General features: G+C 40.7%; 2 long non-coding RNA genes and 1 pseudogene across 3 annotated transcripts; 2 read left to right on the plus strand and 1 right to left on the minus strand.

The window, feature by feature from the left end:
- On the plus strand, positions 9742-10437 carry Gm5195 (predicted gene 5195; annotated as a pseudogene).
- Gm40923 (predicted gene, 40923) lies at positions 24223-43817 on the minus strand. Its single transcript, NR_167936.1, has 3 exons — positions 43628-43817; positions 25191-25315; positions 24223-24361 (listed from the first exon to the last, which is right to left on the minus strand). It is a non-coding gene; the product is annotated as a predicted gene, 40923 (long non-coding RNA).
- A 63-nt stretch (positions 43818-43880) lies between these two features.
- Positions 43881-47370, plus strand: Gm46393. 2 transcript variants are annotated; one of them, XR_001780838.1, is made up of 3 exons: positions 43881-44131; positions 45109-45180; positions 47144-47370. It is a non-coding gene; the product is annotated as a predicted gene, 46393 (long non-coding RNA). The 2 variants fall into 2 exon arrangements; XR_001780839.2 differs by lacking the exon at positions 47144-47370 and having other exon boundaries at positions 43881-43973; positions 44062-44131; positions 45109-45477.
- Positions 47371-55903: the final 8533 nt, after the last annotated feature.

The following is a 55903-nucleotide window of genomic DNA, read 5'->3' on the forward strand; positions in this document are numbered from 1 at the left end:
GATCATGTGGTTTTGGTCTTTGAGTTTGTTTATATAATGGATTACATTGATGGATTTTCGTATATTAAACCATCCCTGCATCCCTGGAATAAAACCTACTTGGTCAGGATGGATGATTGCTTTAATGTGTTCTTGGATTCGGTTAGCGAGACTTTTATTGAGGATTTTTGCATCGATATTCATAAGAGAAATTGGTGTGAAGTTCTCTATCTTTGTTGGGTCTTTCTGTGGTTTAGGTATCAGAGTAATAGTGGCTTCATAAAATGAGTTGGGTAGAGTACCTTCTACTTCTATTTTGTGAAATAGTTTGTGCAGAACTGGAATTAGATCTTCTTTGAAGGTCTGATAGAACTCTGCACTAAACCCATCTGGTCCTGGGCTTTTTTTGGCTGGGAGACTATTAATAACTGCTTCTATTTCTTTAGGTGATATGGGACTGTTTAGATGGTCAACTTGATCCTGATTCAACTTTGGTACCTGGTATCTGTCCAGAAATTTGTCCATTTCGTCCAGGTTTTCCAGTTTTGTTGAGTATAGCCTTTTGTAGAAGGATCTGATGGTGTTTTGGATTTCTTCAGGATCTGTTGTTATGTCTCCCTTTTCATTTCTGATTTTGTTAATTAGGATTTTGTCCCTGTGCCCTTTAGTGAGTCTAGCTAAGGGTTTATCTATCTTGTTGATTTTCTCAAAGAACCAACTCCTCGTTTGGTTAATTCTTTGAATAGTTCTTCTTGTTTCCACTTGGTTGATTTCACCCCTGAGTTTGATTATTTCCTGCCGTCTACTCCTCTTGGGTGAATTTGCTTCCTTTTTTTCTAGGGCTTTTAGATGTGTTGTCAAGCTGCTAGTATGTGCTGTCTCCCGTTTCTTCTTGGAGGCACTCAGCGCTATGAGTTTCCCTCTTAGAAATGCTTTCATTGTGTCCCATAGGTTTGGGTACGTTGTGGCTTCATTTTCATTAAACTCTAAAAAGTCTTTAATTTCTTTCTTTATTCCTTCCTTGACCAAGGTATCATTGAGAAGAGTGTTATTCAGTTTCCACGTGAATGTTGGCTTTCCATTATTTATGTTGTTATTGAAGATCAGTCTTAGGCCATGGTGGTCTGATAGGATACATGGGACAATTTCAATATTTTTGTATCTATTGAGGCCTGTTTTGTGACCAATTATATGGTCAATTTTGGAGAAGGTCCCGTGAGGTGCTGAGAAGAAGGTATATCCTTTTGTTTTAGGATAAAATGTTCTGTAGATATCTGTCAGGTCCATTTGTTTCATAACTTCTGTTAGTTTCACTGTGTCCCTGTTTAGTTTCTGTTTCCACGATCTGTCCTTTGAAGAAAGTGGTGTGTTGAAGTCTCCCACTATTATTGTGTGAGGTGCAATGTATGCTTTGAGCTTTACTAAAGTGTCTCTAATGAATGTGGCTGCCCTTGCATTTGGTGCGTAGATATTCAGAATTGAGAGTTCCTCTTGGAGGATTTTACCTTTGATGAGTATGAAGTGTCCCTCCTTGTCTTTTTGGATAACTTTGGGTTGGAAGTCGATTTTATCCGATATTAAAATGGCTACTCCAGCTTGTTTCTTCAGTCCATTTGCTTGGAAAATTGTTTTCCAGCCTTTCACTCTGAGGTAGTGTCTGTCTTTTTCCCTGAGATGGGTTTCCTGTAAGCAGCAGAATGTTGGGTCCTGTTTGTGTAGCCAGTCTGTTAGTCTATGTCTTTTTATTGGGGAATTGAGTCCATTGATATTAAGAGATATTAAGGAAAAGTAATTGTTGCTCCCTTTTATTTTTGTTGTTAGAGTTGGCATTCTGTTCTTGTGGCTGTCTTCTTTTTGGTTTGTTGAATGATTACTTTCTTGGTTGTTCTAGGGCGTGATTTCCGTCCTTGTATTGCTTCTTTTCTGTTATTATCCTTTGAAGGGCTGGATTCGTGGAAAGATATTGTGTGAACTTGGTTTTGTCGTGGAATACTTTGGTTTCTCCATCTATGGTAATTGAGAGTTTGGCCGGGTATAGTAGCCTGGGCTGGCATTTGTGTTCTCTTAGTGTCTGTATAACATCTGTCCAGGCTCTTCTGGCTTTCATAGTCTCTGGTGAAAAGTCTGGTGTAATTCTGATAGGCCTTCCTTTATATGTTACTTGACCTTTCTCCCTTACTGCTTTTAATATTCTATCTTTATTTAGTGCATTTGTTGTTCTGATTATTATGTGTCGGGAGGAATTTCTTTTCTGGTCCAGTCTATTTGGAGGTCTGTATGCTTCTTGTATGATCATGGGCATCTCTTTTTTTATGTTTGGGAAGTTTTCTTCTATTATTTTGTTGAAGATATTAGCTGGCCCTTTAAGTTGAAAATTTTCATTCTCATCAATTCCTATTATCCGTAGGTTTGGTCTTCTCATTGTGTCCTGGATTACCTGGATGTTTTGAGTTAGGATCCTTTTGCATTTTGTATTTTCTTTGACTGTTGTGTCGATGTTCTCTATGGAATCTTCTGCACCTGAGATTCTCTCTTCCATTTCTTGTATTCTGTTGCTGATGCTCGCATCTATGGTTCCAGATCTCTTTCCTAGGGTTTCTATCTCCAGCGTTGCCTCGCTTTGGGTTTTCTTTACTGTGTCTACTTCCCCTTTTAGTTCTAGTATGGTTTTGTTCATTTCCATCACCTGTTTGGCTGTGTTTTCCTGCTTTTCTTTAAGAGCCTGTAACTCTTTAGCAGTGCTCTCCTGTAAATCTTTAAGTGACTTATGAAAGTCCTTCTTGATGTCCTCTATCATCATCATGAGAAATGTTTTTAAATCTGGGTCTAGATTTTCGGTTGTGTTGGGGTGCCCAGGACTAGGTGGGGTGGGAGTGCTGCGTTCTGATGATGGTGAGTGGTCTTGATTTCTGTTAGTAGGATTCTTACGTTTGCCTTTCGCCATCTGGTAATCTCTGAAGCTAGCTGTTTTAGTTGTCACTGTTAAGAGCTTGTTCTTCAGGTGACTCTGTTAGCCTCTATGAGCAGACCTGGAGGGTAGCACTCTCCTTAGTTTCAGTGGGCAGAGTATTCTCTGCAGGCAAGCTCTCTTCTTGCAAGGCAGGTACCCAGATATCTGGTGTTCGAACCAGACTCCTGGCAGAAGTTGTGTTCCACTCACTAGAGGTCTTAGGATCACGTGTGGAATCCTGTGTGGGCCCTTGCGGGTGTCAGGCGACTCAGCTGGCAAGGTAGCCGGGGCTCGAGTGGAGTGGAAGGGGTTTGTGCCCCAGATCAAGCCCGGGTAGCCTGCTTCCCTATGTACCGCAGTCTCAAGTTCCACGCGATTGGATTGGGGTAGGCGCTGTGTTCCACTCACCAGAGGTCTTAGGGTCCCGTGGGGAGTCCCGTGTGGGCCCTTGCGGGTGTTGGGCAAGACTCTGCTGTCAAGGTAGCCCGGGGCTCGAGTCTCGAGTCGAGCGGAAGGGACTTGTGCCACAGATCAGGCCCGGGTAGCCTGCTTCCCTATGTACAGCAGTCTCAAGTTCCGCGCGATTGGATTGGGGCAGGCACTGTGGTCCACTCACCAGAGGTCTTAGGGTCCCGTGGGGAGTCCCGTGTGGGCCCTTGCGGGTGTTGGGCAAGACTCTGCTGTCAAGGTAGCCCGGGGCTCGAGTCTCGAGTCGAGCGGAAGGGACTTGTGCCCCAGATCAGGCCCGGGTAGCCTGCTTCCCTATGTACCGCAGTCTCAAGTTCCGCGCGATTGGATTGGGGCAGGCACTGTGGTCCACTCACCAGAGGTCTTAGGGTCCCGTGGGGAGTCCCGTGTGGACCCTTGCGGGTGTTGGGCAAGACTCTGCTGGCAAGGTAGCCCGGGGCTCGAGTCTCGAGTCGAGCGGAAGGGACTTGTGCCCCAGATCAGGCCCGGGTAGCCTCCAAAGTATCTTTTACAATGAGGCAATATGAGACTTTATTTATACTTATGCAGCAAATCTTCATATCGGCTCTTGTTTCTGTTTCTGCCTTTTCTCTCTACACATCTCTTTCCTTTTAAAAGTATTTCTTTCTGGTGCTTGTTCATAGATAGTTGTTGGTTGGTTTGACATTAGAAACCAAAGTCCTAAGAGAACTCTAGCATTCCCACTGAAGTTACAGTTAAGCATGGGAAGTATTTTGTCTTCTTCCCCACTGATTTCCTTAATGAAAGAAAACCCCAAAAGCAGAGATCTCTTTCATTTCCGTCAATTCACTTGATTGGATGTTTAAAATGTAAGGAAGGATTTTGCATACTTCCACGTGTCTCTGTGGACATGAACAACAGAATGTGAGCTCTTTCTCATTGAATTACTCGCTTTGCAACAGAACCTATGCTTGGTTCTTGTGTGTGTCAAAATGCCTTTTTATATAAAGTCCATCCTTTTGGGTTTTTCTGTGAGCCCCCTGAGGCCATCATCCTCAGTCTGTCAGCTAGCCTGCTCTTCCCTAATACATCTGCTTTCTGTATTCTTTCCTGAGGTATCTCTGTCAGTTAAAAGAAATGCTGTAGTTTATGTTGCACTCTATTGACAAACCTGTTTATGTGAAAAGCTGAACTGAAATAAGAAGCTTTGGTGAAAACTGTGAAGGTGTGCTCCGTTCTGTTTTGCTTGTTAGGTTTTTGTTATTTAAAGGCACATGAAAGATACGCAATCAAAAGAGGGGGAAATCAATCCTTCATTTGACTTATGGACTTTCTAAAAATGTTTATTAAGAAAAGCAATCAGTATATTTTTTCCAAGTGTGAATAAGCCTTTCAGTTCTTCAGTTTTATACATGGATTTTCAACATTTTACAGTGATGTTTTATATATATATATATATATATATATATATATATATATATATATATATATTACAGATTTATAATTTCCAATGAAAATGTACTCTTTCATTTATTCATCCATATCTAACGTCTTAGTTTTGAAATCCCCTTTTTCCTTCCAATGGTGTGCACGGGAAGATAGGCAGTCTAGGAGGTACCTTTTAGAAAAAACGATGCATCGGTACCTTGGTTTCAAGCTTTTGAAGTCACTTCCTAAGGTCCTTTCCTAGGGTGGTTAGCAGCCACCTGCACTGAGAGGGGCTAATCCATTAGTGTTCCTAGCTCTAAGAAGGTGCCAAGGTGCCTGAGGCAACTGACCATGAGTTTTAGTCTTAGCACCTGCTGGGGGATGGGTCTGGGAGGCTCCTTGTTACAAGACATAAACAAAGACGCCTTTCATCTGACCCAACTATGGAAGCCAGGGTGGGTGGAGAGGATTCTTTTTTTAATTACTTTATGGGTCACTTCTCAGAGACTTGTGTATCAATGTCTGACACTCCTAACCCACTGGAGAAATTTTTACAAGAGAAAGTATCTCACACTACCTAAGCCTGAGCCTTTTCCCTTCTGTAGATGTGCATTCATGACCTTGGGTTTGTGGTCCTGCAATTCTAGTCCTGCTCAGCAGTGTTGCCTAGAAGAGGAAAACCTGGGGTGCTCTGCTGTCCATTTGTTCGGGGATCCCTTCTTAGTATCTCTTGGGTTGTTTTGGAAATTACCTTACATTTGAACACTGTGGCATGTCCCAACTGCTGGGTTCCAACTGATCCCATCTTTTTGAGTTAACCTTTCAAAATCTGAGCCACCCTGAAGAGTTGGCCTGTATCTTTAAGGAGCAAGACACCAGGGACATGGGAGCCTCCAGAGGGTCTAGGGAGGCAGGAGCTGTATCAAGGTCCACAATCAGCACTGGACAGAGACCCATGACTTCAGTTCTTCTTCATGCCCATATTAGGAATATTCTTACTTCTGTGCGGTAGATTTCTCATTATTTTTCATTTCACCTTAGACGCAGTCATTAACATGTCTGGCAACACAAACAGCAACATACCTGTTTTCAATTAAAAAGCCCAAACTTTCATTTTTTTTTTTTAAGTACAGGGTATAGTTCCTTATTAAAAGAAGAGCAAAACAAAACAGACATGCTAAATGCAAACCTACTGATTTTGACATTTTATTTTTTGAAATGATTGTGTTTTAATACATTGTCATTTTCTAATGAGATACAAATGTATTTCAAAATGAGATCATAAGTGGATGCTATATTAAAATTACATTTTACTTAGCACTAAATATGAACTCCATCATGCTGAAATGACATGCCTGATATATAGATGCTTATCCTATACTATTCTGCACAGTTTAGCATGCAATTTCCTCCAGGAGAAGTTACATTGTCTCCTATGCCCTGTTCTGATTTGAATCAGAAGTAAGGAAGCATAATGCCAACGGTGGAATATTCCGTCATCTTATTGTTTACTTTCTAAAATGTATATTTCATCCACTCTTTCCATATATTGTCTTTAGGTCAAAGATATGAAAACATTCTTTGAAATGCAATACCAGTGAGATTGATTAAGAATGGCAAAATACCCCGAATGAAAATCAATGTCTCCCTCCGATAGCAAAATGGTGTCAGAGGTTTTCAGAATCTGACAGATCACCTGCCAAAGGCGACAGAATTGGTCCACACCTTCTGTTTTCTTTGAGAAATGCAGACTTTGAAGGCAATACTTTATTTGCTAGAGAAATTAGGTTTTTGAGTAAAGTTTATCAAATTAATATCAAAATTCTTAAGGTTGAAAATATTTATTTCAATAAAGAAGTGGAAATTTCAGAAACTAAATACCTTTTCTAATATTTATGTTGTTATTGAAGATCAGCCTTAGTCCATGGTGATCTGATAGGATTCATGGAATTATTTCAATCTTGTATCTGTTGAGGCCTGTTTTGTGACCAATTATATGGTCAGTTTTGGAGAAGGTACCATGAGGTGCTGAGAAGAAGGTATATCTTTTTGTTTTAGGATGAAATGTTCTCTGATATCTGTTAAATCCATTTGTTTCATAACTTCTGTTAGTTTCACTGTATCTCTGTTTAGTTTCTGTTTCCATGATCTGTCCATTAATGAGAGTGGGGTGTCTCCCACTATTAATATGTGCGGTGCAATGTGTGCTTTGAGCTTTAGTAAAGTTTCTTTTATGAATGTGGATCCCCTTGCATTTGGAGCATAGATGCTCAGAATTGAGAGTTCATCTTGGTAGATTTTACCTTTGATAAGTCTGAAGTGTCCCTCTGTATCTTTTCTGATAACTTTAGGTTGGAAGTTGATTTTATTTGATATTAGAATGGCTACTCCAGCTGGTTTCTTGGGACCATTTGCTTGGAAAATTGTTTTCCAGGCTTTTACTTTGAGGTAGTGTCTGTTGAGGACCCAGCAATACCACTCCTGGGCGTATACCCAGAAGATACTTTAGCATGTAATAAGGACACATGCTCTATTATGTTCATATCAGCCTTATTTATAGTAGCCAGAAGCTGGAAAAAACCCAGATGTCCCTCAACAGAGGAATGGATACAGAAACTGTGGTACATTTACACAATGGAGTACTACTCAGCTATTTAAAACAATGAATTCATGAAATTCTTAGGCAAATGGATTGATCTGGAGGGTCTCATCCTGAGTGAGGTAACCCAATCACAAAAGAACACATGTGATATGCACTCACTCATAAGTGGATATTAGCCCAGAAGCTCGGAATAACCAAGATACAATTCACAAACCACACAAAACTCAAGAAGAAGGAAGACCAAAGGGTGGATACTTCAATTCTTCATAGAAGTTGGAACAAAATACCCATGGAAGGAGTTACTGAGACAAAGCATAGAGCAGAAACTGAAGGAAGGACCATCTAGACACTGCCCCACCTGGGATCCATCCCATATACAGCCACCAAACCCAGACACTATTGAGGATTATAACAAGTGCTTGCTGACAAAAGCCTGATATAGCTGTCTCCTGAGAGACTCTGCCAGTGCCTGACAAATACAGAAGTGGATGCTCACAAGCCATCCATTGGACTGAGCACAGGGTACCCAATGAAAGAGCTAGAGAAAGCACCCAAGGAGTTGAAGGGGTTTGCAGTCCAAAGGAGGAACAACAATATGAACTAACCAGTACCCCCAGAGCTCCCAGGAACTAAACCACCAACCAAAGAGTACACATGGAGGGACTCATGTCTCCAGCTGCATATGTAGCAGAGGATGGCCTAATTGGTCATCAATGTGAGGAGAGGCCCTGTCAGGGCTCTATGTCCCAGTATAGGGGAATGCCAGGGCCAGGAAATGGGAGTGGGTGGGTTGGTGAGCAGGGGGAGGGGGGAAGATATAGGGGGAGAGGATTTTCGGAGGGGAAACCACTCTGGAAATCAGTCTGGCGGTTCCTCAGAAAACTGGACATAGTACTACTGGAGGATCCCTCAATACCTCTCCTAGGCATATCCTTGATTCTGAGTGTGGGGCTTTGGGAGGGCGTAGGAGATTGATATTCCAGGGTAGATACAGGACTGAGTAATAAGGAGAGCTTCATCCCCCCATCTCTCCACTCTCATCTTCTTGTCTCTCCATAGTTTAGATGAAGGTCTAACAACTCTGTTTTAAATGAAGGCTTAGTTTCATTATGGTTCGTGACTTTGACTTTTCCCTTTCAGACCAGTCTGGATTGTTCTTCATACTAAGCCATTTTCCCTTTCATATGTGGAAATTTCCTACCCTTACCTCTCTAACATCAGATAGAAGTAAAGCTGGACACAGGGATCATTAAGCCTCGCTCTTGACATAAAGAGAAAAAAAGTGACTCAGCAGGAGTAACATGGTCTTTTTTCGCTTTTAAGAACTTCAGCCTTGGGGCTCATGATAGACCATTGGCATAACATGTGCAGCCTTGGATTTTAAAGTCAGGCTCTCATTAGAATAGGCTTCCCTAGAACTTACTATGTAGCCAAGGATGACCTAGAGCTTTGGATCCTCCTGCCTACATTTCCTCAATGGAGAAGCCTTCATCAGTGGTTCTCAACCTCCCTGATGCTGCTAACCTCTTAACACAAATTCCCCATGTTGTGACTCCACCACCACCAATGCCATAAAATTATTGTATTGCTACTTCATAACTGTAGTTTTACTGCTGTAATGTAAATATCTGATACACAGGATATCTGATATGCGACCCTCCCAAAAGGGGTGGTGATGCACAGTTGAGCAACACTGTCTTAAGTGCCTGGATTACAAGTAGGTACCACTACACTTAGCTTTATTGAATTCTGGGACTATCAATTGGGGCTTCCTGAATCCTAGGCAAGCATTCATCCAACTGAGCTGCATCCCAAGACTGACTTTTAAAAAGTCAAAAATCTCATGAAAAAAATATTACCTGTGGATTCTGAGATCAAACTTGAATGCTAGTACTTTCTTTTAAGTGTGTCTGTTCTTCCTCTAAATCAACACATGTGTACAATAGAAACAGTCCTAAGTACAGGGAGAAGATTGCCATGGGGGGAGAAGTGGCAACAAAGTGATTTGACATTAGCTTGGCTCAATGTTACCAGACCCTTTAAAATGAGAAAGACATTAAGCTAGTTAGAAAGACGTATATTCCTTCCTCTAAAATGAACCCCTTCCTTCTGCAAGATGACAACAGAGAGCCAGGTTGAAAGGACACATTTCTATATTTTCAAATGCAGTCTGTAATATGATTAGGCTTAGGATCGCATTGTATATATTTAGGAGAATCCTTAAGCACAAGCCCATGAACTATAAACAAATGCTTGTTAGCATTTAGAATTGGACCTGGAGAGGGCAGAGTTGGCTGTGGGGAGGGACAATTTGGACAAGGAAATAGGAGCAGAGCTGTGGCTGGTGATACCATTGAAGATGAGAAACACTATCATTCCAAGCCAAGACCTACTGGAAGCAGATCCCACCCATGGTGGACCTCATTCTTGCGAGGTATACCACATCTCCAACATCGGAACTCAACAGCTCCCGGAAGTTTCTGCAGAGATTTTTAATGGAAGAACTGAACAAGATGGGGACTTCTTGTGCTCTGGACTGTGGGCACTGCCATGGGAAGGATCACCAAGTGACTGCTTCTGCTGCCATTCAGAGTGGTGGACATGGTGGACATGACAGAGGACTATCTGGCCAAAGCCAATACCTACCTGGGGGGGGGGGGAAAGAGGGCAGGAAGGTGAGGAACTCTTTCTGTTGTGGGCTGCAGGATTTCAGCCCTGAGCCCAACTCCTATGATGTGGTCTGGATGCTGCTGGTGATAGGCCACCTGACGGATCAGCACCTGGCTGAGTTTCTGCACCCCTGAAAGCAGGGGCTGCACCCAAGACTGCACTGTCATCCAAGTCGACATGGCCCAGGAGGGTGTGATCTTGGACAATCTGGGCAGCAGTGTGTGCTGTGGCCTGGAGTGGTTCGCTGGATCATCTGAAGTGTAGGCTTTAGCCTCCTGACAGGAGCTCCAGGAGAACCTGCCAGATGAGATCTACCATGCCTATAGCTTCATCCTGAGATGAGGCCAGGGGCAGAACTGGGAGCCAGCAGCTGGCAGGCAGCTCCCCACAGAACTAGCTGCCTATGGGGAGAAAACGAAGAGAAAACTCTTCACCTGGCTGTCAAGGACCAGAAGTGTTCGGATGACTGTTTCCCAGGATAGCGAGGCAAGCCACACATGGTAGAGGAATGGCCATAGTCCTAAACCCTTTTTGTTGATAGGCCATAGCAGCCTGTAGTTAGGGGAATTTTGCTAACCTCTTCAGCTCCTTGGGAGTTCCTTCTTCACAGGTATATGCAGTTAATAAAAGGGTAAGCCATCTTCTCAAAAATAAAAATAAAAATAAAACAGAATTTTGAATTGATGCCTACTGCATATATCTTTGGGTTATCATCTTTCATATGTATGCTTTTCTATACAGTCTTTGCTATCTTTTAGAAAGAAATAAAGCTAAACTGCTCACTAGGACCATGTTCTAAGCTAAACTGCTCACTAGGACCATGTTCCAAAGGACATTTTATTTATGATACCACAGGCATTTTTTCCTTGTCAATGAATGTTGAATTGTATAATTATTTTTGTAATGATGGGACTAGCACATCTTTGGCAGGATGTGTTTAAGCATGGGTTGTCAGGAGACTGCCCACTGTCCCCAGATATTTGTCATAGAGTCTATGAGGCTTTGACTTACAGCAGTATCCATCCACAGGCTATAAGCACAATGAGAAAGTCATAAGTTAGAGACAGATTCATATAAACACAGCCCACAAATACAAGGTCATGGAAACAGGACCAGAAGAGATTAAGCCAAGGACAGTACTGTAGAAGATTGTTATCTTTTGGGAATGAAAGAATGGACACTTTTTCTATTTGTGGCTTTTTTTTTTCCTTGCCGGTGTGGAGTATTCCTTCAAACCCCTGTGTTGCTCTGTGGTGACAGGGATTTGTCTCAATAACCTTGTAAATACATATTTTAAAGCACCTAGCTGGGAAATTCCATTGCTCTCTGCTTTACATTTTATGAACATAATGAAAGTGTGAATAGGATCTGCTAGAGAGCAGACAGCTACGCAATGAAGCATCTCTTACATCATATTTGTGCAGGGATGGACCAAGATGGGATGGAGGGTACTAATGTGCATAGGAGGATCTTCTGATGAGAGCTTACGACTCCAACGAGAAGTTAACGTATCTTACTTACTCTAACGTAGTAAGATACGTTAACTTTTACTATAAGCTAGGCACCTGAAAATTGTGATCTGTGCTCTAAGAATCTCAGACAGAATAAAAGCAATCTATTACGAAGAACTGCTCATGCTTTGGAAAGTAACCAACCTATTTAAAACAAAACAAAAGCAAAACAAAACTGAATTATCATGCTATTATAAATGGATTCTGAATATATTGAGCCAATTAGGAAACAAACAAGCAAACAAACAAGCAACAACAACAACAAAAAACCCAGCAGACTGGACTGCAACAAGCAGAAGGGAAAACATCCTGTACACACAAACAGACTGACACCAGGTCCTGTGAGTATCGACTGCACATGTCTAAGAGCCTGAGTTCAGTCCCCAGAACTAGGTGTGCACGCATGTGTGCGGGTAAACGCGTGTGCGCACGTGTGCAAACACACACAATCACACACTCACACACACACTCACTCACACATTCACACACACACTCACACACTCACACACACACACTCAAACACACACACACTCACACACTCACACACTCACACACACACACACACACACACAATAGTGATGATGATGGTGGTGGTGGTGATGATGATGATGATAACTATGATGACGATGACAAAGCCCAAACATGCTTCTACAGTGTTAATTTCCCTTCACTGAATGAAGTGAGCTTTGGTGTCAACGTTATCAGAATTTAATAATGAACGAATATTGTTATTTTATTCTTGGAAAGATTATGCATTCGCTTTAAGAGGGAAACATTTATTCTCTTTGATTATGACGGTACTCATCAATTTTTCATTTCTCTCATAAGTGCTCCTGATCAGGATAATGAAGCCGAGATGGGCAATTCATCAGGCCCTGATGCAGATCAGGGCCAGCTTTCCATTACTCTAGAAACTCACCCTCATTTACCCAGTGCAGTGCAGATATTAATCCTGTCTCCTCCTTAGATTTTTCTTCATCTTTTAGAGATTGATAAATGAAAAAGTGCTTTGTAAAAAGGGATAAGGAAACTCTAGAGTGCTACACAAATGTGCAGCGGTATTATTTAAAATTATGATTCATGCTTGGCTGTTTAGAATGGTGCTTTTTGTTTAATCATGATACCTGGTTCTTCTCAGTTGCTTGGAGGATCAACTAGAATGGCTCATTGATTGGTAAATGAATGTCACACTCTTCTTTTTATGTAGGCAACGGAAATGATCATTATTCCTTCTTGAGGATGGCTCAGCGATGCAGAAGGGATGGGAATGCGGCTATTTAACATTTCATGATTCCACTCTGCCAGATAAATGGCCTGACTTTTAGGTGTTCTCCTGTACCCATTCTGTCCCACTCTGTCCCTAATCGCTTTGACAGTAATGGACATACAACCCCACTTATTGAAACTCATCTCTGACAACTCCTCGAATCTCACTTTTTCTTCCTTCCTTCCTTTTTAAAATAATTCTCAGTTTGGTATTAGAAACACAGAGAACCTTCTAGAAGAAATTTCCCCATGCTCTGGTGTTCTAGATGGCCTTAGGTACTATAAATTAACTTGCCTTGAAATCCTTCAGTTGGATATAATCAAGTTACAAATGAACAAGCTCACTCTTAAGTTTGGTTTACAAGTAGGAGCTCCCTCTGCTAGCGCCTCTACCCTAGTCACTCTATGTTAGGACATAGGGTCCTGTAAGCCATGCTTGTATTCTGAGTCCTTGATGAGTGGAAAAATGGAAGCTCACTGCAGGGCATTCTTAGACATAAGCATCTTTTTTTTCTTAGTGTTTTTAATAAAGGGCCCATAACAACATGGTTGGTGTTCAGAGTTGTATAATTCCTCCGGCCATATTGTAAACAAGGAATAAGAAGCTTAGCTCTATTTTAAAGAAGGCTAATAACCCAAAAGTAGACTAATGCTTGCTTTTTAAAGAATTCTTTTCATCTTTATTTAAGTGTATATGAGGGTGCCCACAGTAGCCAGAAAAAGGTGACAGATCTCATGGAGCTAGAGTTACAGGCAGCTGTGAGCCACTCAAAGTGGGTGTTGGGTTCGGAACTCCAGGGGAAACTCATAAGTGTTCCAAACTGCTGAAAAGTTTCTCCAGCCCCAGTGCAAACATTTTCCATTTCATGGAAATGTCCTTTTGAATATAACAGAGCAATTAAAAGGCAGGAGTTTTTCTGTAACAAACCAACACAGCTCTGAACTGACAGAAGTCAATTTGAGGTTCTTTGGCCACATCTGACTGACTCTGTGGAAGTTTCAATGCTGAATGTTTAGAGGCCTTGACCTTCCTTACTTAACTGCATGCAGGATTCTGGCATTTAAAAGTAAGCCAATACGCTTAAATTAACACGACAGGGCTCTATGAAGTTCTTGGATGTACTGGATATCAAAAGAGGGACATTGTGGTGGTTTGAGTAAGAATGGACCCTGTGGACTCAAACTTTGGAGGCTCAATCATCAGATAGTGTCAGTATTTAGAGGGATTAGGAGGTGCGGCAGAGGAAGTATGCACTAGGGATGAGCTTTGAGATGTCCAGTCCCATACCACCAAGCCCACAGACTCCATCTTTCTCCTTCTCCCTCTCCCTCCCCCTCTCCCTCCCCATCCCTCTCTGTCTCTCTTCCCCTCCCTTCCTTCTTCCTCCTTCCCCCTTCCTCCCTCTTTCTCTCAGCCTGCACATGGGGGATATAGCTCTTAGCTCCTGCTTCAGCACCATGCCTGCATGCCACTCCGCTTACCACAATAATGGATAATAAACCATCCTCTAAAATGGTGAGCAAGACCCAAATTGAACGCTTTATTTGATAACAGTTGCCTGGGCCATAGTGTCCCACCACAGAAAAAGAATAGAAACTTAGTGCAGTAAAGGAAGAGGCTCTTTTAGGTATAAGTATTATCTCAAATAAATGCATGCTAAACAAATGACAAAAAAAAATGCATGTTAAAGAAATGTTGCTCATTGTGATGAAAGGATGGACCATCTAGAGACTGCCATATCCAGGGATCCATCCCATAATCAGCTTCCAAACGCTGACACCATTGCATACACTAGCAAGATTTTGCTGAAAGGACCCAGATATAGCTGTCTCTTGTGAGACTATGCTGGGGCCTAACAAACACAGAAGTGGATGCTCACAGTCAGCTATTGGATGGATCACAGGGCTCCCAATGGAGGAGCTAGAGAAAGTACCCAAGGAGCTAAAGGGATCTGCAACCCTATAGGTGGAACAACATTATGAACTAACCAGTACCCCGGAGCTCTTGACTCTAGCTGCATATGTATCAAAAGATGGCCTAGTCGGCCATTACTGGAAAGAGAGGCCCATTGGACATGCAAACTTTATATGCCCCAGTACAGGGGAACACCAGGGCCAAAAAAAAATGGGAATGGGTGGGTAGGGAAGTGGAGGGGAGGGTATGGGTACTTTTGGGATAGCATTGGAAATGTAATTGAAGAAAATATGTAATAAAAAATATATTAAAAAAAAAGAAATGTTGCTCATAATTGATTTGGGTCATGTCTTATTATTTATGCTTCCCACAAGTGAGCTTCTTCTAAACTTGAAAACCAAGCCAGAGCTCAGCAGCTCCTAAAAGGCGTAAGTTTCTTCCTTATTAAAGTCTTGCTACAGACTCCCTGTGAGCCAATATAGTCCTGACGTGCTGTTTACTTGGCATGTACATTTCAGAGAGGAAGAAAAAGGGACGGATTTATTGTGAAAACAAAGCAGTTTTGTCTTCTGACTGATGGAACCATAGGATAGGTGAACACTTTAGGATGTGGGTATGAAGAAATGGTGTGACATTGCTGAAAGGACCCTGTCAGAAGGACGAGGAATCAAAGAGCACCCTAGGACATGGCAGAGTGGTAGACGTCTTGTACAATAGCAGACCACACATCTTGTTAAGCTCATCTTTAGTACTTAGGATTTTTCTGAAGATGTCTACCTGGGCACATGAGTGACTAGTTCATACTGATTCCTATGTAGTGTGGTCTGGTGACTGGGTAACTATGATTTTCTGACCACTTGTGTATCTACCATCTTTTAGAGCTAATGTCTGACTGGATACCCTTCAGGCAGGAAGCAGGTAGAAAGAAGTAACCTTAACAAACACAAAAGTTATCCTTAATGATAGGTCCAGGGTGAGGCACAATTCCACTGGGCAACCTCAAGCACATGGTCTCAGATAGAAGCCATATGGTCCTGAAAGACGGAGATATCAGATAGAAACACAGTGAAACCCTACAAGACAGCTTACATCTTCTCCAGGGAGTTAGCTGCTAGGTTCACAGTGGGGCCCTGTAAATTTTTTTCCACCTCAAACAATCTGGGTCTAAGTGAGAAACTCATGTGAAGGTTTCACGTGTTAAAGCTTCTTCCAGGGAGGAGTGATGCTAGCAAGACAAAGTGACCCAATCAGAGCTTAGCTTCAGCATGGCAAGGAAAGGAGTGCATAGAAGCAGTATCCTTGGGAAAGAGGAAAACTGATCCAATGCTGGGGCATTCGGACAAGGACGTTGCATCTGGGAAGGCTGAGCATAGAAGGGTAACCGTCGAGATGCAATGACTCATTCATGAAGGGTTTTCAGAGCAGAGGCTCAGAGATGGACAGTGATGCCAAGAGAGGGACCACAGCAGTTGGTAGCAAGAGAGAGAAAATGATGAGCCATATCTGAGAGATGGGGACTGGACGTCTCCAGCATTACACTTAATGGGTGAGAACTGACTTCCAGGATTTGAGCGTGTGACATTTGATCACAAAACACCCCCCTATACTCTTCACATCACCAACCATTCAGTTCACTAAGATTTTACCATGTGTTCCCATTGTAATTTTTTTTTAGTTTTAGAGATTATGTTTCCTGATATTCTTATAGATGTTCCAGTTACCTGATATGCTTATATTCACATCTATCTTTACTTTCAATCTACTTGAATCTCAGAGTCTACATATTTCTCTACTAGACAGTCTTCCCATCTCTACATATTATTAGACTGCATTCTTCACTGCTAGCTACTGTAATTATTTAAGATAAGATTGATAATGTCTACTTCTTCCTGTATGCTTAATATTTTTGTTTCACCTTTATTTTTTTTAATACAAGTTCCCTTTACATTCCCTAATTAGTTAGGGCTCTCAAATGATGTAATTAAACCTTTGTGCCTTTTTTCATGTGATAAAGCAAAAGCAACAATATACTTTTTCTCTCTGAATTACCACAAGCCCTTAGAAATTTTGCAAGTACAGTATTCTTTATGACAGTATGCATCTGCATACAGTGGTTGTTTCTCCTCACAATATGATACTAATGTTTCATACTCTGACGCTAATGCTGACTTTGTTTTGTCAAACTACTAGAATTTTGCTATGATGTGGCTCCTTTCTTCCTAATCCTCCAGTTCTGATTAACATATATGAGACAATAAATGTAACACTCTTGAAGACAGCATTTAATTCAATTTTACAGGAGCCCACACCTTTGAACTTTTAAAAGATATTTCAGATTTTTAACACAATTATTTTAAACAGATTGAACATCTAATGTGTTCAGAATTGTCAATCTGTGGGACTTTTAAAGTAATTTATGTTTTATATTGTGATAGTAATATTAATATGACATCTTAGGGATAAATGAAAAGATTCTAATTGAAAAGTATTGTGTTTGTGTGTCAAGTTGACAGGGGTCAGTTGTACTAGTTAGTTTTAAAAAGAGTGAACTTGACACAAGTTAATGTCATCCAGAGAGGAGGGAGTCCCAATTGAGAAAATGTCTCCATAAGATTGTGCTATAGGTGAGTCTGTAGGACATTTTCTTAATTAGTGATTCTTGGCGGGAGAGGCCATCCCATTGTGTGTGCTGCTATCCCTGGGCTGGTGGTCCTGAATTCTTTAGGAATGTAGCCTGAGCAAGCCATGATGAGCAAGCCATCCGGTAAGCAGATTACAGTAAGGAACTCCTCCAGTTTCCTTCTCTGTGTCATTTCCTGCCTTCACTGCACAGGTGATGAGCTGTTTTATGGAACCATGAGTGAAGTAAGCCCTTTCTTCCCCAAGTTACTGTTGGCATCTTTCCCTTTGATACTATGTTTGAATAATTTACAGGTTTAGAATCGCTTAACCTCCAAGTGTACAGACTCTTTGCTTCTTTCCTGAAATATCTGTTGTGTGCATGTAATGACTGCCCTTCTCGACGTCAAAATGTCTGTCTGGTTCCGATTTAGAGTTTCTATTTTACTTATGATCCCTATTTATTGAGCCATGATCACCATATCTTCATGGAGATCTTTGAAATACATAGCTATTTTGAAGACTTTGTCTGATGCAGCTAACATCTTTATATGCTCACAGCCAGTTGGTTTTCACCACACATCTCCCTATTTATAAGTCACACTTTCCTTCTCTGTGTAAACACAATCACCTTTGGCTGACATTATTGAAATTTTGAGTCCTTTATTGTAGCAATTTTGGATTCTGATTATCTTACCTAAGAGTTAGTTATTGTCTCTTTGGCTTAGTTTTTTAGTAAATTGTTTGGATTGTGATTGTATGTTTTCTTTCCCTTTATAGTACACAGCCCCGGTATTTCTGTGTACTTTCTACCATTCTTATGTTTACTTTCTCCATCTGATATCCTACATATCACCCCTGTGAGTGAATAGGATGGTAATTAGCTAATCATTTGGCCAACTGTTTTTTGCTCAAATACTTCGTACCAATTAGGCTTCTGTTCTCTCTTGATAGCACGATCTATTTAAATGCCAAACAGATTTGCATTGACATACAAGCAGATCTCACTTCCATGGGTCCTTTAATGGTTGCTAGGCCCTCTCAGAAGTTCCTGGACCCCTTCTTGAGCCAGACCCAGGTTCGAACTTGCTTACCCAGCTCCATCATGTCTCTCTCATGCTGGTGTCCTCATATTAGAATTCTGTCCTGTCTTCTTTTCTGCTGTTTCCTCAGGCAGGACCCAACTCTTCAGTTCCTTCTACATTTGTTGTTTTCATTGTCAGTTCCTCTGGTTACAGAATTTTGTCCTATGCTAAGGTAAAATTCACTCCATCAACACAATTCCTCATTTTTCCAGAATACTCTCCCCTCCTGCCATCAGGACAACTGAGCTGAGGGATAGAGAGGATGCAATCTCCCAGACAAGGACATCCTGAACTTCATTATTTTACTTGGAGCTATAGTTTTTATGAATAACTTGCCTTTTTCTGCTTTTTTTTCCAGGAAAACAAATTGGTACTTTTGATAATTCTGTTCAATTTGAGATTTTCTGAAGGCAGCGGTGAAGGTGGGGTTCTAATATTTTTTTAAAGATTTATTTTATCTTTTAGTGTGTGTGTGTGTGTGTGTGTGTGTGTGAGAGAGAGAGAGAGAGAGAGAGAGAGAGAGAGAGAGAGAACAGGTTTCCTCAGATTCCAAAATAAGGAGCCATATCTGCCCAAGTAGAATTACAGGTAGTTGTTAGCTGACCAATATGGGTTCAGCGAACTGAACTCAGTTCTTCTGCAAGAACAATATGCACTCTTAACTGCTGAACCATGTTTCCTGACCATGGTGACATTTCTTTATGATAGATATAAATTATTTCTTTATTTCTAGCCTTTTTCAAATAAACTGATATTGAAATTTCTATTACATCTCACACTTGCTTATACAACATGGAAGAGACAGACACCTGCCTCACATATGGACTGTTTACTGTCTCTCTGTTTGTAGTCATATGCCAAGACAATTGTATCACATATTTTGTTGGACTGATGGTTAAATGCTTATTTGAATAAACACATTTTCCTGCTGAAAAAAATATTAAATGTTTCTCTATCTACATCTGTGGTTAGCACTGATGTGGTTGTGGCTAGACTGTGAGTTTACTAGAAGTTTAGAATCTGACTTCTGCTTTTTAAAAAAATGTTTTGTGTTTTCTGGAGGAAAGATGCTGTCCCTGTTTGCTTTTCTGTTGCCATGAGAAACACTGTGACCAAAAGGCATTTGGAGGTGGAGTTAACTTCATCTTCCAGGTTATAGTCTATCATCAAAAGATCCATAGCAGAGACTTAAGGCCAAGTTGAAAAGAGAACTGAAGCAGAGAGCACGGAGGAATGCTGTATAGTGGCTTACTCAGATATCTGCCTTATATGCTCAGGATCACTCTTCGTAGTGGGCTGGATCCTCCTATGTCAATCAGCCCTTAAGAAAGTGTTCCACAGGCCAAGGTAAAGGAGGCAGTTCCTCACCTGAACTGTTCCTCTTCCCAGGTGTTTTTTGTTTGTTTGTTTTTTGTTTTTGTTTTGTTGTTGTTTTTTTGTTGTTATTGTTGTTGTTTTGGTTTTTTGGTTTTTTTTTTCGAGACAGGGTTTCTCTGTATAGCCCTGGCTGTCCTGGAACTCACTTAGTAGACCAGGCTGGCCTCAAACTCCGAAATCTGCCTGCCTCTGCCTCCTGAGTGCTAGGATTCAAGGTGTGCGCCACCACGCCCAGCCTCTTCCCAGGTGTTTTACATTAACAACTGACTCTAACTATGGCAGATGCTATGGAATTATTCTCTACCCAGCCATTAGAAAGAAAGGGAGACACATTGCTATTCATGATCAGTTGATTGCTATAGCTCTTCATCACTACTGGAAACCATCTTTGCAAACTTCCATGGTGTTTCACTGGTGAGAAAGAAAGAAAGAAAGAAAGAAAGAAAGAAAGAAAGAAAAAAAGAAAGAAAGAAAGAAAGAAAGAAAGAAAGAAAGAAAGTTAGTTATTGGTGGCTATTCTTTCATACTTCTCAGGAACTAATTTTTAGCCAGTGCCAAAGACTTCAGATCCTGTATGGTGTTGACATTTATTCTAGGTTCTGCCCCACTGTTATCTGGCAACAGCCAGGTGTACCTGACTCACTATAAAAGGGCTACTTGCCCGGTCCTCACTGTCTTGCCCTCTTGCCCTTGCTCCTTTACCCTCCCACCCTGTCTATCCCCATCCCCCTCTCCCTCTCTCCACATGCTCATGGCCAGCCTCTACTCCCCTTCTCTTCTCTTCTCTTCTCTTCTCTTCTCTTCTCTTCTCTTCTCTTCTCTTCTCTTCTCTTCTCTTCTCTTCTCTCCTCTTCCTCTCTCTCTCTGCATTTCTCTATCTCTACTACCCTCTTAACTCCCCCTCCACATGTCCTGAATAAACTCTATTCTATACTATACCATCATGAGGTTGGTCCCTCACAGGGAAGGGATGGCTCAGCATGGGCCTGAGGGGGCACCCCTTCTCCCACATCATAAGGTGCCTCTACCAAACATATCTCTGCTTTCTTCATGTTTATAAAACATGACATATAGTATGAAAAGGACTTAACTGCAACACTACCTTCATGATGAAATTTTTTTGGTAGTCCTGCCAGAGTTAGAAGAGACCTCTCCTCTCCAAATGGCTGACAATGCTTGTAAAAACCACTGCATGGGGGAAGGCTCCTTGGAGAGTAGGTTTCTGTGCATGGACCTGGACCACATTACCTTTGGTCTTGTGGAAGATAGGGGTTGGGCTTGGGAGAAAATGTAATAAAGACTTCTCTGGAAAGGGCTTGGCTCTACCAGGGACTGGCGTCTCCTGAAGTCCTCCAAGACAGAGGAAGAAATGTCATGTGGACAAACAGAAGGAGAGAGGTGATTGCTGACAGATGGAGGCTCCAGAGGACACTGTGGGACAAAGTAAACTAGAGGAGATGCTGGCAGTGAGATCGGAAAGTGGACTGGGGATCCTGTAAACAATAGTAAAACCTGAGGGTCTGACATTTGTGGATTGGGTGGGGGTGGGCTAAAATTGTTTTCCTGTCTAAAAGAGGAACATGTGAGCACAGGAGGGAAAACAGTGCTTTGTTGGATATGTGTGCGTTGCAGGAAATCTGCAGGCAAATCCAAGTCAGTAATTAACCTTTCAACATTCCCAATATCATTGTTATATTCTCCCAATTGTGTATAATCATGGGATCATTGTTTGGGAGTGTTTTAGCAGCCAGGGTGACTAATAAAGTTTTCTTATATTTTTGACGTGTGGTCTTAATGTGAAAATTCAAATGGGTATCTGGGAATTCTTCTCTCTCAGGTAATGCTTGTCTGCCACCTGTCTAACAATTTCATTGTAGCCCCCCGGGGGCATTCTGGGAGTCAGCTGTTTGTGCTAAAAAGGAACTAATGGTTGGTGTAAATGGCACTAAAAATAGAGTGCTGTTATCAAAAGGTCCAGATGCTAGCTTATCAGATGCTGAGAAAGGAAACCCTTGCTAACTGGTTGCTATTCTCCTCCTGTCAGTTCCTCTTAAGGAGACGTTAACACTGTACACAGCTGGAATGTGGTAGTTCTTTTCGAACAAGACTCCAAGCTGGTCCAAGGGCCTTCTGTGTCCACTTTCTGATTCATTTGTTTTGTTTGTCTGTGTTCTAGCTCGGCTGGCTTACAGCATGACAGTTAGTAACTGTTATTATTATTGGAGAATGTCATTCGACAAACAGAAAAGGTTCCTAAACCGTAGGAAAGCTCAGGAAGTTTTTAACCCCAGGTGAGAATGACAAAGTCGCAGTTTTGCCCAACCTCATTTTGCAATCGGTTTGTAAAGAACCACTAGTCTACACAGTTAAAGGAGACTTCCAATGTGCTCCAGTCAAATTCTCTCACTTTGGGACCTCGGGCAGGAGTTGATGCTCAACTTTTTGAAATAGCCTAGTGATAATCAGAGGAAAGGCTCTGGTGAAGATGGAGGACTCTTTAGTTTTAGGCTCTTATCTTGCCCTCTTCCTTCTCAAGTAACAAAAGATTTTCCTCCTTCATTCTCTTTTTAAAATTGTATTATCAGTTTTTTTAAAGGTACAGTTGTTTTAAATTATATTAAAACATAATTACATCACTTCCTCCTTTCTTTTCCTTTCTCTTGCCTGTCATGTCCTCTTCTTCCAACTTCTCTAGTGACCCTCTCAAATTGATGACCTCTTTGGTTATATGTATATGTATATGTATATGTATATGTATATGTATATGCATATGTATATGTATATGTATGCATAATGCATAAATACAACCTCCTGGGTCATTTTGGTTGTTTGTGCATACATGGTTTCCTAAGCTGATCGCTTTGTATTGAATAAGTAGCCAGGGGTAGCATCTTTGGGAGAGGCTAATTCTCGCTCCCTCTGCAGTCCTCGGCTGCTTGCTGTTCTTTGTCTAGCAGTCTACCTCCTGAGAATTTCCCTCGTTCTTGTTAGTATGTCAGTGAATATTGTCATGCTTCAGATCTTGTTGATGCAGCTATCTCTAAGAGAGGCAGCTCCCAGTAGACTCCTTGCTATTTTTGTTTTTACCATCTTTGTATCCTTTCTTCTGTGGATTTTCCCTGAGCCAGGTGTGCAGGAGCTGGGTTGTAGATATATTCTATGGAGCTGGGTTCTCCTACAACCTATTGATCTCTGCATTATATCCAGTTGTGGTCTCCATTTGTTAAAGAGAGAGCGTTCTTTGATGACCTATGACAACAACACTTATTGGTGGGTATAATGATACTATTAGAATGTAATAAGGAATTACACTGCTCTAGTAAACTGGTGGTTGTAGATTCTTATTAGCCCCAGGTTTCTAGGACCAGGTATGATTTCCCTCCTACTGAGTGGACCTAAGGTTCACTTAGACATCTATTGGTTTCCACTAACATATGAAAAGCAGTACTGTACCTTATGGACATCTTGCCATGCTGGTCATTATTATGGTTCATAGATGTCACAGCTGGGTAGGACTACCAATTACTTCCTCCCCTTGGCAGCTTGAATAGTATTTTCTGGATGCTAGAGTTCAGGAAGGAGGCTTTCATGTTAGATACAGCTTATCTCCTGTGTAGTGTTTTCAGGAATAGTGGTTTACTTTAGACTCTGAGAGTCATCCACAATCAACAGCAGTAGCCTATATTATTTGAGAATCATTTGAACTATTCTGACAGTCTTGGTCAGGGTTTTTATTCTTGTACAAAACATCATGACCATGAAGCAAGTTGGGGAGGAAAGGGTTTATTCAGCTTACACTTCCACATTGCTGTTCATCATCAAAGGAAGTCAGGACAGGAACTCACACAGGGTAGGAACTTGAAGGCAGGAGTGGATATAGAAGCCATGGAGGAGTGCTGTATACTAGCTTGCTTTTCCTGGCTTGCTCAGCTTGCTTTCTTATGGAACCCAAGACTACTAGCCCAGGGATGGCACCACCCACAATGGGCTAGGCCCTCCCCTCTTGATCACTAATTGAGAAAATGCCTTATAGCTGGATTTCATGAAGGCATTTCCCCAAGGGAGGCTCCTTTCTCTACAGTAACTCCAGCTTGTGTCAAGTTGACACACAAAACCAGCCAGAACACTTGGCCAAGCAGTGGAAAAGAGGTTTGTCATGCTTGGGGGTTTTATTAGTCTTTGATTCTTATGGGGAACATTATCAGCCCAAGTGCTATAACTTTTATATACAAATAATATTACATATTATAATTGTATATTATATTTATTTATATTTATTTGTTTATTTATACATTTAACTTATTTTTATTTGTAATATATGTTTATATACTATATTTTATGTAATTAATACTTAATTATATATTTTACAATTATAATATATCTATTAGGCATAGTTTTTAGTAGATATTTAATATGATTACTTGAATCCTTCTCAAACAATCTTGATGCCATTTATCCCTATCTCCTCCTCCTTCTGTATTGACTTCTTCAGCCCTCCAGTTTTCACCCCTCTCTGTTTTTCCACTTCAGCTGTAAAGAAAAAATGAAATCATGAAATTTGAAGATAAATGGATGGATCTAGGAAATAGTATATTGAATAAGGAAAGCAAGAGCCAGACAGACAAACTGTGTGTGTCCTATTTCATCTGTGATTACTGGTTGCAAATTTTCAGATGTGAGTATAGAACATGGGGTAACTGCAGAAAACAGGAAATTATAAAAGGACCATGAGGAGCAGTAGGACTCGAAAAGGGACTAGCAGCGTATAGGTAATTTTTCATTCTTGTATATTACCTCCACTTCTTCACAGGTTCTCAGGGAAATGGAATTTGTGGTTTCTCTTTTATTTGTGATTTTGATAGTGCCAAAGACACTAACAAAACTCCACAAGGCTGAAAATGGTGTGTCAAGGAAAGCAGTAATAATTCCTGCATGTGGTTCAAGTGCAGGGCATATACTTCAGTTTCCACACAAGCATGAGAAATACATGTGAGACAGGACTCCTGGGTGAAAATGAACACGTGGCTAGAACTTCCTGGTGCCTACAGACAGCTGACCTGATGTGATTTGACTATACTAATGCCCTAAAGCAACAGCACTTATGGTTACCTAGCCTGTTAACCCCCAATACACAGTCATGTATCACATTGGTCTACCCAAACATTCACCAAAGCATAGGTAGTGGGATTTCAAGAGTGTTTTATGGCCGTTTATGATTCTTCTGATTTCTCTTTGCACATTCTGAATTCGATAGCCTGGCCACCTTGGGAGAATGCAAGTTTCCTGAGAAGGAGTTGACCTCAACTTGCTTGGATTTCTCTTCTCCTCTGTGGTTATGGTCACTGTGAAGGATACTTACGTTTTCTCATTTCAGATGTCAATCCCAATACGTATACCTTTGGATGTTTTTATCTTAATGTTTTACGTTTATTTTAGTTTTTCATAAAATCAAGATGCTCTTGCCGAAATGAATGCTGAAGATAGCTGTAAAAAACAAACAGAAGGAAAAGCAACCATCACTTCTGGTTTGAAAATTATTTACTCCACAAGGAAAAAAAAATGTGAATTCTACTCGTATCATTCTTAACAGCTAGGTTAAACTAGTGCAGGATCCTCTGACATTGCAGATGGGTTTTATTGTTGTTGTTGTTGTTGTTTACCATGTTGCTGGTATGCCCCAGAACAGTGAGACAAATGACCACTCCTCTATTTCTGTAAAAACGTGAAGGTATACCCAGCCTGGCAGCCAACAAATAAATCTCAGAAGTCAAAAAAATGAGGGTTCCGGGGTCCAGTTAAGAGCTCAAGAATAACAGTGTTTGTTGCCCAGTGTGTGGCTTTTGTGTAAATGAGAAATCTGTTTGCCCGCCTTGCTTTTAGATGAAATTTTAGGCAGTCCTTGTGGGGTATTGTACACTTGGGAATAGAGATAGGTTGGGTCTAGGGCTGGAAATACAGGGTTTAGAAACACTGTGTCTTTGACAGACTACACAACCAAAAGCATAGAGCTCAATCTTTTATAAGAATCATTGCTGTGTTGATTATCATTTCGGAGTCACTATTCATACTGATGTTTCAAAACGTTATTTATTTCCTAAGTACTATCATCCTATGTTATTACTTTTCAATAATAGACCTAAATGTTTCAGTATTTTGTTTATTCTGGATTCCCTTCAAACCAGAAGTCCTGTTGAAAACTCCAAGTCCCATTTCCTATGAACTACACAGCTTCCTTGGAAGACTCCGCCGGGGAAGCCAGCATGTTACAGAATGGGCCCTCTCTGTAAGCCAACACAAAGCCATCTCCAGCCCTTCATGACTGGGTGGGGGGTGAGTGTTGGACACAATAGACACATTCCAGAGCCGTTTTTCATTTAAACACATTAAAAACCAGAACGCATGCATTTCAGGTAAACACAACCGCTTTACATTCCTGAAAGAATAATTACATCCTCATGCCAAAGAAACTATTTACATAGAGCAGTAAGCAATGCAGGATCCATACTGTCCACTCCAGGAGACTGCGCCTGGTGAGAGCGGCTGCGGGTGGGGGGTGGAAGTGGGTAGACCTGGAGCTGGTAGAGTTTGGAGAATTTTTAAATTTCTAAGATGAGGTCTTGGTATAACGTAATTTCGGAGGGTCAGAGTGGGATCATATGGGAGCTTGATCTACCTTGTGAATTTGATTTCAAATAATGTAAAAGCTGCTGAAGAGAGGGACCATTTGTTTTGGTAGCCTGTCAGAAGTAATTTCAGACCTGACAGGATGCCCAACCAGCAGTGCGATGTCTAGCTTTCAGCTCTCACGCCGGACACAAGAGAATCCTCAGTGTAGAAGCAGGGCTGCCAGATCCTGCAGCTAAGCTGCGCCAATAGCTGCATGCCCACATTCCCTCCTCCGTGATGCGTCTCTCCTACTCCCCTGCCTGCCCTCCCTGGGTGGGTATAGAATTCAGTCTTTTATGGAATCACAATGAGTTGATATAAGCAATTGCAACAAAAACAACATCAAAAGAAATTACACCACCATCAAACTATCTCATAATATCATTAGTGACCTAAATTAAAGCAAGATAATTGCCCGAGCAGACAACAAACAGCCACGAAGAATACTAATAATGTCGAAAGCCCGTTCCAACACTCTGCCAGGAGCCCAGCTTCAAACGCTCTTGCAATTTGTGTTCAGATCTCCTGACAAAGCTCTTTCTCAAGTTCAGAAAAAGAAAACAAAACCAGTCTCGCTCACCTTTATCTCTGTTTTCTCTAACCTTCTTCCAGGTCCTTATTACAATCATAAAGCAGAAACGGGAGCCTCAAAGCTAAGCTGAATGTTGACCCAGAAGTGCTGACGTAACTGTGGTTGTTGTTGGGGAAGCAACGTGTCTCAGGCATGAAGTTCAGGTCAATGGTGTATTGGCTGAAACACTTAATTTTCTGTAATAAATTGGATCATAAGGGGAAAGTTCACCACAGTCATTCCAGTCTTCTGGGAATGCTGGTTCTAACAATGACTTTCATCAGCAATGTCTAATGTACATGATACTAAAAAATAGGGGGTGCCTGAAGTGAGACTCTTATACTTCTCCTCTGTTTCCTAGGGTCAGATGTGACAGGAATGGACCTGAGTGGAAAACTTAGCTATGACTTCATGGATCCAGATGAACCGGTTTCCTCAGTAGCACATGAACAAGACGTTCTAAGTTTTTCTCAGGTTCTCAAAGATAGTTACATGCATCATAAGATCAGAGTTGGAACCCAGAGAAACATCCTATTTAAAAAGCCACTATGGTCTTGGACCACTATTGAGTTAGGTACAGAAACAGGTACCCATGGCCCATCATTGGTGGGCAATGAAGAAAGAGTACAAGCAAAGATCCTTGTAAAAACCTGCGCTCGTTATTTTCATTTGTAAGTGGCGAGGAAGTGCATTTGAGCTCAGTACAAACATCTTCCTCATTATGATTTTTCCTTCCTTAAGTATGATTGTATTCTCCACCTGCTTCACTAACGCTGAAAAATAAAGAGGTGTGTTCAGTGGGCCACTGGGTGTGGTATTCTCCTCTGATGCTTAATGAAAAAAATCAGCCAAGGTTTGCTTCCAGGTCCTGGATACTGACGGACTACTGAGCCTCTTATCTTCGTCAGGATCTAGGTACCCCCCACAGCCTGGCTGGATAATCAGATGCTCCATGGGCAGTTGCGAGTGAGAAAGCCAGCTTCTTGCTGCACATCTACTTCTGCTTCTTTCAGTTCTATTAAGAATAAAACAGAATTCTTTCAAGATACCATGTGCCTGTTATTGTCCTCGTTCCATATCATCTTATGATAATCACTTCGTTCACATCTTCAGAGTCATCAGGTTTAGTGGATATAAAATAATACAAATCAGCCAGAAGAGCTATGGCCAAGGACGCCTAGGCACTGACTGCCATGTAGACTTTGAACATGATGGAGAACTGCCTGGACCTGACTAATACTGTTTTGAACAAACTAAGAGCTGATGGGAAAAATTAAAGAGAAAACACATGTGCTTCGTGTGGTTCCCAGCTATTAACCAAACCTCAATTACACTGAGTATGACTGAGATGTGTTACTTATAGTATATAAAAAGCAGAGGTCATTGTACAGATCATAGAGCCCACCCACCTTAGTTTACAAACAGACTTTCTCTGCTTTAACACAGGGGTAAGTTCTCAGAAATGCATTGCTCATGATTTTGTTATGCAAACACTGTGAAGTATACTTATATTACCAATCAACTGTCTGAGGGTTTTTTTTTTTTTTCCTCTACCCATACTGAGACTTTGGGTAGACAAGGAGACTCATGCTCTGATTTGGGCAGTTTTTGTTGCCCTCAGAGATTGACAGCAGCCATAGCGGTGGGTAGGTGGGGCATCAGCCAGTGGTACCCTCAGATGTTGCAACCCTTAGGTCTCCAGAATCTGGACAATTAGCCATACATGTAGAACAGCTCTTTTGTAGACCTAGGAAATTAGGATTCCTCGACCCTTAGTGGTGGCTGGACTTGCAACTTCTAGACAGGCCTAGATGTCAGGATTCTTCAAGATTCAGCAACTCCCAATGTTTATTGCTCTCAGTAAACAGTCAGATGTCCTTGACCCTAAAGACTCACTACTGGGAAGTCTTACACGGCCTGTGGTTTCTCTTCTACCTGCTTTAGTCTCAGCTTTCCATCTCTATCTGCAACCTACTTTGCCAACCTGCAGTTGCTATGGTGGCCCCTCTCTCCTCTCTTTCTCCATGTCTATAGTCTGTAAATAGGTAAGGAAACACCAGTTGAGATGAGCCTTTTACTGAGTCTAATACTGGAACAGCACAGGAATAGTACAAGATAGTACCTCCCAACAGACTCACCCAGTAAGCCTGAGAAGCCTGTTTCTATAGCCAGAGAGCTTTATATTCCAATCATGGTTGTTTGTTATAGAAATACCATAGCTTTACCATTTAGCACTCCTGGCAGCCATTGGACCCATCACAGCCTTGTATTTTTAGTACTAAGTCACAGCAGCCCCTCTACTAGGCCACCAAGGAAAGTGCTCTCCCCTCTGGCCAAGGTAAAAATGGCTGCAGGGTCACTTACTGTTCACCAAGGTTGTGACAGTAGGAGCTATGGTATAATCCATTTCAAATAGTCCTGGTAGAAGCTTTGACTTCACAAATGAGGGTACTCAGCTGCTGTCATCATGTTATTTTCTCAAGGTGTCTATGGAATGTTCCAGATGACCGGTGTTAATATAATGATAGTAGATTTGGCTATTTGCAAATATAAGGACAATAAATTTGGAGATCCCTTCTGTGAAGTAGATTGTCAATGCCTTCACTCAAGGCACACAGGGCAGGCAGAAAGGGCCAAACAACTACCAATTAAGGAATCAAATGGCTCTATTACCCTAATATCTTTGCTTATTTATAGGAAAATGAACAGCAAAAGTTCTTATCATTAACACTAACAGTTAATAATACTTGATAACTCTCTGTTCCCTTAGGGAGAAATAAGTTCCCCTCTTTTATCTTAGATAATCTAAGATGGCCTTGATGCCCCCAGAAGTTATCTTTTGGGACAATCACTTGTACATGGGTTGACCAATATTTGAATACTGTTATATAACTTATGACAATATTAGAAATGGAATCTAAAACATTTGGTGACTTTTCTAGGACATTATATCTAATTAGTACAGAGATAAAACATCAATTCACAGCCACATTACTTAATTCATAATTATTGCTTTTTATATTACAGCATAAAGTCCAATTAGCTATTTCTCTTAGGGTCATGAGTGATATGAACAAACTTGAAAAAAAATGACCAAGTTTGGATCAAGACAAATTGGTTTCCATAGTAACTTCTGAGAAAATTAGTTGTGTGGTGGTATGGAATAACTGATTTCCAGATACTGAGCTATCTGGACACACAGGCACTTCTAGGCCAAAGTACAGAGTGTCCTTATGCAATGTAGGCCCCTGCTTATAACAAGGTCCTAATTGATCTAGGAGTCTAAGTTGAAGAGAAAATGAAGTCTTTTTCAATGATCAACTAGATCTATGATTCTCAAGATATGGCTAAAGAGTACATTTGGAAAATTTGCATTCTCTGAGTAATGGGAAGAGAGTACTGATCACCACTGATAGGTAGGGGCCAGAGATGTGTGTGATGCCCTCCAATAATGATCATGGTACATCTTACATATTACTGAGATGGTTGAGTCCTGGCATAGGTCTGTATGATCTCCATATGCTTTTTCAGTTAAAAGATAAATTGCTCTTATTAATTTTATTATTGTAATTATTATTCATACTGTATAAAACCTGTAATAAACCAGCTATTTCAAATATTAATTAGAATTTATTTTAGTTGTTGTTGTTTGATAAATTGAAGTTATCTGACTCAAATTAAGAAGAGATTCTTGAACTTTCTCAGCTCAGAGGAAAGCTGGGTATGTCTAAATCCGATGGTTCTCAAACTTCAATGTACATCAGAAAAACCATGGTGGGTTTATTAGTTAGACTTTCTTATGCCAAAGGTTTGGTACTGGGCCCCAGGAGTTGGGCTTCTTGGGAAATCCCCAGTTGATGCTTCTGGTCTGAGAGTAGGATTTAAGAGTCACTCTGTTCTCTGATTCAATCTCTAGGAGAGGTGAGGGATGTTTGTGTTTGTTTTTATCTAATTTGAGTTTATTCTGAGCAAGTCAATAGCCATTTTATTTAAATGGTGACATTGATGTCAGTCAAACTAGAGTCCAAAATAGTCTTTACAATCCTGCCTCTTAGAGTGTTTGGTTACTCATGTTTTTTTGTTGTCATTGTTGGTTTTTTTTTTGTTTGTTTGTTTGTCTGTTTGTTTTGGTCACATGTGCTAGCAAAGTCATCTAGAGACACTACAAGAATCTGCAAGAAGCATTTTTCCATAAGCCCCTTGCCCTTTCTCCTATCTAAAATGTGTCACTATTGATTTAATGAAGAATTAGGCGTGTAGACAGCTTCCAGCCTGATATTAACAGGGTTAACTGTGAAACAGCCATGTAGACTCTGGTTATTAAGTTTGCAATTGGATTTGCATACTATTGATGCCTGATCCCAGGAGTGCATCTGTGATATGGACAATAAAATGAAAAAGAAAAATAAAGCCAGCTCTCCAACAAGTTTCTGCTTAGCCTACTTTCGCCTCTCTTGCTTACAACATTTGTTTTCCTACACTGTAAGTCAGAAGAGAGTAGGCGATGATAATGCTTACTCTGGCTGGAAAATGCTGGTCCCAAACAGCAGGCCTGGCTCTGATTACATCTCATAATCAAGCTGTGTACAGTATGACTTGACTTAATGTCTGGGCCATGTTCATCTGCACATTTGAAAGCTCGATGTTGCAGACTATAGCATCAATTGGCTTGGGCAAGAAGTCCCAGTTCATCAGGCTTCTATTTTCTCAAGGATGATGTTCCTGCTTCCTCTCCAGGAGAGACTCCCCAGGATAATTGAGTACTCATTTAGCAATTAGGTGATATCATTTTCTAGGCATAGTGGGGGAGATGATTTGAAAAGAAGGAAAAACAGTACCGAAATGTTGCTCAGTTAAGCTAGGTCACAAAAGACTGCTGCTGTGCATGAATTCAATAGTACAGCTGCATTGACCTTGAATTTGGAAGAACAGCAAATTAAATGGCCTTAGACTAGACTATGGTTACTTAAATTAAACTGTGCGTATACATACAAGTATGTTTGTACATTTATGAGTGAGATTTTCTTTACAACAGTGAGCATTATCAATGTCTCATCTATATCAACATCTGTATCAAATGTATATGATGAAGGAAGTTGTACTCTGTTGTGGGAATGGAAACACTATTTTTAATTTGCTGTGGTTCTCAGATCAAGGGAAAGGAGATAGTTCTTTGCCAACCTCTATGGGGTTGCACTTAGATGCTAATGTGTGGAATCTCCATGAGGCCTTTGTCTCATTTAATCATGTGTCTGTCTCATGAAAGGGGAATATAATTTCAGATGTACATTAGTACAAGTCGAAATTGATACGTTCCAGAGAAATCACACAGGAGCTGTTTCAGAAGGCATGAAATAATTGATGGAATGGATCCACACATATATATATGTCCACATGCGTGCCTACACATACACACACACACATGAACACACTCACACATGCACATGCACAATTATCTAATAAATTATATGATCAGGAATGTACACAGATGAATATACACTTATTCTATATACACAGGAATATGCACTTATTCTAATCATTTAATTATATGAGTGGCATTTCTTTTAAAAATAAAATTATAATCTAGAATCACATAAATTTATTAATTCATCAATCAATCAATCAATCAATCAGTTAGTCAACCTTTTCTTTTACTCATGTTGCAAATGTATCTATTGAATAACATGGACCAAATTCTACTGTTCTAGTTGTGCCTACACAGACTCTTAATAACAATTGTTTTTCATACCTTAATATATCTAGCAGAGTTCTATGTTCCAAGCAATAGGTTAGTTTTGTTGGGGTAGGATTGTTTGCTTGTTGGTTGATTGGTTTTATATAAGGCAAATGAAATATCACAATCTATAACTGAAATGGATGATGTTTATGTCACTGAAATCATATGACTCTTAAATGGAATACATTACTCCATATAAGTTAATTGACCACTGGTTACAGTAAAAGACTGTACATACATCACAGGGGCACCAGGTAGTACACATGTAACAGAATTACCAATAGAATCATATCCTAGTCATTGATTCCAATATTAAAATTTTTTGGAAAATGAGGTGGAGAGATGGCTTAGTGGTTAAGAGCACTAACTGTTCTTCCAGAGATGCTGAGTTCAATTCCCTGCAACCACATGGTGGTGGCTCATAAGCATCTGTAATGGGATCCAATACCCTCTTCTGGTGGGTCTGAAGATATTGACAGTGGACTCACATATAAAATAAATAAATCTAAAAAGAAAGAAAGGAAGGAAGGAAGGAAGGAAGGAAAGAAGGAAGGAAGGAAGGAAGGAAGGAAGGAAGGAAGGAAGGAAGGAAGGAAGAAAGGAAGAAAGAAAGAGGGAAAGAAAAAATTTCCTGAAAAACATAGCCTGTGTGTGGAAAAATGTTTCTTAACACAATATGAATCTCACAGAATATCCAAACTAAGTTTTCATATTTTTTTTAGTCTGCAATAGGGATCGATGTTGTAGTACTTGCTTTTAATCCCAGCATTCAGGAGACAAGTGAATGTCTGTGAGTATGAAGCCAGCTGGTCTATATGGCAAGTTGAAGGACAGCCATGGATACACAATGAGTCCCTGTCTCAAAAGCAAAATCAGCAATATCGATCTTTAGCGTGTAATTATCTCACAAAGTTAGGAAGATATATCTAAATACGTGTGAGCAATAAGTGCAATGATGAAAATAAATTCTTATTTTGGTATAAATTTAATCAACACAACCCAGAGACTTGTGCAAGACAGATGGTAAGATACGTAAGTGAGCCTTTTCTCACAGAGCAGCCTCAGGTGACAGAAGGGAAGCAAGGTGTGGCCAAGGCAGGTTGTTCCTGGGATTTTCCATTCAGATGCTTTGATGCTTTGGTGGGTGTCTTCAGCAACATTGCTGACTCTGGTTAAATAAATACCTGATATTTTAGGTGTGGAGACTGACAATTCACTTCAATAAACCTGATTGGGAAATGAATCTTGGAGTTCAGAAGTGGAGACATGGTCAATTGTTTGTTGTCTCCTAACAGAAGATTGGTCACACGGTGACAGGACCTCAGCAAACACAGGGAAAACACACACACACACACACACACACACACACACACACACACACACACACGCCAGTGCTGGTGGTTTCTTCCCACCACAGAAGAGCACTGGGCAAGAAAGAGGCAAAGAGAATGACAAAAGTGTGACTAGAAATTGTTTTTACTTCAGGCTGCCCATACTCATTAACAAAATGGGACTGCATTAGTCTGTTCTAATTTGATATGACAAAGTACCTGAAGCTTGGTAGCTTTATGAACAAAAAAGACTTGTTCCACTCACCAGTTGCAAGAATGAAACCTCAAATTCTGGCATCCCTGTGGCTCTCCCAATGATAGTCTGTCAGGAGGGCCATCCTCGAGAGTTACAGATGATACTGCAGGGCAGGGAGGGACCCAGTCTTGTCTCTTAGATAAGAACTCTTTTGCAAGAGCTACCCAGCACTCCAGTAGAAAAGCAAAGACCTAAGACTTCCCACTAGGCCCACCCCTTAAAGGTCCACAGCCCCTCCCAACACTGCTCCCACTGAACACCAAGTCTCTAACACATGAACCCTTCAAGAAAATAACTTGTCCTTGTGTCATCCCAGAGACAAGGTGTTTAGTAATGACTTACCCATGGGGTACCAATCTTTTGGCCCATGGGCTTCAGGTGAGGTACATTCTATTTCATGGCGATACCAACAGTAGTCTTCCTCCCTGGGAACTCCATGTAGCCCTTCCAGCTGAGCAGTAGACTTTTAGGGAATTCAGGGATTGGCTTGCTTGGACACAATTATTCTACCTCCAAAACCAACCAAACTATAAGAAACGTAAGAGCAAACCCACTCATCTGCAAGGAGCTCTACCACACAAGGTAATCTCTATCCTGTAGTTCAGCCTCATCTGCTGCTTTATAGTTAGATTATGAACTGCATTCTAAAGACCCCCTGATCCCAAAGAGGATGCATTTTGTTCTGTCCTGAGTACTCATGTGTGGGAGGTACAACATCCCACACTCACCGGATTGACAGAGAACAAGAATTTCTATTGCAGGATACTTCCAAGGAGTGAGTTAAGACAGCCTCAGACTTTGTTACTTCCAAATAGAAACAGATTTTGCTCCAGAATTCCCTAGTTTTATGTTTGGGGCAGCTTTGTGTAGCCTTGGACACATAATTTTTGTACATTTTTGGAGCCTCGTTTCTGGTTTTCTCTCATCACCCTTCTCAGATATCACTTTCCGCACTCAGTAGTTCTGGATAGATACATCGGCCCATTCCTCATTATGTTTTTGAGTCATCCTGACTGACACACTATCTCTCCCCACTCCTTCCCTCTCTTCTTCATCCCCTCCTTCCACCTATATAGGTCTACTTTCCCCACCCTCCTCCCACACCACACAAAGGCAGAGAATGTTCATTTTTATCTTTGTTTTTAGTTCATGGCCTGCAGAGGAACTAGGGAATATTCCTGCATGCAATGCTATTCAGAATGTACTGCGGTCTCCTGGGAATCAACTCTACTGACATGAGGTGAAAGTCATCTCCCACCATGTTACTTAAGAGCCAGCATGACAAGACAATTGATGTTGCATTCATTGACTAATGCTCCTGATGGTTTAAGCTGAACTCTTGGCAATTTCATTGGTACAAATCATAATTTCCTTCTGCTTCCATATTCTTTTTTTTTTCTACCCCAAGAAACTCCTCTGAGATGAACGAGCATCCACGTATTGAAAGGCAAGGGAGTATGCACAACATTGCCATGATGGTTGTTAAATGATCACATTATATGACTGGAACAAAGAGACTTTGGGTCATGTTAGCAGGGGGTTCCTTTATTCAGAATGCACAGACTAAGAATGGAACCCCCAATCTTTCCACCTTCTCCTTGGTTTCTGACCTACACCCATGCAAACTGAGTCTTTGGCTCAAAGTAAACAATGCAATATTCTGCTGTCTTTGCCTGACTATTTTAGCTGAATTGAAACAAATGTGCCTCTAAAATATATGCCTGCTAACCCACTGAGGCCCAACAGGGAGCTACTCAACAGCCTTTTATTCAAGTTAATTCTGCTACTAAAAAAAATGAAATAGAGAAACACAAGTTATTGCACTTGCAGATTACACACATTTTGCTTAATTGTGTATAAATGAAGCTAGAGGGAACATAATTCTGTCATTTTCTATGCCAGGAATGGAGGTGAGCAGGTTTTTGGGCATTTGAGTAATATAGGCTGATGTTACTGGCAGACATTAGCCCACAGTTATCTAAACACTGTGTGTCTCTAGTCCCACAGAGTACTGCATGGCTCCTAGATTAAAAAATATGTTTTCTAATTCCAAGAAAATTTCTAAATGTGGGCTCTCTTGTTAATTGTTCAGTGCTAAACAGCCGAACTATAAAAGGAATAAGAAATGAGAAAACACTGTTGAGTATTAAAAGTGAGGTACCATTCGATCTATAGCTTCTTATCAGTTGTTTCCAATGCAATACACAGGTCTGAAACTCTTATACTTTCCTCTTCAGAGACGTAACACCAGCCTTGGCTGCTACCAAGCTCTACAGGGCATATTACAATTCAGCAAGCCAGCAGGAGTTTGGTTGTGATTAAGCGAAGAAGGAAATCATATCCACTAGATACACAGTAACATTCTATTGTTTTGTATAAAATTTCCTATTTTTTTAAAGATTTATTTATTTATTTTATGTATCTGAGTATACTATCTCTCTCTTCAGTCACACAGGAAGAGGGCATCAGATCTCATTACAGATGGTTGTGAGCCACTATGTGGTTGCTGGGAATTGAACTCAGGACCTCTGGAAGAGCAGTCTCTGCTCTTAACCTCTGAGCCATCTCTCCAGCCTCTCCTATTTTTTTCATTCTAAGTGGTTTAGAACATTCAAAGAAACTAAGGGACAGTTTACAGAATAACACCTTTCTTTCTTTCTCTCTTTCTCTCTTTCTTTCTTTCTTTCTTTCTTTTCTTTTCTTTTCTTTTCTTTTTTTTTTTTTTTTTTTTGAGACAGGGTTTCTCTGTATAGCCCTGGCTGTCCTGGAACTCACTTTGTAGACCAGGCTGGCCTCGAACTCAGAAATCTGCCTGCCTCTGCCTCCCAAGTGCTGGGATTAAAGGCAAGTGCCAGTAGCAGAATGGAAAGCTTCAAAAGAACGTAAAAGAGTCCTGCTGTGGTCAGTCCAGAGAGAAATCTGCCAATAGAAAAAGATGCAGATAATGTTGTCCACACTAGAGGAAGAGGGAGGGCAGTTATATTCTTGAGCATCTGTAAAAGCAGATGTGGATTCATAAGGCCATAGTGTTGGTGCCTTTTATCTGTGTTGTCTATTTAATCCTACACACCTTTCTACCTGTGTTCCATCATACCTATACTTGATACCCCCCTGTGTGTGAGTAGACAACTGAACTTTAATAAAAGTTGGCTTTTGTTTTTCCTCCTTATCAAAGGTTTGCTGCTCTTTCACTTCAAACCAGCCTTTACTTCCTGTGCATCAGGCATCTGTTTTAAGATGAGGGTTTTATTGCTATTCAAGCACGATGAAGCCAACAGCATAGGAGAACATCATGATTGAAAGAATAGTTACTCAAACATGCCTTGAGAAGGTGATATGCCACATCACTGGGACACAAAGACATGTACCAGGAGGGATGGTTAGAGAGTCGGCTGGGACAGAATGTGAAAAAAAGCCCCATTGTGATTTTTTTTATCTGCAAAGAGAGGACAAGCCAACATAGAATTGGTTGGGACTAGATGGATAGGACAATTTCAGTGTGCTCTAGGATGCACAGCTGCCTGGCATCTGGCTCTGGGTATGATCCAGCATAGGAAGTGGCAGAACTATGTCAGTCTGGAGAATAAGCACTGGATGGGTTGGTTTGCAGTAAAATGATTACGGGTGAGTTAGTTGCTATCTTTGAGAAGTAGCTAGTCTTTGCTCCAGAGTCAGGAAGGCCCCAAAACATCACGGAAACAGGATAAAGAGACAATGAAGAGGGCAACACATTATTCCAGTTAAGAAAATATAGAAAAGCGTTTACATTTCAGACCAGCAAGTACTCATGGTGAGAATTTATATGTGCTGCTCTAGCTGACTTTTCTCTTGTATATGAAATGTGGGGTCTTTCAACTGCCAGGGTTCTAATAGGGATTAGGCGATCAGAATTGTAGACGTGCATTGCACAGGCATGTGATACGCTCAGGCGCATCTCGTACCTAGAAACGTTTAATACATGGCTGCTTTCCATTCTCCTGGAATTTGTTGGAAACCAGAGGATTGGTCATACTGTGGATCGTCACACATTGAGTCATGGCAGTAATAAGGCTAAGTCTACAGTTCTGGGGACCTCAGACAATAAAGGGATTCTATCAGGCATCCGAGCTCATCATCACTGGAACTCAAGGAGAAATGACAAATAGATTTTTTTTGACAGCATTTTTGAGGCCTTAGAAGTTTGTGTAATCAGCTACATTCATGACTAAAGATTAGATCACCAGTCCATATTCTTTCTAAGAACTTTAAAAACACAACTTTAAAAGCAGGATAAGAAATTTGAAAGTATGTTTAAAAGAATGCTTGCAATATCAAAGAAAAATGGTTCCATGAATACCCTGTCAGTTATCGTTCTACCTAGGAATAGGTATATAAATTTACTTTTATCTGAGTGCAAGTTCCTGATATAGTCATATATATATTCATTTGTATATCATCCATATATATTCATATGTGTTCATTTATACATGCATTATATATATATACATAAATATGTATACAAACACACATATATAAATAGTCTTGGACAGAGTGCTGTCTGTATGAGAATGTATTATTTATTCATCTCTTCAAATCCCCTCAACTCAGCACTTACTATAACCACCACTGCTGTAAGAAATTCCAAATTGGCTTTTTCTTCAGCTTCCCCATGTAATTCCTACAGAGCTTGCTCTGGACACAGGCCTTTGCTTCTCTAATCTCCACTTGCTGAGGACATGCAACAGCTCAGTGGACTCTGCACTCTCATATGCACAACACACACAAGTGAAGGAGTGAAGTCTACACTTCCAACTTGACTGGCAACCCTCAGCAGCTGACATATTATCCTGCTTTCCTGTGTGTCCTTGGAGTGAGCAGCTCTGGGGCATCTCAATGAAGACAGCAGAAATGAGACAATGTCCTCTACAGTTGTAAATGCAAGAACATATCCTTGTACTCACTGCCATCCATTCTGTGTATCACTCTTGTCTTCTGTTCCTGCTTCTTGGGCCCTTTTCAGATGAAGGTCCTGGGCTTTTAGGCCTTGTGAGGCTAAATCCACTGGCACAGAGGATGCCCTCAGAAAACTGAATGGAGGTACTGCAGTGAAGTGCGAGCCACACAATGGTGATCCTGTACAACTGGATGGTTGGTAGCGATCATCTCTGGCAGGAAGTGACTGCAATCAGTGACTCCTACAGCTGGGTGTCATTAGAATTAACCTCAAGGAGAAAGCAAAGTCAGAGAAAATGGCAGTTGTGGCACCAGCAAAAACAGCCCGTCTTTGTTCAATTCTTGGCTCTGTGACTACTCTGTCGTTCCTATTGTCCGTTGTTGTGCTTGATTTGGGATGAGGCTCTTCATTAGTCTTTTTAACGTACTGCCTGATTAGATTTCTTCCTTCTAAATAAGTACCTAAAACAAGACACATTCTTCCCTGTACAGTTTTAGATACAGTCCCTAAAAATTCAATATTCATTTTCACTTCCAGTCAGCTTGAAATATCTTCCAATTTCCTTTTGATTTCTTCATTAACCTCTGGGTTGTGCAAACATGTCCCTTATTTAATTTCTGAGTCACCTGCGGTTTTCCTTGCCCTGTGTGCTATCAGCTTTCGTGCTATTAACTTTACTTGTTGTTGTGTCACAGTAGATGTCCGACAGAAGCAACTTGTTGGAAGAGAGGTTTGTTTGCATTCATGGCTTCCCATGGCATGACCCATGGTGGTGAGGACAGTATGATATAGTTCAGGGATATGAGACTATGCAACCAGGGCTCTCACATCATAACCAATCAGGAAGCTCAGGGTGGAACTGTTCAAGGCCTACCTGGCCATCCATTGCCTGCTTGGATCCATGTCTCAAAAGTTCTACCACACCCAGTAACAGCATGAATGGCTAAGATTCAAGTGTTCAAACATAAGCCGGTGGGAGAGATGTCAGAATCACACTCTAACATCATTTCAGTCTCCTAATGTATATCACTTTAATAACTTGTCAATATTTTGATTTGGGAGGCTAGAGGGTATTGAATGTGGGCCCCTGTGTACACTAAGGATATGTTTTACCACAGAGTTCCAGTTCTTACCTGTATATTGGCCTAACTTAATTTCACTGTGGTCAAAACATATGTTCTGTTTAATTGCAATTATTTAAAGAGTTTTGAAACTTGTTGTCTTAGAAACGTCTGGTATAGTCACCATAGAGTCCACCTTAGTGGACATACTAAGTATTGAAAAATAACTCATTTCTTTTCACCTTTTCTCTATGAAATTGTCTTTATACATTCAACTACTGAGCCAGGATGATCTAAGGTGTTTGTTCCTCTAATTATTTTTCTATCTGTTCGTTGGTCAATTTGGTCTGAAAGAGATATTACAATCTGTACCTATGATTGGAAATTGTGTATTCTTTCCTTGGCTTTTGCCAGATTTCATACATGTTTATTTATGGTTGTTCTGTTTTCCTGAATCAAGTCTTTCATCACTTTTAATGTTCTTCTTTGTCACTTTGAATCTACTATCCTGGTGTCTATTCTATTGTATAGTAATATGCCCCATTTCAGCCTTATGATGTTTGGTGTTCACCTACAGTATCTATTCCTACACATTTAATGTGTCTTCCATCACCCATGGTAAAACACTCACTGGGATGAATGCATCAGTCCTCACATTGTTGACCTCTACCAAGATAGAAATCGTGGTTCCAAAATGGGAGAAATATGCCCACCAGGAGACACAGAAGTTTACTGTAGGTTTTATAGCAATTATTTCTCTCCAATCTGTTTGGACAAAGAAAGGCATTGCTTTATTGTTGACTTTTTTATAATATTATGACAAGGTAATATTTCTCTAGTACCCTGAAGACAGTGAAAGGGTACCTGTGATGCACAGGATTCAATGAGGTCTTTGGATATTTTGTGCCTCATAATAACACTGAAAGGACAGTAGCAGCAACTGTGGTTTAGTAAGGGCAATAGATAATATTCTTAGGTTGTTGAATAGTGAGAGTCTGGGTTTCCCTGTGAGTTGAGCTTCACATACCAACCTAAATGCTCATGGAAGGTGAAGGACTTATATGAGGAGTAGTGGAAACTGGAGATGACAAGTTCTAATCAAGTCTAGAAAGCCATCTGAAAACAGCTCTGCAGCTTATTCATCAACCCTTTAAAACACATCCTTGCAGGATACTGAGTTAGCCATCATTTTGAAGGCATGTAGTGGTGAATGGATTAGATCCGCTAGATGGCCAGGCATACTGCCATAATGAGATGGGAAGTCAGTCTCTGGTGTATCTGTCCCTGACATTCTATATCCTTTTTCCTTAATCTTGAGGATCCTCCCCCAATAAACATCCTACACTCAAGTCTTTAACTCAGAAACACTTGTTTTGGTTGAGGGATAACAGGTGGAAAGGTGATTGGACAGTATTGTGCTACTGGCTCATAAACATAACTTCATTTACCTCTCATAACAAATTGGATGCTAGTATGATACTTAGAGAAAAGGAATTATAGTGTAGTATGTTCTCCCTCAAATTCTTTCCTTAACTGAAATAGAGCTTTATTTAATGAAGACCCCTCTCCCTTCACTGTTCTCAGGGATGCCTGAATGTCCATAAGTTCAGTTCTCAATCTCTTCTATATCATAAATGCATACTAAGTGACCAGCAAATTCCAGACAGTTCTGTGGATATGGGGACTGTCTTAGTCAGGGTTTCTATTCCTGCACAAACATCATGACCAAGAAGCAAGTTGGGGAAGAAAGGGTTTATGCAGCTTACACTTCCATACTGCTGTTCATCACCAAGGAAGTCGGGACTGGAACTCAAGCAGGTCAGGAAGCAGGAGCTGATGCAGAGGCCATGGAGGGATGTTCTTTACTGGCTTGCCACCCCTGGCTTGCTCAGCCTGCTCTCTTATAAAACCCAAGACTACCAGCCCAGAGATGGTCCCACCCACAAGGGACCTTTCCCCCTTGATCACTAATTGAGAAGATGCCTTACAGCTGGATCTCATGGAGGCATTTCCTCAACTGAAGCTCCTTTCTCTGTGATTACTTCAGCTGTGTCAATTTGACACAAAACTAGCCAGTACAGGGACACAAGAGTCGGTGAAAATAAAATAACTACAGATTTCTCAGTGTTTTTATTTTATCAGAAACAGACAACAAGAAGCAAGGAATATGCATTTCTAATGGTGGTAAGGGCCAGGTAAATGTGCCAATATCTGCTCCAAAGAGTTTCTACCAACAAACACTACAGAAGCTGAGAAAACCATAACTACCTGTCAGGCTCGCTTCTGAAAATGTTGGTCTTGTAATTTAGGATTCTGGAACAATGAAATCAGAATGAAGCAAGTAGGAGGAAGATGGGACAATGGGCATCCATTCCTTTGGTTCAAATCACAGAACAACAGTGGGCTGTTCCAGCTGATAGATATAGTGCAGCCTGTGTCCATCAAGAAGCATTTAGTCCTCATAGCCTTTGTGGATGAGGAGCAGGTCCTTCAGTTACTGTTATTGTTCTCAGTACCTCTGTGCTATCATGGAAGCTACTATAACTCACTACGGTGTCAGTCTTAGTTAGAGTTTCTATTGCTGCAGTGAAGTGCTCTGACCAAAAAATTAAGCTGGGGAGAAAGGGGATTATTTGGCATACACTTCCACGCTGTAGTCTGTCATTGAAGGAAGTCAGGGCAGGAACTCAAATGGGGCAGGAACCTGGAGGCAGGAGCTGATGCAAACTATATGGAGAATGATGCTTTCTGGTTTACTTGTCATGACTAGCTCATCCTGTTCTCTTACAGCAGGAAGGACCACTAGTTCAAATGTGATGCTACCAACAATGGGTTGGGCTCTTCCCCTTCAATAATTAAGAAAATGTTCTACAGCCAGATTATATGGAGGTGTTTTCTCAGTTGAGGATCCCTCCTTTCAAATAACTCTAGCTTGTGTCAAGGTGGCATAAATCTTGCGAGGAAAGTGTCTTCATTTGAATTTACCCCTTGTTAAATTCATTCTCCACTTTCTAGGTGCTAGATAAAGAACTGAATGGTTGTTAGGATTCAAAATGAAGTATATACAGACACTTTTCTTATAGTTTGTATACTAACTAATAATTCAAGGTTATGTACTTGATAAAGAGGATCCAGAGACCTGCCCCAGGGCAGCTTCCAGGGGTGAAATATTGCTTTGCTTCTGAGGCTCTGGGAATTTCTTTCGCTTTCCCCGAAGCAACTTTGCCTATGGTTATCTTACCTGACAACAGAAAGTGAGTCTGACAAGTGATTGGTACACTGGAGCATCACACATTCGTTTGCATAAGCCAGGCCTAGCCCCCTGTGCCAATTATCCAAATGCTGCTCTTAGAAAGGTCTGGAGAAAATCAGGTTATTCCTCTTACTCGAGCTTGCTGTGTATCCTGGCTGTCACTGTTCCTAGGACAATTGTTATGACTCAAACCTTAGAATGTTCAGGTTAGAAAACTCTGTTCTGCTGGCACTAGGAGGGCCCTTCCAAATAGGTTTTGGTTTATGAGCTCTTCATAGCCTGGTGATCTGAGAAGTCAGAAGTATTCCTACAACTCCTGTCAAAGGCAATCGAGGTTTCTAACCACTAGCTGTATGGATTTAATTTGCACCCATGACCTATCTGTCTCTAGAGATCACCTAATGCCATGTGATTTGTGCTAGGAATCCATAAATGATCTGTCCTCCGGCAGCCACTGCATCAAATCTGTCTACTTCCAGTGGACTTTGGAATGTGAGTCCTGATCTCACTATGGCCATTTTGTCTAGAATGATCATATATTATTTAAAATAGACATTTGTTTTAAAACATACTTTCCTTTCATTGGCAAAAATTCAGTGAGTTAAAATCTTTCAACAAAGTGTTGGATGATTTTTTTTTCTTTTTGGTAAAGAGATAAATTATGTGAGGAAAACGGGAAACATAAGACCCAGTATTTTTAATATCTTTTGGGTGATGACATCTGTGATAATAATTGACAGTGACCATTAGACCTAACACTGTGGATTATGGCAATTAATTACTTAACACCAGGGGCATAATTATAAACCCCACTGAGAAAAAGATTCTGGTGTTGTGGTACACATTTTAATTTCAGCACTCAAGAAACAGAGGCAGGAGGATCTCTTTGAGTGTGAGATCAGTCTGCTTAACAGAGTAAAATTCAGGCTATCTAGGAATACCTAGAAAGACTCTGTCTCAGAAACAAGAAAAGAAGGAAGGAAAGAAGGAAGGAGGGAAGGAAGGAAGGAAGGAAGGAAGGAAGGAAGGAAGGAAGGAAGGGCAGGAGAGAGGGAGGGAAAACTATGATTAGTCAAATGACCAGTAATACACCCAAAATGTCATAGATAGTGTAAATGCTAAATACAGAAACCCCTGAGATTTTCTGGTTTTGTTTCTTCCTCTAACATTAGAAGAATTTGGTTCCCAATTTTTATAGGGATTGAGTTTGATGAACTATCTAAATACAAAACAAAGTTGGACTGCGCTGGGTAATTAAGTGAGACCAGCAGGTTTCCAAATAAAAAGTAAAAGTAGGTCTAGGAATAATTTCGTGTTTCTCTGCACCAGGTCCTAGGTTCAATCCTTGTCACACTCATTTTTAAAAGGGCAAAAAGACTTTCTGGTTCACACATTGAAAGACTCCATTGCTTGTGGTCTATTGATAACATTGAAGTTCACAAATTAGAAACTATCTGGTGATTTTAAAGGTTGAAATGAGTGTATAGTGCTGCCACCTCTCCTCCGACCTGCATCAGACCTGCTGAGCCTGAACCATACAGGTAAGCTTCCTTTCCACTACCCACCTTCCCTGCTTACTGAGACCTCTGAAGCAAGCAGAGTTGCCCTGAGCAGCCTGCTATCACAGGGGACCTCTATTACCCTGCTACCTCTCCTCTCACCATCATCAGACCTGCTGAACCTGAATCATACAGACCTGTAGATCCTGAACCATACAGACTTGCAGATCCAGCACCAGACAATACAAGGATATTCATCAGAGGCCTGCCACACCAGTACCATGGAGGTTAACCCCCTCCCAATACCTACTACAAAAGAAACATCTAGGGACCAAAGCCATCCAGATTATTAAAGGTCCTCAAAAGAACACAATCAACAAAAGCCAGCACAACATGACACCTTTAGAGCACAGATACCCTTCTACAGCAAGCCCTGGATATTCTACCATAATGGAAGCAGAAGAAAAGGAGGCTGTTAAAAAGAAAATGAATAAATCCCTTAAAGAAATATAGGAAAACACAATTAAACAGGTGAAGGAAGTAAAACTGTCCAACATCTGAAAGTGGAAGTAGAAGAATAAGAAAAACACAAACTGAGGGAATCCTGGAGATGGAAAATGTAGGGAAGAGAACAGGAACAACAGATATAAGCATTGGATGATTATTATTATTATTTGGGTCACTTTTCTTTGCTCACTGGAAATGTTTGCAATGTTCCAGAGGGAGTCAGTTATAGTAGGGTTGAGGTATCATTTTCCTCTTTAAGACCTGTATTCAGGGCACAAGACTCTCTCTGCAGTACTTTCCCCCAAATAGAATTCTGCCTGAAAGAAGTCATTATCCAGGGATAACTTCACTATAAAAGTAGAGTAGTAAACTGAAAAACATTCACCTTTAAATAGCAATTATCTGGGGGAATAAATGTATGTTGGTAGTAGTGTCTGTGCTAAGGTAAAGAGGACAACACCATCAGATTAGTGGTTAGTATTGGGATTGTAGGCTATATAGGAGAAGAGTGTAAATACAATGTGAATTTTGCCTTTTGTACTAGACAAAAAAGTGGTAATTAGTGAGTTTTGAATGGAGGTAGAAGGAAGAGAGAGAGAGAGAGAGAGATTAGAGAGCATGAGACAGTCCCATCTCTCAGTAGATACAGGTAAAGGGAATCTGCATGTCAGGTAAGACTATTTTTTGGGGTAAGAAAAGGGAGAATGAGTAAGAAAAATATAAAAGACTGATATAAGGCAAGAAAACTGACTTGCTTATTTGCAGGATTCATTTTGGCACCTCTATCATTACCTCCTCAGCTCTTATAAGCTTGCCCTACTCTTGGGAGTTGCATTTTATGGCTGTCCCCATTCTTATCTTCATTTTTTTTCTCCTGAGGATTTTGGATTAACTTTCTGACTCACTGGTGTTTAGTGAACAATCGGGTTGGACCGCCACATTCTCTCTGCTTAAGTAGTCTCAGATGGGCTAGGTACTGTCCGTGGGAGGGATGAATAATAATATTGGCTTCAGCTGCCTCCTGACTGTTGCCAGTGCCTGGTGTGTGAGGGATAGAATCTTGTAAGATGTTTCCTGGTGGTTCTCCTGGCCCAATTGGTTTCCTCTACTGTGCTTCAGCTTCATCTAATCATACAAGTTTGGCATATGTGAGGAGCACTTACTAAGTGAGCCAGGTGATATTTCCCTGGGAAGTTGCTATGAACTGGAAAGCTCATTCGAAACCAATTCCAAGTGGGATCACAGCAGCAATCTTGGCAAGGGCTTCTTTTTCTTCTCCCAACAACAGAGGTGCTGGGAAGGGCTTCTTGTCTCTTGTAAGGAAACAGACCATTGTGTATTATCCTGAGTCATCAAAAAAACATGCATGATCTTTGGGACACCACAAAATGACCAAATCTATAATTATATACATACAAGTAGCTATTTTTACCTAACTTTCTGTTTACATCCTTCTACACCTTTTTTTTCTTTCACCTTTTCAACCCTCTAACACTAGATAAAGAAAAACAGCCAACAACCAACCAACAACTCAACAACATCAATCCAACAACAACCTAACAACCCCATCTATCAGGGATCTAGCATTTAGATACCCTCTGAAAAGTTCCCAGAATCTCAAACATCACAAAATCATAGAAACTTGTCTGTAGCTGGGAAAATCATGCCCCATTAGAGCACGAGGCAAATCATAGTCACCTTCTGTGGACAATCTAAACAGCCCCACACCCGACAACTGAGTTTAAAATGAAAACATATTCTTACAATATGTCTGTGTGTTTAAAAAAAAACTTTCCAAAAATTGTCACTATATATACATATAGAAAAGCATCAGGTCTAAAGCAAAGGAAACATTTTCAGCAAAACCTTAGCAGAACACTTTCCCAACCAAGGGAAAGAAAGGTCCATCTAGATATAAAAGATAAATAGATATAACTAGAAAATATGCTTACAATATTCTACTATAGTTAGAACATTAAATGTAAGTACAAAGAAAATGGATGGAAAGGTGGAAGAGAGAAACACTGAGTCACATGTAAAGGCAGAACCATTAGAATAATAATTTATTTCTCAAACAAGGAGATCTTAGATAATGATATATTTCAAGTTCAGAAAGACCACAGGTGTCAACCCAGATTATTATACCCAGAAAAACTATATGTAATAATTAATAGAGAAAGAAAAACATTCCAATATTAAAAGGAAACTAGTAGAATTTCTAGGAAATAAATAAGCTTTATAATGGATAATGGAAGAAGTTCTTTGAATTGAAAAGAATGTTAGATGCCAAGAAAATATAGCAATCCAACAAGGGGATTCAGAAGGTAAAAGTCCTTGCTGTATAAGCATGAACACCAAAATTTGAATCCCTAGAATCCCTATAAAATCAGACTTCTTACTGCAAGCATAGTTGTAGTCCCATCACGCCCATGCAGGGAGTGGAAAGAGAATTCCTGGGAGCTCACCAGGCAAGTCAACTTGTAATATCGAATAGAGAAACAACAAAGGTTTCTCAAATAAGGTGGACAATAGACATGAAAACTTAAAGTGTTCTCTGATCTCTACATAAGTACCAGGACACATGTACAAATAAAGCAGATAACTCGAATGCAACTAGAACTGCATAATAACAGCATGGCATCCCTGATGACATGGCGATCCTCAGTCACACAACGATTACAAGGGTGTCCCATTGATACCTATTATAGGTTATTTTATATATAATTTTAGAAAAAGACGAAAGACGAAAACATGGCTAGTAGTTTGAAGTAGCAACCTCTATAAGTAATACAAAGCAAAACAAAACAAAAGCAACAACAGCAGCAACCAGGAGATGGTCCCTAAAGAAATCTCAAAATAGAACACAAAGCTAAATTAAAATCAGGAAAGCTAAAAGTTATCTCTTTATAAGGTCAGTTAGATCCTCCCTGACAGCTAGGCCCACCAGGACCAGTTTGCATCCTCCTGTTGTGGTTATTTAGATTTGCTTTAGCAGGGTAGCCAAGACGTGGAGCAGTACTTAACTAACTTGTTCAAATCCTCCAACACTTGCTCCGGCTCGATCCATAGACAGTCCTTCCGACTTCATATGGCTTCTGACGACTTGGAAGGCCAGTGAAAATGTTTCTGAATGAGCCACAACGGAAGCAGCTCCTCCAGAAATACAAAGAAGAAAAGTTGCTTCAAAGACTGAAAGAACAGCGAGAGAAAGCCAAACGTGGAGTGTTCAAAGTGGGTCTCTATAGGCTTGCTCCGCCCACCTTTCTTGTCACAGACCAGAGGGGAGGGAAAGCTAAGCCAGAAGAGGTTTTTCCATATACCGGGCAGATTATAAAATCAGAGGCCAAAGAACAGATGGAGCAGACTAAGGATGTAAATAAATAAATGCCAAGATGGGTTGTTTCTCTGTTGGAACCATGAATTCCTCTCTGCCTGTTGATGATGCTAAGACTAACCAAAAAGAAGCAATCTCAGACGTGGAAGGAGTGGGCTCTGCAGCCACCTCCCAGGATATGCTGACGACTAGCCCTGAGACAAATACCTTCTCACGGAGGAACTCCTCACAAGAAGAAACTAAGGTGTCCCAGTCAGGACTGTTACAGAAAGCCTCACTTCTGAATGTCGCTTTCTTGGTCCAGCCTCAGCTGCATGTCTCCTGCACTGGGAGGAGACCAGGCAGGAGATCCTGGCAGACAGTTCTCCTTTGGAGATGACCTCACTGTCTTCTCACCAGCTAAGACTCTGAAGAGAATACCAGGAGGGCTTTTAATTTAAAAAAATAAGTGGATAACATTCTTTTTTTTTTCACATTGTTAATTCTCTGATACATTATTTTTTAAAAAATAAATAACATATGCACTGGTATTCACTTTCATTTCGTCTGTTTATATTGCATTACACAGTGTTCTGTTCATGGAGACATATTTTAATGATGATAATGTAAAAACCCTGTAGGTTTTTTAAACAGTAAATGTGAAATAAAGTTTTGCATCTGCAATAATAAAAAATGATAAAAGTCAGTTAGAAGACAAAACTGTAATTAGGACAAAAGAGAAACAGTACAAATATGCAGTTAGAGTATGAAATTTAAAATAGTATATGGTGATGAAATTATAAGAATACAATAAAATATACTGTGCTTTCAGAAAATAATTTGAAAACACTTGAAGTAGTTATGAAAGTGCAATATCCAAGAATTCTTTAGGGAAGAAATAAAAATACTGTGGAGAGTACTAATGAAACGCTTAATTAGCTGTAGAACACATTGAGAGACCCTATCCACTTTCGAGGAGCAATGAACTTTCACCTCATACAAACTGCCATAAAACATAATAGGTACAAATATAACAGGCACTGAATAACTCATGAAGATTAATAACTTTGATATTAGCACTATCGGAACAGTGTGAGAAAAGCATTCTTACAGACCAGGCTCCCTATTAATAAATAACTTTCTAAATTTTTACATTTACAAAAAGTTGCATTGATCGGCAAGTATGTGAACATAGATTCATCTAAAATGATTATGTTTTCCTCAGAAGCTCAGGACTGGGTGAAAATGTCGTCATGGTCTGGGAAGATGTTTTAGGTAGTGGAAAAGCCTACTGAAACAAGTTTGAGTTATGGAACCCACAGTGGAAAGAGAGACCGGGCTTCTAACAGTTGTCTCCTGACTGTATGACCCATAATGTGCCATTGTGTGCACACACTTGCACTCTATTACACACACCACACATGAATATGCACATAATAATAGTAAGTAAATCTTGTTAAAGAGAATAAAAAGGAAGATCAAAATTAATCTTTATGAAATTCACAAGCTGTACAATAAATAAACTCTAATTAAAGGTGACTATAGTTCCATTAGAAAACCATTATTTTGATATAACCACTTTACTGATAAAAGAAGGAAAAGCAACTTTTCCTTTAGAAAACATTAAAATAAAATAAACAAAAAAATTTGAAATTTCAAGAAGCTCAGGGTTGTGCATGGCTTTTGTCTTAGTCAGGGTTTCTATTCCTGCACAGACATCATGACCAAGAAGCAGGTTGGGGAGGCAAGGGTTTATTCGGCTTACACTTCCATACTGCTGTTCATCACCAAAGAAAGTCAGTACTGGAACTCAAGCAGGTCAGAAAGCAGGAGCTGATGCAGAAGCCATGGAGGGATGTTCTTTACTGGCTTGCTTCCCCTGGCTTGCTCAGCCTGCTCTCTTATAGAATCCAGGACTACCAGCCCAGGGATGGTCCCACCCACAGTGGGCCCTGCCACCCTTGATCAGTAATTGAGAAAATGCCTTACAGCTGGATCTCATGGAGGCATTTCCTCAAGGGAGGCTCTTTTCTCAGTGATAACTCCAGCTGTGTTAAGTTGACACACACAACCAGCCAGTACACCTTTGTTCCTAGAGCTTGGAAGTGAGAGGCAGGCAGATCTCTGATTCTGAGACAATTCTGCTCTACACACTGAATCCCAGGACAGCCAGGACTACACAGAGAAACATTGTCTCAAAATACAAAATAAAATTAAAATCCTCTTAAAATTATACATCTGGTGATAGGACAAACAATACCTACAGGGGTTTTTTTTTTTTTTTTTTGTGGCTGTTTTGAGACAGAATCTCACTATGTATCTGGCTAGCTTAGAAATCCAGGCTAGGATGTCCAGCAATGCTCCTGCTTCTGCCCTCTTCCCTCTGAGAACTGAGATTAAAGGTGTGCATACAAGACCACACCTGGTCCTTACTGAGCCTTTATTGATTATAAAGACAGGGAAACTCCAAAGTAGGAGTGACACAGAAATGCTCATAAAAAGCCCAGTGTTTCCTCTGTATGAATCACTTTACCTGAGCCATAAGACAGTCATCCATCTAGAGCTAAAGGGGCTGAGGCCACACCATCTCTAAGTCTGCTCAAATGTACCTTGAATTATTCCAGATTTTATCACTTGAAGGACTATTAGCTGCAGAGGGACTACTTGACCTGACTCTTTTTTCCATGCATCAAGAAATAAAGATTATTTGGAGAGGGACATCCTTCCTACACTATGCTGGCAAATGACCTGCATCACCAGCAATTGGTAACTGGGGCTGCCGTGAGCATACCAGACAAGCTTGAAGCCACCCTTGTATCCCATTAGCTTCTGAACACTCCGTGTATCACTTAGTAATGTCCCTAAAATTACCTAGCCTCGCTCACGTCTCTATTTGTCCCGCATTGTTTCACATATTTATTGCTTTTATATAAAAACCCATAATAGCATTATGTTCCCATCATCTCTTCAGATGTCACATGTGCACATAACGTTAACAAAGACCTCTAAGTTTTTCTCTTACTGGTTGTCTCTTATATTCACTGGGCTCTAAGATCCATCTGTTGACCATCCATAGGAAATGAAGGACATGGAGGGGATTCATTCTCCAACCCTTGTAAGTGGATTGCAATTTTATATTATACATGTTAGGCATGTATATTAGCACAGCAACTTCCAGAATGCACCAAGGTAAACATGAAGCTTTGGTGCTGCTGTCCCCTCTCAAACTTCTCAAAAGAATTGTCCTGCTGAGTGCTCCTGTGTTTTCCCATTCACCTTGCTCTGTTTGCATGTGTTCCTGTCCCACTCTTAACTGGGGAGTTTCTTGTTTGTTTTGTTGTATTTTGGGTTTTTTTTGTTTTGTTTTGTTTTATTTTTTACTTATTTGTTTTTTTCAAGACAGCCCTGGCTGTACAGGAACTTGTTCTGTAGACCAGACTGGCCTTGAACAGAGATCTGCCTGCCTCTGCCTCCCATGTGCTGGGATTAAAGGCATATGCCACTACCACCCAGCTTCTTTATTGAGATTTTAGTCCTTGCTTTACTTGACTTCTTGGTACCACTTGCCAGTATTGCATATTGCTTCTTAGACATCCTCCCAGGCTTCCTCATGTCCATTCTCCCTTCCTCACTCATGCCTTTTCTCCTAAGTGACCAGGCACACTTTGTCTCTACCCACCCTTTAGAGCAATGCTTCTCAGCCTTCCTAATGCTTCAACCCTTTGATACGGTTCCTCATGTTGTGGTGGCCCCCAAGCATAAAATTGTGTCATTGCTATTTCATAACTGCCACTTTGCTACTGTTATGAATGATAATGTAGATATCTGATATGTGAGCCCCATAAAGGACACAAGCCATAGGATGAGGACCACCCCTCTTCTGCTCAGTTCTCCATCATAAGGGATACAGATCCTAAGGACTTAAGCATCATACATTTGACCCTAGAACTCAGTCCCATGCCTTTGGGAAGGTTTATGAATAAAATGAACAGTATCTCATTACATTTTCGTAATCTAGTAACAGCCATTAAGATTGAGTTTCAGGAATGAATAAAATTACAAAGGAAAACAAAGGTATCCGTCAGCCGTGGATGCTTACAGAAAAGTGGTGCAGTAGAAGGACTTGTCAACACTAGGGCAGAACAGATCTTAGAAAAGCAGAGATATTAAAAGTCATATGCTGTACCAGAAGATGGCCTAGTCGACCGTCATTGGGAGGAGAGGCCCCTTGGTCTTGCAAACTTTATATGCCCCAGGACAGGGGAACACCAGGGCCAAGAAGTGGGAGTGGGTCGGTAGGGGAGCAGGGTGGGGCGAGGGTATAGGGGACTTTTGGGATAGCATTTGAAATGTAAATGAAGAAAATATCTAATAAAAAATTGGAAAAAAGTCATATGCAGAGACTCATCTAGGAGAACCTTTCACTGAAAATTAATGAGGATTGGGTGAGAGATTTAGCCAATATTTTCACATTAGTTACTTCTTATTGTGACCAAACTCATGACAAAACCAATTTGAAGAAGAAAGAGTTGGTTTTGTCTCATGGCTTGAGGGTCCAGTCCACAGTGAGAAGGATGGGAGCAAGAGCATAAGGCAGCTATCTCACTCTACCTACAATCAGGAAGCCGTAATCTCTGGATGCTGGTGCTTGGTCAGCTTTCTCCTGTTTCCTTTAGAGTCTTGGACCCCAGGCCATGGAATGGTACCATCCACATTCAAAACAGGTCTTCCTTGTTCTGAATTGATGGAGACATCAATTCTCTCTAGAAACACTCTCACAGACATGCACAGATGTGTCTCCTAAGTGACCCAAATTGTGTCTTGTTGACAATGAACAGGAACCATCGCAGTCTTTGCACCAGAAGAATCAGACGGTTGCATATACAGTGTGACTCTCCCTTGCTAGCGGAGCACACACTAATATGAATTGCATTTAAACAATGGAATGACATGTGGCAGTATAAATGTCACTACACATGGACAAGTCTTAAAGTGTAAGCACTCAAATGTCAACATACTCTGTTACATACAAATAATATGAAGTTTAGTGTGCAAAATAACCGCGTATTTGATTAGGAATTTTAAAAATACTTATCAGTGTCATACAAGTATTAAAAAGTATGACAATAGGGACACTTGCACATCTAGAATAAGTGGCTTCCTCTTGGGATCAAATCAGAAGGAAAACAAAAGGTAGTTAACTGCCGGGTGGTGGTGGCACACACCTTTAATCCCAGTACTTGGGAGGCAGAAGCAGGTGAATTTCTGAGTTTGAGGCCAGCCTGATCTACAAAGTGAGTTCCAGGACAGCCAGGGCTATACAGAGAAACCCTGTCTCAAAAACAAACAAACAAACAAAACAAAGGGTAGTTAACCTGTTTACATATTTAATACTGAACTCCTTCAGTGGGTTGTGAGGTTTTATGTTATTTTCTAATCATCATTGTACCTCTGTTTTGTAGTCTTCAAAATGGTAAAAGGGAAAAGGTGTGGAAAGCAAGAAAGACTTTTGTCAGGGAAATCCTGGGTGCATGTGTGTTATTGACGTGGGCACGGTCATGTTAAGGACCCTAGCTTCAGACATAGAGGGAAACAGCGAGGCTTCCTAGCTCCTTTCTCTGGGGGCTCTGAGAGAATTGGCAGAGCCTTCCCTTCTGGTTTGTGTGTAGATGCTGAGAGTGTGAGCCTAAAATGCCCATCACTGTTCTCACCCCTCCCATGTTCATGTCCTGAAGACTGCTTCCCTATAAGGATTATTCCTATGGAGCTAAGTTAAACCTGCCACCTTGATCTAGTTGTATACAAAAATCCCATCTCCATGTTTCCTTTCCTGTAGCCACCCTGTCTCCTTGTTCCTTTACATACAATAAACATGCTGAGCTTCGGCACAGCTGAGGTTTCTCCATCCAAGACCACAGGCCACCCAAACCTACTCATTCCTGTGTGTCTGTTTCTGTCCATGAGTATATCTGTTTGTGTTCTATTATTCTGGTACTGCGGCCAGCTAGGTTATTCCCTGGAGAATAAGCAAGAACTTGCCGAGAAGTGAAGAGACACACTTGGTACTAAACCCAAGGATGGAAACCTGAGGTGGCTTATTAAAATCATCACTTAATAAAATGTCAGTGGAAAGAGAAGTGATCGGGTTAAGGCCGAGAGCTCTAGAGCTGGGAGGTCCTGGTTAGAATCTTGGCTCTTTCTAGGTAGTTTTAATGTCTCAGAATCTATGAGGTGTCATGAGGACTGTCACCTGGTGATAAACATGTACTAGTATAGATTATTTTAAGCACTCTTCAATTCCAGTAATTTACATCTCCATTTACTATTTGTTTATTTATGTATTTAGTGTGTGTGTGTGTGTGTGTGTGTGTGTGTGTTTGATGTATGAGTTTAGGTGACCACAGAAGCCAAAGGAAGGTATCTGACCCGCCAAGAACAGGGGTTATAAGTGGTGTTGAGACATTCTGTAGGTTCTGGGAAATGGAACCAGATTCTCTCCAAGTACAGTGAGTACGCTTAACACTTGAGCCATATTTTCAGGCCCAAAATTTATACTTCTTGATATTTTAAATATCAACTGTACCTTTTTCTCTCTCCTAGACAGTATATTAGAAACAGAAGCTGTACAGCATCAGTGAGGTTTTGCAGCCTGCAGAGGATGGAAAAGGCCCACATTTGTAGGCCTTATGCCTTCATCTCTAGCTGTCACAAGTAACTGGATATTGTATAAATATTTTGTGTAGTAAATTTAAGCAAGATAACTGAATCCTGAAATCTGTCCTTAAACAGATGGAAAAACAGAGGTTGCCGAGTGTTTCCCCTCTGTAGGGAAGATTGACTTGTAAGAATTATGTCTTCTCGCCTTGGTCATGTCAACATGCTCTTTATTTATGTCTCCCACTTGTTCTTTTATCCCTCAGAAATAAGCCGTGACCACGGGTACCT

The sequence above is a fragment of the Mus musculus genome, chromosome 13, assembly GCF_000001635.26.
Source record: "Mus musculus strain C57BL/6J chromosome 13, GRCm38.p6 C57BL/6J".
NCBI classification, from domain to species: Eukaryota; Metazoa; Chordata; class Mammalia; order Rodentia; family Muridae; genus Mus; species Mus musculus.